Here is a 68,208-nt window from a genome sequence, read left to right on the forward strand (position 1 = left end):
ACTAGGGAAGGCAGGTCCTTCTCCTTGTTCCCAGCAATACTGGGGACCAGAAAAGGATTCAGATGGATTAAAAACGGAAAGACCAGTGAGGTGGGTAGTATCAGGAGGACCGTCTGTAAGGAAGTGGTGCAGAGTCCTGTGGAGCAAAGGTGGTGATGGGGAGTTTGCACTGAGGTTGGAGGTGGACAGGGATGGAGTCTATGAATCGTACTGGGACCTTGGGAAGTTGGCCACTTCTGACGGGTAAGGCACCATGGGCAGATGTTGAAGAGCCAGTTTTAAATGTCTTGCTAAAAAACTAGGATTACAACCCATTTAGGAAATCCCTCCTCACTGTTTCAAGCCCCCCTCCACCCCCAGGAATCTTTATGGGTGAAGTGAGAGGGTGAGGCAAGTCAGACCAGAAGTGCAGCAGGGAATGCTTGATTAATAGTTTGAGACTGATGGAGACACACCCAGAAGAGGGACAGAGAGAAAAACCCTCTACCAAGTACAGCGGGGTCTTGGGAGCCTCGGAAAACACCCAGTCTCTGTTCAAGGCTTGGCTTTTGGTTTTTTAAGACTTTAAAGAGTTTTTCCCTCCTAATTTAGGGTGGCTTGGTTGGTTTTGTTTTGAGACAGGGTTCTTGGGTGTGGACCTGGTTGTCTTGGAACTTGCTGTGTAGACGGACACACCCCAAACTCGCAGAGAACCACCTGCCTCTGCTTTTCAAGAACTGGGATTGAAGGTGTGTGTCATCATGACCAGCAAGGGTGTGTTAGGACAGATTTGAACAAGGCCTGATAGCTGATTGGCTGTCAACTGTTGTATCTTGATCTGGCCTTGAACTCATAGGGCCAGTCCATCAGCAGGGGGTTCCACGGAGAAAAACCCACTAGACCTTTGTTTTAAACCACCAGGCTTTTGTCTCCGAGGAAGAAGCTGGCCATCTTGGAAGTTCACCATCTTTATTACCTATCATGGTCCCTCTCCCTAACTGTCTGCCTACTGGGAAATCTGTCTAACTCCTTGTTCCTCGTTCCCCTTTCTGGGAGATCATCCTAACTGCTTAGGGGGCTTGGAGGCACAGACTGCTTATGAGCTGGCTAAAGATGATGGAATGGGCAGCATTTACAGCCCCCCCCCCCAGAGGAGGGTCCATCTAAGGGCCCATTGTCACATTGATGGTGGCAAAGGTCCGGAGCATTAGGTGGCTGTGACGGCAGTGTGTATTCTTAGAGCACACGTGTGACAGAGCAGCTGCAACACCCACCAAGTGAGCCTGCTGGTGTATTACACTTCTATCGAGGGTGTGGTTAAAATTCTTGGATAATTTTGCCCTTCTTAGAGGAATCGAACGGGTCCAAGAATACTTGTCAGGTTCTGCCATAAGCATCAGCAAGACTCCTGGTCCTCCTTGTTACCATTGCCACTCTGTGCTGTACACACATGCAAGGGACCATGTTTAACCTCACCGGTCGGCCATTGGGTCTCTGTTACAGCTTCATGGGGGAACGTTAAGAGGTGATGTTAATGAGGAGAGTGCCTCAGCATCACGATTAATGTTAGCTTCGCTTAGTAGCCATACAGCAAGCTGGACTGTGTCCCAGAGCCCTGCAGAAGGATGAGGAATCTGTGCAGTGAGCTGTTTGTTACAGCAGACTCCAGTGTGTGCAAGGAGTGAATGCCAGGAAACTAAGAGAAGTCTCTTAAAGTCAGCATCTAATTGACAATTTAAAAGAGAAGTAGAATCCCACATCAGGTCTTTTTTATTTTTTAATACAATTGTCCAGTAATATCTCATGAGCCGTCTCCTGAATAGTTTCCCCAAACTTACCAATGTGAGGTACAAAGTGTCTAGAACAGTCCAGTCAGTCCATAGAGACAGAGGACAGATAAATGTAATTGGGGGCCAGGTGAGAGAAGATGGGGAGGGCCCATTAATGGGATGGGAAGTTTTTCATTGGAAATAAAAAAAAAAAGCCTCAAATTGGGGATTGCAAATGCACACCTTGATGAGCATGCTTAAAAACACTCAAAATTCACCGAAGTGGTGAACATGGTGGTTTACAAGTTACATCCAAGTTTTTTTTTTTTTTAAACAAAGATATTGACAGCGCTGCCCTGCCCCCATCACCCTCCATCCCATTCCATCAGCAAACAGGAGAATTGTGAAACGTACAGTGCAAAAGGCACTGATGCCCAGAACAGGCTGGGCCTTTGTAGAACTGTTGTGCTTTCTCAGTAAGAAAACACTCGTAAGAAGTTCCTAAAGGAAAAACTCCTGAGTGAGCTTTTCCTCATGTGACTAGTTCTGGCTAATGCACACCAAGGAACTGACCCTGGACAGAAATTCCCCTCAGCTTCTACAGGTTCAGGCCCTAAGTTATACTTTGAACAATAATACATTTTTTTTTTACAGAGCCAGAAGTTCCATGATTTGGTTGTTTGGACAAGTGGGGAAATTTACAGTGTAAAACGCTGTCACCGATTTCCAGAGAAAGAGCTGGGCTGCTTTCCCCCGGCAGCTGTAACTGGGGTCTTCCTGCTGGGTGCTTTTCCTGAGAAGAGGGATCAGCTAGCGCTGCCAGCTGGGGTTGTCCTCTCTAGCTACTTTACTTTTGTGTCACAGTGTTTTCTGAGAAAGTTTATTGATAAATCCTTTATAAGTTTATTGCTTCCATTTCCTCCTTCAAGGGAGCAACCCCTCACTTCACTAGGACCAAGTGTGCCTTAGTGCCTGCATTGCAAGACCCATAAGACAGTTTGGGAGGAGAAATGTGAGGAGCAGAGAGCTTTGGACTGAGACAAGGTCTGAGTCTTTCATCAAAGCCCGAGGTTCCAGTCTCAAGCTGTAAAGTGAACTAATGGCCCCACTTCCCAGGGCCATTCTGCTTCATGCCTCGGTCATCTCCCCGGTTCTGATTTCAGTCTGAGCTCTCCTAGGAGACCTGATGCTTGATTGAGTCATCCTCTCGGGACTACCATTCTTGCAAACAAGCATGCATGCATGCATCCCTGGGTTTGACCGCCTCCAAAGCATGTGGAGAAAACAGAATGAGCCAGTCCCAGAGGTGTCCAGCTTTTAGGTCTTAAAAAAAGGTGCCATCAGTTTGGGGTTAAAGGGGCCAATTCCTCAGGACTCAGCATAGCAGTGTCTTGGACCAGAAAAGGAATCCCACATCCTCACCAGTGAGGCAGGCTTGGGGATGACTGTGTGCATTGCTTGGGCCTAATGAGGTAAAAAGAAAGCCTAAGGAAGGGAGGGCACTTAATCCTGAAATGGAGCAGGGTAGCTACAGGCCTAAATAGGGCACCTTTTGAGAAGGGGGCGCTGGGGAGTAGGTGCTCTTCTTGAACTCCCTGTTCTTGCCCTGCAAACACCCACAGGATTGAGGATGAACAGTGACCAGCTGACTCTCTACTGCACCCTGGGGGTCTGCCTCTGTGCCATCTTCTGTTGTTTCTTGGTGGCCTTGGCCTCCTTCCTCAGGCGTAGAGGAGAGCCACTTCCCAGCCAGCCTGCCGGGCAGCGTGGGTCACAAGCAAACTCTCCCCACGGTAAGTACAGGCTTCCTTCCCTGACAATCACCAGCAGTCCTTTCCCCGCGCTATCCACCACTACCCCTGCATCCAGGCCGGACACACTCTGAGCCCATAGGACCTGGCTGGGGCGCATCCTGAAGCACCTTAGTGAAATCAGGTTCAAGCTGTAGGGCCAGAAGAAAGAGTGGGTGTCAGGTTCTTGCCTCGGCCTTGGTAGGAGATCCCAGGGGTGGGGGGCTGGATGGTTTTGGGGTGCAGGAAGAAGTGAGTCTGGCCTTGAAAACCTGTTCAGGGGCGCTCAGAAGGTCGAGTCCTGAGGGGGCTCCGGGACTAGGCAGCATGGTACAGTCCTCTGTGCCCACAATGCCCTCCTTTGTCCCTACAGGGCCCATGACAGAGGCTCGCAATGAGGTGGCCATGCCACCCCAGCCTGTCGAAACGTGTAGCTTTTGCTTCCCGGAGCGCAGTTCGCCCACTCAGGAGAGTGCACCACGCTCACTCGGGATTCACGGCTTTGCGGGCACTGCCGCCCCGCAGCCCTGTATGCGCGCATCTGTCAGCGGCCTGGCTGTTGTACGCACGCCCACCGGGGACGAGCGTCCAGGAGCTTGACAGCCAGAAAAATAAAAAGACAATGAAGTGGCAGAGGAGGAAAAGGATGGAGAAGAGACCGATGAAGAAGACATGAGAGAGGCTGCCCGCCTGCAACCCACACAGAGCAATAAAGCAACCACCCGCAGCACCCACGTCCCCAGCGCCGCCTGTGCTGCTGTGTCCTATACTTTCTGCAAAGCAGTCAACCTGTGCTTTTTCTCTTTACCCGAGAAAGATGGAGAATGGCCGGCACCCGGAGCATTACCTTAGAAATCTTACAAACAAGTGGTCTTTCCTAGGGCCTTAGGCAGATAGCTGAGTGCAGTGTGGATATATTTGTGATTTATGTAATTTGTACATACAGATGCTGGGTTGTGTCATGTGCGTGTGTGTGTACATGAGTTGTGTGTATATGTGCACCCATACATATGTGTGTGTGAATTCTGTGCATGCAGATATGTGTATACATATATGTCTGACTGACAGACTAGCCAGGAAGGCGAGTGCCTCTCTAGGTGAAGGCCAAACGTCTTGGAAAAAAAAAAGACGGGTGTTACCTGGACCTCTGAAAGAGTTTGTTCAATTGCATTCACTTTTTATGAGCACCTATGGTTGTCTTTTTAGTCACATTTAAACCTCCAGGTGCATGAAAATACCCTCAGAAGCATTCCCCAGCAAGCTGAAGGGTGACATTGTACACGGTGAAATTTCATCTTTACTACCCAGGCAGATTTACCAATCCCAAAGGCCTCACAACAGCATAGCTTAGCTAGCAGGCTGCACAGGGAGAACACTGTTTGCACAGAGTAACTCCGATAACAGTTCAAATAACACAAAGTGGCTGTCCACAGGATTTCGAAGTCTGCAGTCAAGGCGTCTGCAAAATTGGCTCTTCCTGAGGCCGCACATGCAAGGTCTGTCCTTGGCTTTTCCTTAACCCACTGGTAGTCATTCTCCCTATTCTGTTCCACTCTTCTGTCTCTGGGATCATTCTCCCTCTTGTACTTCATGTTATGATCTGCCTAATAGCTTCATTTTGATTTCCCTGTAAAGAGCCCATCTCCCAATAAGGCCATATTTGAAGCTCTAAGGATCAGGGATTTCAGTACAAGTTTTTGGGGACAAATTCAACCCACCACAGAGGCCTTGTTAGACCATCACTGTTTTATCTTTGTTGAAAAGTTGCCACTTAACAAGTTCTTGTCCAAGATGTGTTGAGCCAGCCTACATCGTTCCCATGATCACCTTTCTACAACAGGATTGCTAGGAAGACCCTGACCCTGGCTCCTGCTACAGACATGTGCTGGCTGTGGGCTGAGGATATCACCAGTGCATGCAGACAGACTGGTGCTCAGCCTGTCTGGGAGATGAACCTGTTTCTAGTCTTTAAGATCTGTGGTTTTAAAATTCTGCTCACCAGAACCCAAGGGGCTGAAAATGCAAGATGTTTCTGGAACCAGGGGGAGGGGAACAGACATGCCAAGAACACAGAGTGCGGAGTCTAGCCTCGGCTTCAGTCAAAAGGAATCTTGAAAATTTTTGGTCAGCTTTTCAGCGGTCTATTTGTGTAAATTTTGTCTTTTATTTTCTGTTTGTAAAGAATGGGCTCTTTTGCCCATTTTATCTGTTGTGCTGGGTCAGCCTATAAAATAGAACCTGACTCTATTTGCATAGTCCCCTTACGTTTTTTATTAGTATATATTAATTGAATAACTGTTTCTGTGGCAGCTTTTACAAACCTGTATACAGAGTGCTTTGGTAGCCTCCATGTTTCCATAACTCTCTTATCTTCCACATTTCTCCACTGGTCTCCCCAACATAATTTGTTACCCTTATAAGTACATGTCTTTAAAATAAAAATCTAGATTTTGTAAAGATGAGAAAACCTGGTATTCATCTTTCTTAATCTTCTTTTCCCAAGCATTCTTACTTACTGCAACCATTTTCCCAACGACGATAAAATTCTATTCATGCACAGTCTCTGTTTCCTGACTTTCTTTGTTTCTGGGCCAGGCTCCCTCAGTCTCCTTGATGATACCTTTCTCCCCACCCCATGTCAGTGTTCCTGTAAAGGACCAGGGGAGGCCAGCGACGTGTGTGCACCCTGTGGATTCCTACAGCTGCTCAGCACCTTTTCCTCTAGAATGCGTAACTGCCCAGATCTGCCACCAGGTGTGCGTATGTTGCCCAGCTAATGTCTTTCCCCTTGACACCAGAACAAGTGGCCCTTCCCAGCAGGGCCTGTAGGGTTCCTCTGCTTTCTACTACAATGTGAGTCTTCAAACACAATAACCACTCTGAATCACATGATATCACCCAGACCCAGTGGGTGTCATTCTAAGATTATGAGCAAGTCTTGGGGCTGGACAGATAGCTCAGTGGTTAAGAGCATTTGCTGCTCTCTCAGAGGGCCTGAGTTTGGTTCCCAGCGCCCACAACCAATCATCACATCAATCCCAAGGGCACTTTCATTCCTGAGAACACCAGGCATAAACCATGGGCAAACATCCATACATTTTTTTTCACTTTCTAGGAAGCAGCAAGTTTTTTTTTTAATTTAGAGAATACTTTATTAGTTTTTGTAATCAAACCCACGTAGATAAGACCTTACATATTTAATACAGTGTGTTACCCCTGTACAAATGGAAAAAACTTAAGTTCAACATTTCTAGACCAATATGGCTGTTCATTTCTGTACAGTGCCAACTCAACACAGTAAACGGGGATACTTTTTTCCAAAGTTGACAGCACAGCTAAAGTTTCAAAAAATTCAAATTATATATCTGTATATATATATTTATATCTATATAAAAAGACCAATAATAGCAGTGTGTTATGCATCAACAGCAGCAACAGCTTTTCCAGGTTCTGCAGTCATCTGAACAAAACTGTAGAGACATCCAGCACACTCCATTAAAAAAAAAAAAAAGTAAAAAAACAAAACCCGAGAAAACAGCACAGTTCTGTTACTCTTGTGGTACCTGGCACCATTTTTTTTTTAAATTAGCTTCTCAATCATCATCTGGAAAGAAAACATTCTGAGCAACATCATTAAAAACAGCTCTGATAAAGCACGGTCACTACTACGTATCATAAAGCAGGTACAAGCTATTTTACATCCACAGAGGTATGATACAGTACTGTCCTACATCTATAATACTAGAGGATACAATTTAAAAGGCATTATTTGAGACTTGATTCTACTTTTCCAGCAGAGGGCCCAAAGGATGGTGTGACATCCTTTGTAAAGAAACATACTCTAGACAGGATTTCCTTTCACTAGTGGCACACTTCTAAGGATTCATTCTCTCCATGAATGTCAGCTAAAACCGTTATTAAAAAAATGAAATATCCCTAAAACAAAACCGTATAACCACCGGATTCACATGAAGATGACCTAGTGGAGACAAGCTGGACCTCACCTTACCAACAAGCTATCAAATCTGTTATGTTTAAACAGTGAGACCTCCAAGGAAGGAGATGCCAAGTAGTGCTTCAAAGCTTCGGACCACAATCAAACACAGCATCCTTTTCAACAGAAGCAGAAGCTCATCTGAATATGCTCAAGGATGGGAAGCAGCAAGTTTTAAAGACACTTTAAAACCTTTTGAGCAGGGAGAATCACAGCACAGAACTTGAGATTCCCAAGCAAAGCAAACAGACATCACAAAACAAACAGACACTCCCTTCATCAGAAACAGCTTCTTACTGCCTGGGACTTGGTGGGACTGGAGACATGTCATATACCAAGTGAGCCAATCGGATCACCCCCAATCAAACAAGTATTCTGAGCACTGAGCCCTAAGGTGCCACCTGAAGCAGCCACCCACCATCTCAGACCCAGGCCTAAGACTCATGTCGATTCAGGAGCCAGAAGAGGCTGCCCAAGCAGGTGGTGTCCTTTCCACATTAGTAGCACTCTCCTTGAGTGACCAGATGCCCACAGAAGGAAAAGCTGTTTCCAGATGGTTCTCTGTGCCCAGCCATGCTGCCGAGAATGGCTTGCTGCAGCCCCACCTCTCCCACTATTTTGCTTGTAGAATCTGACTGGAGTTCAAGATTGGGTATATTGGGATTCCAAAGATAATCCAAGCAAGCAGCACTATGTGGTGTGCTTAGAGGCCGCAGCTACACAGACCATTCTGTCAGCTCTGCACCAGCCTGGCAGAGGACAAAGGGCCAGACTTACACAGAAGTGCTAAAGAGACGGGAATGTCTACGGCAGGCTTCATACCGTTAACCAGAAACCATTACATAATGCTGGCACCTCACAAACCAGCACAGCATGTGTCTGAGTGGACTATGAAACCTGCTCAGTACTAGGCTTCGAAGCTAAGTCACAGACTTGTCATTTCACCTGTCCTAGAAAACAAGTTTAATGGGCTTTTTAAAAATATAATTGTTTTGCCTGCACATGTCAGTATGAGGGTGTCAGAAGCCCTGCAACTGGAGTTGCAGACAGTTGGGAGCTGACATGTGGGTACTGGGAATTGAACTGCAGATCCTCTGAAAGAGTAGCCGGTGCTCTTAACCACTGAGCCATCTCTCCAGCCACATCTTTTTTGGGGGTTAGGTGGTGTTGTAAAAATATAAAAATAAAAAGGAGTAATTATCTTTTACCCTGCTAGGCCCACGCCGAGGTGCCCCAGATATCTGCTAGATATCTTGGCGGAAACAGCCCAGCCGCACACTTTCTTACACTCAAACCCTCACATAAAAGAACACACAACACAATAATCTTAGATACAATTGGTAAGAAGATATAATTGTCCACTTAAACATACAAAGCCCGGTACCATCCATCCCTTGAGAACATTAATAACAACCTGTAGATACACAGAGCAGAATCTTAATATCACCTGTCATGGCTTCTCCCCTCTCTCCCCTCCTTTCCTCCTCCTCTCTCTTAGTCTCCTCCTCTTCCTTCCTTCTTCTCTCCCGCCCATCCTTCCTTCTCCTCCAATGACAGGCCTCCTTCTATCCTATACCTGCCTCACCTGTGACATCATCCTACAGTTAGGGACCAATGCTGGGGATTGAACCCACATTAAAAATGTTAATGCACTTGCTCTCCCCCTGAACTGCATTCACAATACTTTGAGTGGTTCTTAATCTGAAGATTTTAGACCCTTGAGGGCGGGGGATGTTCTAATCTGATGACAGTGCCACACAGTCATCAGATATAAAGTCATCCAGAATGGGAGGGCCAGAATTTCAGATTTCAGTGGCTTCTGAGACAAGGATGTGATTCGACCAAGTGAGGAGCGGCTTCGCTGAGGAGCTGAGGCTGGAGTGGCCTGGGGCATCCCAGCATCTGCTGTGCACCTCTGCTTGGGCACGCGGCCCTGGACTTCCCAGAGGACCTTGCTACTGAGTGCTGCTACCTCGCTTATGCTCCTGCCCACAGAAAGATAACTTTTTTGCTTTTGTTTTTTGAGCCAGGGTCTTGCTGTGCAACCCTGGCTGACTGGAACATGCAGGGATTAATGTGTGGCCTCCATGCTCACCAGGCAGTGCTAGAACAGTTGATCCACTGCAGAGTGGATGGTGGGAGGACATCTAAACCCACAAGGAACCCATAGCTAGCCCACCCCACTGTAACCTTGTCTGCTGCTGCCCATGTTTTGGCTGTGTTAGTAATGAGGTAAACAGTCAGTTTCAGAATAAAATGCAGTTTTATTATGATATAGGAAAGACTAAAAGCCATCAGGGAGGAGTCGAACAGCCCCTCAAAATGACAAGGGAAAGGAAAGTTACATAAACGTCTTGGTAATAAAACTTCTAACCACAATACAATCATTGGATTTTTTCTCCCTCACAATTTTTTATTTCAAAGCCATAATAAATGAAACAAGCCACTTGTCAAAAAGAACAATGATTTTACACAAGAAAAAGCACACACACCGAGCCAATACAACAGCACTCAGGTTCACATGGTGTGGGGCGCTCAGGTAGTGCCCAGCTCGAGGGGGGCTTCCGGGATGAAGAGAGGTATCGCAGGTCCCACCTAACACCTTAATCTCTCACTGAGGACACTGGAAGAGGGCTCCCTCCCTCTCCTGTGCAGCTGATGCCAGCAGTATATGAAGTCTGCTCACTGCTCCAGACGAGGGGTGGGCAAAGCCACCCTGTGGCGAGATGCACTTCGTGACCATCTGAGCACACACACTATGTGGGTCTTGGATGGGAAACCCTTTTCCTGCCTAGCTGTCCAGAGGAGGAACTGAGAGAACTTCCCAAGCCCACTGCTCAAATATGGCCTTCCTTAGTCATCCACATATGCCTGTCTAGTGGAGACATCATGCTGTGGACTCCAGGACAGAGAGGTAAGGCCAGATGGACGCGTGGCAGTCATGGAGTTGGCTGACCTTGCCATAGGTACAGAGTGAATGCTTTGGGATAGAAAAGGTCAGTCATGTGCCCCGAATACAGGAGGAAACGGGCTGTGTGCTGTGGGGACAGAGGAGCAGGCCTGGCCAGCACACCTGCTCGTCCCCCGCTCTGGCCCCACCCTGCTCTGACGCCATCCACTGCAGTGCCAAGGAGGCAGACCCCCAGGAGCTGCAGGGAGGCTTCCTGTAGGCTTGTTCACAAGCCCGATGTGCTGCCCCAGGGCATCTCCACAGCCGAGTCCCACAAACATGGCTCCATGCCGGAGAGTCTAGGCTGTCATACTGAAAGGATTTTTCTAAAACATGCTTCGAGTCTGTTCTTTACTTTAAATGCAGAAAGAGAAACACACCAGAGAAGAACAGGGCAAGTGTCACCACACGAGGTGGCTTTTGTTGCCTCTGACGTCGGGTGACTTTTACATCAATTGAGCAGCAGTCACTTAATTCTGCCACAGCTACCTCATTCCATCACAACTAGCTAAGGAGCTGGGCTGGACCCTGTACTGCTCTTTATAGCCTGTACGTGAAAAAAAAATCTTATTTTCAAATAGTTAAAAAAAAAAAATCTGTACAAAATCTGTAGTTATCTGTAATGTAAATCACAGGCGTACTTGCTATGCAAACATGATGCACGTGTTACTTGCTATGGACCTACGGCTCAGAGCCTGGCTCTTAGGAAACACTTGCCGGTCCTGAAACTCCTGGGGTGGGTGCCAATAGGCTCCCAGACAAGCACCACTGAAAAGGCAGTGGTGAAAGGAGAAAACACCAAGACTTTAGATTTCAATCTCTTAGAAGCGAGCAACCTAGGCCTTGTCCAGAGATACATGCAAAATATCTTACAATAAACTTCATGATTGACCCTGCCAACAGAACTGGTGATGGAGTCTTCTTATTCTGGCTGTGACTGAAACTGTAGTGAACACAGAGCAGAGGCAAGCGGGTGACACTATGCAATGCAGTCTCCACCTGGACCACTCAGCTTCAAATCTCACGCAGCCACTCACCCACCCTCGCAGGTAAAAAGACCAGAGACCAATAAGAAACATGGAGGATTGGGTCAATGGGACCATGAAGGAATCTACTGCAAAGATCAAGATACTAGGCCCCGATCCCTGGCCACCAGCCGTGTGGGAAGGAAGTCAGGGCACAGGGCAAGGAAACAACACTGATCAACAAGCCAGACACTTGCTCTCAGGGGGAAGAGGCTCATCTAGAATCCCGTACAAACTCAATAATCCTTCACCTCACTATCATCACGTTTATGAACATCACCACCGTGGAAAGGAGCAATGGGGTACAGGGAAGAAGATGCCTACTTCTAGACAACAAAGGGAACCTCTGGGCTGATGTTTCCACATGCAGTTGATGCTAAGTTATCTGTAGGACAGTTGTATCTGTAGCCTGTGGGTGGCCTCGCCCTGGGCCCAGGGCTACCTTACAACTTTAGAAAGGACAAGCCCCCCGCCCTTCATGCCAGAGGGCTGCTGCAAGCACTCTGCCCTCTGGCATCATCTTTGCCCACTCTACAGCTTTGATGGGCTCATTTTCAAGGAGGCAGGTGCTTTTTACCATGTGGGATGGCAGGGTGAAGCACCAGGCAGACAGATGGTCTGCTCTGAAGACACCCATCCCTAGCTTACAAGGTTGAAAAGACAGGTGCTGGAGAGGGAGCTCCTTTCCACCAAGGGCGCACCCCACTCAGCTCTTACGCTCATCCCACCTGACACATCCCCTAGTGCAGGGGGGCCACATGTGAGGCTCGCCTGCACAGGAGGAATGCCATGTTCTGATTCGGGGGAAGCAGGGATCATGTCAGGAAGTTTGCCAACTTGTTCTCTCTCGATTTTTCTGGCCTGCAAGGCAGGAGGCTACTCATATTCCAGGAACTGTTTGTGGTAGAAGAGCAGGTACCTGTGGAGGCAAAGAGGAAGTGAGCTTAGTCCTAACATCCAAGATGGCCTATGCCAGTCGAGAATGGTTCACATGCCTGAATTCTTGAATGGCTACTGTAGGCCCTCAAGAAAGAAAGACGCTGCCTGCCTACCATCACCCAACTTGACTACTAAGCTTACTAGAGAGTAAGTCACTGCAGCCCTGGTGACTTCCTGTAGTCACTACCTCTCCTGTTCACAGTGGTGCTACCCTCATGCAGGGTCCATACCCCTGGCCCAGCAGTGCACTCTTTTCTCTATGGCTTCTCTTCTGAGGATCCCAGGGCCCCAAGCCTCTCATACACCATCTGCATCTACCGTGGGTAGCCTGCCCACCTTGTCCCTGGGGCTGGGAATCCTAAGGAGGCTCGGGATGAAAAATGGATCACAAGTAACAAAAGCAGCAGAGAAGTTGACCCAGAATCTGCACAGCATGGTTAGGTCAAATGCTGAGCACAGTGGTCTCTGATTTAAAAGGCAACTCTGTTCAGCAACACTCCTGCCCTGTAATCATGACCTACAGGCAACTTCTGATCAAAGGAACCACTGTCCTTTCAGCAACAAAGCCAAACTAAATTAAGGTGAACGTGCCTAGTGTGGCGGATGCAGCCAAGCCACTGGCTCTGGTCAGACAGGAGGGCTGGACAAGCATCAGCACAGGGTTCCTCCAGCCCTACCCCAGCCATACCCTTCGCTGTCCAGCACATCTTTGATGCTGGCCTTGGTGATGATGGCGTCATCACACTTGAACCACTGGTCTTTGTGCTGCCGGATGAAGCTGGTGTAGTGGCCACTCTCCAAGGTCCCTTGGTGGTTAACGACAGCAAACAAGGAGTATCTGGTATGAAAAGAGAGAACAGCTGAATTACGGACTGTTGAACTGGCAGAAGAACACCTCCAAACTAAAGCAGAATAAGCTGGCTACAGAGGTGGGAAAGCCAAGTCTGTATCATTCAGCTCTGGCCCAGCAAAAACAATTCCTGGAACCATATCGAATGCAAATGGTGGCAGCAGTGGCAACCCCCAGTGGAAAAAACTACTTTAGTTGGTGGCATCTGCCCGTTCTATCAATAGCAAGAGGAACTGGGCCAGAACCAGGTTCATTAGGTTGAGCTTTTTTTTTTTTTTCCTTTAAAAGATTTATTTATTTTATGTATGAGTACACTAACTGTTTTCAGACATTAAGACACACCAGAAGAGGGCATCAGATCTCATTACAGATGGTTGTGAGCCACCATGTGGTTGCTGGGAATTGAACTCAGGACCTCTGGAAGAGCAGTGAGTGTTCTTAACCACTGAGCCATCTCTCCGGCCCCCTAGGCTGAGCTTCTGAGTAGACTCTCGTCAGGTCTCTATAGTGGGGTTGCCACCAGGAAGACTGTTCAGAGGGGAAGGACAGGTTGGTGGCCTGAGAAATGGGAGCTGAGCATGTGCCTTTCCCTACATGCCACGGGCAGAGACCTACATGACCACAGCATCAGCTCACCCTGCCCCCAGGCCCTGAAACCCCACATACTTGTTGTCATTGTTGAGACTGTCCAGGGGCTGCTGGTACTGCCCATTCATCCTGCTCTCTTTGCTGTAAGAACAGTAATAAACCGGAATTACGACCTCCCCAGACACAGGCTTTGACGACAGCATTAACTGATACCGAGGCATACTCCATCACACCAGTTTTCCTTGGCAGACTGCCCCCGTGTGGCGGTAAGCTATCTAGCTTACCTGGAGCTCCTTGGCCTCCTAGTGTTGGTGCTGGTGCACCTCCCCCACACCCCCATCCTCATGGAGCCTGAATTCAGCCACATGCTGCCCAGGGGCTTCTGATATTGGCTTGTGAAGAGTTTTGCTTATAGTACACCAAATGAAAGGATATGTGTAAGTTAGCCCCACACTACACCCTTAAAAGAACATAAGGGATATATATCATGAAGTCGCTTACTAGCAGTAGGTTGGGCAGAATGGGAGGAGGGGATGAACAGGAAATACCAAGTTTTAAACTAGTTTGATGTATTTACCTACAGCCAAAATAAGCAGAAGACAGCAAGTCCCATGAGACCTTGATATGGGCAACAAAGTCACTCCAGATAGGTAAACAACCCATTTTCCAAAGAGATACCACTGATGGTCTATGATACCATTTCAGCCAGTGACCTATAAACTCAGGACCACAGCTACAAGAAAGGGTATCAATGGCTAATAATAGGAGGCCTGCTCAGGTCAGTATAATGGGCTGAGTGTGGCTTCTGAAGTGTACTGTCTGCATCTCGACCCCCAGAACAGCAAATGTGACCCATTTAGAATGTGCAGAAGGGATAGAGGATGTTGACATGAGGCGTCTAGATGGGCACTATCCTTAACCACTAATACCTAGGAAACAGATACAGATTCAGAAAGGGCCTTGGCCTAGGGTAGTAACAGGCAGACAGGGACCTGGAGCCTCCAGGAGCTACATGAGACTAGGAGGGAACCCTGCCAGGATCCTTCTCACCAAGTTTCATATTTCTGGCTTCTGCTGCTATTGTTGAGAAAATAAATTTCTATTGTTTTAAGCCACCACACTTACAGCTGCATCCACAGACAGCAAACCAAAGGCATTAGCAAGCACTGTAGTTTTTAGAGGGTTAAATTTGATGTAGTCTATGATATACAGGATTTGATCTCAAGGAAGAGAAATCAACCCTGTTTATCTGTATTTCAAAATCTGTCTCCATCAACCAGAAAATGTCACATGTGGATGCCTGCAACCTTATCTTGATGAGTTGCCAAGTCTGAAAGTTGATAAATGATGAAGGATGGTGTACTGGCTGGTCTGTGTGTCAACCTGACACAAGCTAGAGTTATCACAGAGAAAGGAGCCCCAGTTGAGGAAATGCCTCCATGAGACCCAGCTATAAGGCATTTTCTCAATTAGTGGTCAAGGGGGAGGACCCAGCCCATTGTGGATGGTGCCATCCCCTGGGCTGGTAGTCTTATTAGGTTCTATAAGAGAGCAAGCTGAGCAAGCCAGGGGAAGCAAGCCAGTAAGTAACATCCCTCCATGGCCTCTGCATCAGCTCCTGCTTCCTGACCTGCTTGAGTTCCAGTCCTGACTTCCTTTGGTGATGAACAGCATGTGGAAGTGTGAGCTGAATAAACCCTTTCCTCCCCAACTTGCTTCTTGGTCATGATGATTGTGCAGGAATAGAAACCCTGACTAAGACAGATGTAGAGTACAAATGGGCAACACACAGTAAAAGCAGGCTGTTCTGGGGCTGTGGTGAGGCCTAGACAACTGTCATTACCTTGTCTAAAGGCTGGCACTGGGGACGCACCCACCAGAGAACTCGCCTCCTGACACAGACACAGGGGCACCAACTCTTTTTACCTGGAGGCCATAAAGGGCGTCATGTCCAATTCCAGGGGAAAAGACACATATGTGGTGATCTTCCGCCGAAGTTTGGCTGAGTGTTCAAATCGCTGCAGAGATAAGGGAGCAGAGAACAGTGAGCAGACAGAGCAACAGCCAGGAGAACAAGCCTGGAAGCCCAGCAAGGGCCTTGCACTTTCCTGACTGGTTTTCCTGACTCACAAGCCTGCTCAGGCTGTCACACACTGTAGGACCCCCCCGACACCCCAATGCTGGGATCACAGTTGTACACTGTCAAACACAAACCGATCTTTCACATTTTTAAATAGGAAACAGATCATATGTAGCCTTTAAAGACTCAAAACACTACCACTGACCACTCTACCAGCGGACCTTGCTTCGATTCCCAGCACACATACCTGCTCATGTAATGTCAGGCCTAGAGGATCTGACACCCTCTTCTGGCTTCGGTGGGTACCAGATACACATATGGTGCACATGCACACACGCAGATGAAACCCCTGTACATGTCACAACACCACACCCAAATTCCTACTACCTGGCCTTTCCCACAAAGGACCTGTTGACTCTAGACTAGAGTTTGTTTTCTGGATCTTTCTTTTGACGCACACCTCCTGGCCTGGGCCGGGTCTGTTTTTCAGTGAAATGAAAAGTTAAAAGCGGAGTTGGGGAGATGGCTTAGCAGCGCTTGCTGCACAAGCTTGAGCACCTTAGTCCCTATCCCTAGCAACCACACAAAATGCCAGGGGCGAACCAATGCACTTAACCCTGCACTGTGGAGGTACAGACAGACGCATCACTGGGCTTGCCAACGCGAGCCTAACTCCAGGTTCAGTGAGAAACCGGGTCTCCATGCAGTAGGGTGGCACAGGACAGTGTAGGACATCTGCTGGCTCCTCTGCCTGCACTAGACAGAAGTACTAAGGTGTAACCCCACCTCCTACAGCAGCTCCTTCCTTTCTGTACCCTGTCAGCAAGAGGCAGGAAAGTGCAGGAGGCAGCCCTACTTCCTGCTTCCTGGGACTGGCGCACTGGTGAGCTTGAGGCTGTGCTGCAGGCTAACGTGAGGTTCCCCTGTGACTGGTTTTCTGGGAAACTCACTTTGAGATGGAAGCAGGCCACAATGGGTAGCTTCTTCATGGTGAGCTGCTTTGTGGACTCTTGGTAGCTATGGCAACCACTACACTTGATCTTGGCACTGCTTCCTAAGTGTTCTGGTCTGGTAAATCTATAAAACATTTAAAAAAACATGCTTTTACTGAAAAAATAAAAAACACAGAAAGGGGGAAAATAAAAGACATGGAAGAAAGGGGAACACATTATTTTACCACTCAAAGTTCACCAGTAGTTAAAGGTGTCATATTGTACAACACAAAGAGGAACTCTGCCTTCATCTTTTCCTGATTCTCTTAAGCTTGTCGTGTGTGTGTGTGTGTGTGTGTGTACACATATATAATAGTATACATATATAATAGGTCTGGGGAAATGCTAATTTTCTTTAACTTCCAGAAGCACAGCCTGTCTCAGAAGGGAGCATACAGCACACAGCTACACACACATGGCTTAATAAACAACGGTGCATCACTCACAGGCCACCAGTCAGCAATGGGAAGGTCTGACTACCCCGCACGCAAGTCTCTGGGTTCCAGAGATCAGGAAGAGGAGACTATCCCACAGGTGATACGCGGTGAGATTCCTCTCACAAACCTCAGAAATCTAGCGGAAGCCAGACTTGAACTGCTTAGTTGAGGAGCAGACGGGGTTGTGGTTGCAGATGAACGCACGACTGACTGGGAAGGACTGAAGGTCCTGCCTACACCAGCTTCGACAACTGCTCTGACACACGCCCATCCAACCCTCTGTGCTGTAGGGTGTCACGGGGGAGGACTGGGTAAAGGAACCAGGATCGCCATGTCATCCTAGCTCTGCAGGAAATCTATAACGATCTGTTATTTTGTCATTTTTTTCTTCTTGCTTTTTTCCCCCCCGTAATTTTAAAAGATCGAATCACATAGTAAAATGGAAGGAAGAGAGAGATTCTGAACCAACACTGCGGATGTCTCACCTTCGCAGGCAGTCTGTGAGAGTGGTGGTCCCAGACGCGTGGCTCTCCCCATTGACGACACTGCCCTCGCTCCCTGGGCTTAAGGGCCAGAATGGGGTGGAAGAACCGGGCAGGTCTAAACTGATGTCCCAGAAGGGGTCTATGGTGGTGGAGACCCCACTGCAGGGAAAGAGGAAAACACATGAGAACACATGAGGGCTGAAGCCTACTGTGGTCTCTTGAGTCCATCTGTCTGTCCACAAAGTACTTTAGGATAAAACAGGGGTGTCCACAGTCACGACTGTTTGAGGAATCTGGCAAAGTATAAAGTCCTGAGCTACAATCAGAACTCTGTATTCTAGGATGCCCTTCACAACAGAACTGCAGCAACACTGCCCCAGAAACTAGGTGTCCCGAATGGGCAATAACAGAGAGACATCCAGGCATGTAAGGCCAAACCTGGCAGCCCCACAAACAAGACTACTGCATTTAACTAGGCTGACTCCTGCCAAAGGCTTAAGTCACAACATTTGAAAGAGGAAACTCAGAATAAGAAATTGACTAAATAAGGACCGAAACTGAAGACCACCTCTTGCTAACAGACAAGGCCAGAGAGGAAGGAATTCTACAGGACTCAAAGACAAGGCCTCAAAGGAGCACTGCTTCTGGATAGCCACAGAAGCACTGTTAGATTCCTATACCCTGTTCAGATAGCAGGTGGGTACTGAGGGACTGTGGTGTGGATAAAAACAACAGTGTGCAGGGGTGAGCCAAAGGAACAAGGACAAGGCAAGGAGAGGTGGTGGTGGGAGAGGAGCTTCTCTAGCCACTGCTAAAGGAGTCTTTCTTGCTCCTCTCTTGCTCTTGCCCTCTTCCCCTTTGTCCCTTCTCTCCCCATTCCCCTCCCTTCTCTCCGAGTGCTTATGGCCGGCCTCTACTCCTCTTCTTCTCTACCCCCTTTCTCCGCCCTTCTCTGCCCCGACTACCCTCTTAACTCCCCTCCCCATGCCCTGAATAAACTCTATTCTATACTTAACAGAAAGGAAGGAAGGAAGGAAGGAAGGAAGGAAGGAAGGAAGGAAGCAAGCAAGCAAGCAAGCAAGCTCTAAGCAGTGGGTACACTGGAAAGAACTGTGGCTCTGTGGCAGCAAATGGCAAAGGAGCCCATTCACTCTCTGGAGCACAGGGCCAACAACCTGCCACTTACAGGGCTATTTGCTTTGGGTCTTGGCCTGACTATGAAGAAAGCAGAGACATGTGTATGAAGCTGCTAAGGGCACCCTGCTAAGTGCCACAGGAAAACTCCAAAGGCCTCCAAGGGGAAGAGGAGCCGTCAGAATCAGGCAATCTGTCCACTCTGGCATCTTTTTTACCAGAGGTATTTTATCTCAAATGACCAGAGCACAGCTATTTAAATAAACTGTCCCTCACTTTTAACTAGTGTAGGTGCTTCACCATGAGCACCACAGAACTCAGGGAGCCTTCCCTAAGGTGGTGCTGAGGTTTAGGCTTGAAACCACACAGCACTTAGCCTTGCGGGACATGAAGTGCTCTGGCACACTGACACTCACGGTGACTGCTGGCCGGTGGGAGCACTTACTGGCAGACCTGGCATGTGACATCAGACTGGAGCCCACCCGTGAAGATCTGGTCAATGATGCAATTGCAGTGGTTAGGGTTGTTGGCTTTCTTCCCGTTGTCATCACCTGAGATGGAGATGTGGTTATATAAGTGATGTCACAACACGGTACAACTGTCAGCAAGTCCACATCCACTCAGCAGAGGCAGGAACACCAATACTCTATGAAGAGTCATTCCAGAAGAGATCTCTCCTGACAGGGTAAGGTATTTCTTTGGCTGACCTTCAACTGGCAGAAGATCTGCCTGCCTCTGCCACTGGGTGCGGGACTGTAGGTGTGTACACCAGCGCACTGACTCTGGGATCTTTCCTCTTGTACAGATCCCCACCTGTAATCCCAGCACTCACTCGGGGCTGAGACAAGAGGACTACCGCTTTAGGCCAGTATTAGCTACGCAGTGAGACCTTGCTTCCAAATACCCCAAACCAACCGACACTAACAAACACACTGTGGAGGACTCCCTGGAAGCAACCCTGCAGTTTTCCTTACTGGAAACAGAACCTGACTATACTGACTACACGAGACAATCAGGCACACTCCCACAGTTGCCTGGGTGCGCACCAGCCTTGCTCTGCACCATTGCTATGGGAACCCCCGCTTGCCTCAGCCTAGCAGGGAGATGGTAGCAGGCCCACCTTTGCAGTGCCGGTGGAGGACGTCCAGGGCTGCAATGAGGAACTCATGGGCGTCCTGCTGCTCATAACCTGCCAGGTGCCGGGCGTGCGTCCACACCAGGTGCAGCAGCTTGTACGGAATGTGTGGGGAGCGGTGCCCCGAGTAAAACTGTTTAAAGAGAAGGAAAGGGACAATAGGACACCTGCCAGTCTTCATCATACAAAACATCACAGCTGCAGACTGGGTAGGACTAGTTTGATCAAATGGACTTGCTTTCTGTTTGCAAACTGGATTGTTATGTGGACCCACTTTCCTCCACTTTATTTCCACTGATAAGCCCACACAACAAATAGCAAACTCAAGTGACTCACTCTACAATGTGTGCCTCACAAAACCCTGCCCACCCTCCTGGGTGGTGTCTGGCTGCAATGGGGCCACTGAACATGAGCAAACTGCAGCTGGCCTTATATCTTGCACATGCTCAGGGAGCCAAGAGAAGTCTACTGCTGAGACACTAGACCCAGAGGCTCACTTCCACATCATGCTTCCTGCAGTGGAGAGCCCAGAGAGCCCTGCCTGGTTAGACACATATGACCAGTGAGCAGCTCAGGTTTCCCCTTCTGAGCCACTGTTGTGTTTGAGCCTATTCCTCACACAGCTGCTGACATTTACTTATTTACCTGTGTTTTATCAAGTGGCATTCTAGCTAGATATCATATGACTGGGCGAGAAGAATTGAATGTCTCAGAGTTTGGAATACTTGCCAGGACATTACTGAACCCAGCAGTCTGAAAATGCTTGTGTGCTCAGAAGTTGTAGGTCTCAGACTATTCGGAGTTCAGATTTCGGGGCAAGGACGCAGAGCCTGTGCCAGCATCTCTTCCTCAAGGCCATCCTGCTGCTTTTTATCATTGGTCTATGTGTACAATAAGCCCTACACTCAAGGAATGGGGCATTCCTGATTCCTCACCCAACTGATGTTGCTGCTTTGTAAATGGCTGCCAGTACCAATCTGTCACCAATGCAAACAGCTATCAAGTGAGCGAGTCTCCTGAGCCTGCAAGCCCTTTTGCATCCCGAAAAAACCAAAGCTAACTCCTGGGCCATTTTGCAATGAGGGACTCAAACTCAGGGCCTCAGGTATACCAAGCAATAGGTCTACTGCCGAGCTTCATCCAAAGGCTGTCTGTAGACTGAGAATTATAAGTTCATTCTTAAAAGGATCATACATCTCTTCTAAGGAAAGTGATCAACGGCACAGTAATGCCAAGAGCCAACCAGACACCCATTTATACCAGAATGCATTTCCTAAGTTCATCATCATTATAACCAGGGCTTCTTTTGCCTGAGAAGCCACTTCATGGAAACCCACAGTACAAAATTAAGTACATTTAAGGCCATTTTAGAAATGGGGAAATTCCGTTTTAATCCTAAGCCTTTAAAAACAAAACCAAAAAACTCTGAAACTCAGTTCATCAATTCAAACAGCAATTTTTCAAAACAAAGATTCAACACCACAATCTAGAGATATATGAAGACATAGTTACATGTTGAGAAATGGCAGGAAAATACTCAATGCCTTTGTTTTCTGAAATGGCTTCGTTGCATTTTGGTAAAAGCAGAAGACTGCATGGACAGTAAACCACAGAACAGTCTTAGTCACTGAGGCGTCTCAGGCAGTCTTACGGGCACTGACACAGGGAGCAAAGTGGATGTGTTGTGTGTTAAATCAGGCTGAGGTGAGGCCATACAACGCAATCCTGGAAGTGCTGCTGGGATGGTCACCCCAGAGTCAGCGCCTACCTGGACCCGCAGCTGTGACGGTTAGGCTTTCACGGTTTGTTTGGTTTGGTGACCTCTACAGTTCCTGTCAGGACCCATAAAACTGGATATTGTGTTTTCATGTATTAGAAATAGAAACCCAGAGAAACTCAATAGACAGTCTGAAGGTAACTTAGGAAGTATATACTGACCAGGGAAGGTGTGGAAGGAATTCTCTGTTTGTGGCATTGAATTGGTAACCACAGTGTTGGAATGTGTAACATTTTGGGCTTTGTTTATCAGATGGAAGGTGTTTAACTTCTACTAGTAATGAACAGCTAGAGACTAGAGCGAGCAGCAGATCCACACGGCACTAAAGCCACGACGTACTTGCTGCAGTAGACTAACACTGCACACTGAAAACCAAGGACAGCAGCTTAACCAAGGTGCTGGAGAGAAACACTTTCCACAAAACCCTGTATACTGAAACATTTACATCTGTAACAGTAAAAACTGGAAACCACAGCAGTGTCGGACCCAGGCCCCCACTAACTGCACTATGACCACTCCGCAAAAGAAATGTTCTTTGGCAAGAGAGAGAGCCCACATGGACCTTGATGTGCCACACCAAGGAGACACAGGCAAACCTAGTAGAAGGGTGGAATATTGCATATACACAACACTTGGGAAATGTGCTACACAGCCATCCATGTCACATGCATGGGAATGGGAATTCTGGGGACAAAAACCTGTGTCGCCTATGAAGGTGGAGGTGCCTCACATTTGTCAACTCACAGAACTATATACTAGGATGTTTCACTGGATACAAATTATACTTTACTAAGCCTGAGTTTAAAAAAATAAATCAAGAGAGACGCATTTGTCACATTGTAACTGGCTGTTTACCCCAGTGAAGTCCAGGACTCATTTTGTTCAGCTGAGTCATCTCAGTTGCAAAGCCACTGTGTAACTGTCCACTGCTCAACCCTGGGCTGTGACATAAAGCAGCCCAGACAACCTGTGAGCAAAAATGCCTGGATGCAGAGTGGTAAAAGACCCCTGAAAGAGATGAGGCCTGTCTGCTGGCTTCTGTGCAGGGAAGGGGCCACTCTATTTCTAGGATGGGAAAAGAAGTTATTTCAGTTCTAACACCTGGCCTGAGTCTACTTAGACAGTAGGTCATGATATCAAACCTGAGCAGGTTCCGCCCCTGAGCGAGGGGACAGGCATCGACAGGCACAAGTATGGCTATGATTCATTAGATCACGGACGCAACCGTAGCACTCTCTGTGCTGCCAGTCTTCAGGGCAGAAGCCTTCGACAAGACACACCTGGGAAGGTGCACATCTGCAGATTTCTGCAGGCAGCAGACAGCGGAGCTCTTGAGACAAATGCCATCCATAAGTTCACTCGGCCATACCTGCTACCTGGAGGGCTTCTCTCCTAGGTGAACAATGTGCCTCCAAAAACCAAACAACCCATCTCTAACAATCCCTTTGTAAAAGTCTTGTCTTCTACAGTACAGTCACGTAGTGGAAGATAATTAGGCAAGCTTGTCATAAGTCTATTCCACCTCTTTTTAAAGAGAGGGAAAGGCAGATGTATAGCTGTCCCACCCAAGAAGCAGCCGCACTCACCTCCTGGAAGAGAGAGGACATCTCGCAGACCAGGCAGGAGCTGGGGCTCTGCATCTCACAGCGGTGCCTATCTGACAGAAAGAAGTCCCTCAGAAGCGGCGTGTGGGTTAGCGCCTGCACGATGCAGTTCATGAAACATGTGTTCCCCAGGTTGATCAGTCCACGCAGACCTGGATGGAAAGTCATCGAGAGCACGGTCACCTGTGCACTGAGCTCAGACCAGTTCCACCTCCACGGCCAGCCACTGTCTTCAGCTGTCCGTGCAGCATGAGAAGAGAGGGAAGTGTCGGGCTCACTTATCTCAACGGGCTGCAGAACGCTCCTCACCACTGCCCTTCCACTTGGTCCTTACATTTCACAAATGCATTTACCATGAAAACAGGCAGGCCAAAATGGAGCCTCTTCAACAAGGCAGTGTTTTCAAACAGCTCTAAAATATACTTCCTCCTTTCTAGAAGACAGTCAGCATGAGGGGTGAGTTAGGTAGGGGTGTGTGTGTTTGTGTGTGTATATGCACAAAACTTTTAATCCTAGCACTTGGGAGGCAGAGAAAGGTGGATCTCAAGAGTTCAGACCATCCTAGTCTACAAAGTTCCAGGTTGGGGAGAGATGGTGACACCCTCTGTCACTGGCCTGTCACCTCTCTATTAGCTTTGACTTGTTACACTGGATTCCTTTCAAATAGGAAGACGCCAGAGCTGGGAGGAAGCATCTGGACTCACCCTCTGCATCCCACATCTCCAGCAGCCCCTGAAGACCAAGTACTAGGGAGCTAGAAGCTTGGCAAATCCAGGAGGGACTCAGTGAGGCCAGGCCTGCTGCCTCCGGGGAAGGAGCTAAGCAGGGCCGAGGACAGCACCCTGTGCCCTCACCAACCTATGGTGCAGTTGGAGGTGATCTTCCTGGGGAAGGAGCTAAGCTGGGCTGAGGACAGCACCCTGCGCCCTCACCAACCTATGGTGCAGTTGGAGGTGATCTTCCGCCTCTTCGGGTTGTGCTTCAGCAGCTCCAGCTCTCGTTTAGTTGGTTCCCAAGTCGAAAACTTCTCTCCAACACCTAAGGAGGTAAAGGACAGTCTTACGGTCGCTAGCTAAGATCTCCTGTAAATAAAAGCTTTGATGACTTGACACACATCGGGCTGCATTTTAGAGAGGCACCCTTCTAACACCCTACTGTGCTGAGAGGTGTCAGATCACCCACGGGAGCCCCCCTCAGTGAGTTTCTATAAAAACGCCATGCTTACTGAGTCAAGGAAAGGAACCCAACCTATCAAACCCCCAGACACCAGTGTTTTTCAAACGCCTTGGATCCCGGGGTGGAGATGGTGGCACCAGCTGCAATGGGAGCAACTCAGTAACTCGTGAAGGATCTTCTGGCAAATGAGACTGACGAGGAAATGTACTTTTGAGCGTGGGTCGCAGCTTGGCAATAGAACATTTGTCTACTGTACGTGTAGCCCATATTTGCTCTAAAGAATTGTATGAGAAACATAAAGCACACTTTGTTTGTTGTCTGAGTTTTGGCCTCACTGTGTTGCCCTGACTGACCTGGAACTTACTGGACTGGGCTGGTCTCAAACTTGAAGGTCAGCCTGCCCATGTTCCAAGGGCTAGGATTGTGAAACCATGGACCACCACACCCAGCTTAAAATGCACTAACTTCTGATCTGTCCGCCGATATACCACAGAAGACTGTAACCCACAACAATGATAGCCAATGGTGGGGAAGTGCACACCTCACTCAGAGGGACTGCCCCACACTACTTAAAATTCCTAATTCAACACACTTGAATCACACTGAAGAATTCTGTTCTACCCTGCCACATGTATGTGTTAACTAACGACTCAAGTGTCCTGCAGAAAGAACAATATATCCCCACATGACAGTGATAGGCATCATTCTGAGGGGCCAGAAAAAAAATACAAATCAGATTTTCCTTCAGAAACAACCTGTTAAACACAAAACCCTGACCCCTCAGGAGACTGTGCCATATGATGGCTAACTTTTTGTCAATTCAACACAGCTAGGATTATCTGGGAAGAAGAGACCTCAACTGAAAAATTGCTTTCATCCAATTGGACTGGGGAGGTGGTCCTGGCGAGTATAAGACAGATAGTGAGTGAGCCGTGAGGAGCTTTCTTCCTCCATGGCCTCTGCTTCAGTTCCTGCCCTGACTTTCCCACGTGGTGGACTGAGACCTGGAAGTGTAAGAGGTTCTGTTAGTGTTTTTATTCCCAGCAACTGAAAGCAAACTAAGACCCAGGGAGTTTCCAATAAAGAACAGCCAGGCATGGTGGTGCTCTACTCCCCTGCACAGAGACACGGGCTCCCTCGTTAAGTGACATAGCAGAACCAGCACTGTTAACACAGACAACTATGAGTCTCTCTGAAAAGGAAAAGCCAGAGAAACCCAGAAGTAATAAAGAATAAAACTTCCTAACACTTCTGTACCTGGGACCAAGTGTGTGACAGAGAGCACGTGTAAGGACAGAGACAGAAACACAAACCTACAGGGACTCCAGAGCCACCAAGCACCTGCCAGGAGTGCAGCGTCTAAGCCACCAGGGAGGCTTAGCTGCTCCACTCTCCCATCTACTATCAGGACCGATGCCTGTCCTACAAGGAACTGATACGCTGTTTTTGGGACTACCTTTTCCAGAACACTGTGGAGCTGAGGGCAAACCCCTAGTCAGGGATCTATCTTTGCAGTCACTCAGCTGGATGAGGTAGGTGATGCACTGATGTGGAAGCTCGGTCAAGCCAGGTTCTCCAATGTGCCCTCAAAGTGAGTTGTGCCCCCTTCCTGACCCAGGCAGAACTGCAGAACCCACAGCCACAGGGACATTGCCTGGCCAGGCTGATGCTCTGGGAATGAAGGAACGAGCTGATGGAGGGCTCATCCATTAAATCAGATGTCTATCCACACAAATGCAGGAATGGCGGGCTCTCCTTTGCTCCCTGTAGCTCTCACTGCCCCACCTCATCAAGTTCTACCAGACCTGAAGGAAATGCAGGCTCACTGTGACAGACCTCCCGTGTTAAGGACATTATAGAGAAAAAATTTAAAATGCCTCTAAATCCTATGCAGTAAAAGTCATTCCACTGGACAGGGAAGATGGCTTATTGGCTAATGTGCTTGCTATGTAAGCATGACAACCTAATTAAGGATCCCAGCACCTAGGCAGAAGCCAGGCACAATAGCTTGTGCTCATGACCCCAATGCTGGGGCTAGAGCCAGCCCAATCATTAGTAAGACGGTTGAAATGTTGTTGAAATGTTGTGTTCTAGGTTTGGTAAGAGATTTTGACTCTAAGTGTATGGTGGGGAGTGACAGAACACCAGATGTTGACGGGAGGGGTGCACGCGGACAACCAGCAAGATTTAAAACTCCTCTCACTAGAGTTCCGTCACTATGGGGTCATATAGTCGTTAAATATCAGATTCCATTAACGAAGGCTATAGTGCATACAAAATCATAAAGTATTTTCTAAAATTTTTTGTGTAACATTTATGATGTGAGATCTCTTTTTTATGACGGGTTAACAGAAGACCCTAACCTCTGCAAACGGAAATGTGCAAGGAGCTACAGTGTGGCTTCCATATATGTAGTGAACGGAAGGATTATCTTACTATTCTAAACTTTACCAAGAGATAAAATAGTCTGTACTTAAGGCGTAATTAAATTGTTACCATATGCTTTTATCTAGCATTCAAAGTTTCTAAGAATTTTTTTACTAAATAGAATGTAAATTTAGGAAGTAAAAGTTGTAAGACTGTGTAGTGATGAACTGTTAATCCCCTGGGTTTCTGCACTTTTTGCCAACCGCCCAGAGTTCTCTGGATTTGAGAATGAAAGACACAGACACAGACGCATGTGTGCAGCACTGTTTTTAGTATTCCTTACTAGCTCAGAGGCTGGCACTTCCTGAGCCTCCCGAGGCAAGGCCAGCACTGCCCCTCCTGAGTTACCACTTTCTAATCTATATCTTATCTTTGCTGCCCTGCTTCCTTCTGGGCAGGTCTCCCATGGGGCCGCTTCCCCTTTGCACCTACACTTCAGCTATCTCACCCTCCTCTCCTTCAAGACATGGTCAGTCCTACGCCCCTCTCATGGCCGAATCCCTTGTTCCTTGCCCCTGCAGTTTTTTTTTTTTAACCCAGGAATCCTAAAAGTTCTGCCTCTTTTTTTTTTTTTTTTTTTTTGGTTCTTTTTTTTTCGGAGCTGGGGACCGAACCCAGGGCCTCGCCTCACGCTTCCTAGGCAAGCGCTCTACTACTGAGCTAAATCCCCAATCCCGTCCTGCCTCTTTCAATGGCTGCAGTTGCCAAGCCATTGTCCATTGGTAACTTTATTTCCCAGTCAGAGCCTGGGTGCAGGCTTCCTTTAGCCTACGTGCAGGACACTGCAAACACGTTTTTTTGTTTGTTTGTTTGTTTTTTGGGTAACACAATTAGCATGAGAACACAAGCCGATACAGACTGACACTGTGTAAGGATGTACTTCTGCATGGTTTCTGGACTTTGCTTTACCTGGAACACAAACTTATCTTGTGACAGGCTGTTTTTTGCTATGTATGAAAGAGAATGAAATTCCTTATGGTATTGTCTCCAAGGTCAAGAAGAGTTTGAATTATGTAGGTACAGGCATATTTCAAGTTTTTGTTTTTTCCTTTTTAGCAGCACCAGGGTTCAAGTCCTAGTCCTTGTATATACTAGGCAACAGCTCTACCATGAGCTAGACACCTAGCCCAATATTTTAGAATTTTCGCACCAGCAGCAAGAGGCAAGTCTCCCAATTTGCCGTGCTTGAGAACTGAATAAGAAATGGAGAGGTTGTAGTGTGTAGCATATCTCCCGTAGGGAGGATGGGCAGCCTGGAGTATTGTGGTGGAAGTGCCATTCATCCTCCCTTGAGGACCAATAACCCACTTGGGCTAAATCTCCACACTCCCCACAGAAGTTACCACTCCTACAAGCTGTATGGCTGCCACAGAGAGTTAGCACTTGTTTTACTCTCCTACCTGGCGCAAACCAGCTTCCCCAACTACTTCTGGGTCACCCAGCCTTCTCTCTAAGCATGGTGAACGCACCTTGCATCTTCCAAGCCTTGCGCTGCTCCTCTTTGGCAATGATTTCTATGTCTTTGTCATAGATGTAGTCCTGGCACAAGAAGCAGTAAATACCTCCATACATCAGGTCAATGGCTGCAGAGAGAAGAGGGAAAAGAACATAATGCAACCTGGCATGGCAAGGTAGTTCTTCAGACAGCTGAACTCAGAGCCATGTTCTAGACACCACCTCCCAGATTATCTTCCTCCTTGAGTTACAGGAGCTCCAACTTCCAGGGTTTATCTAGGGTGGGTGAAGCGTGTCTTCTAGCTCCAGAAGCTTCCCGGAGGGCTTATCAAGAATAACAAACACATCGAGTCCTGTAAAGGACTAATTTATGGATTGGGACACTACTTCAGCTGCGCAAGCTCAGAACTCAAAACTAGGGCTAACAGAGCATTTACTTTAGGTCCACAGGCTTTCCCAGCAACCTGACTGGGGAACAGGGCTTTGTTACATCCTGAATGGCTGGCAATCTAGGAGAGGCAACAGCGATTTGCTGCTTCCTCTTGTCTTGACTATATTGCTCTCTCCAGGGACAGGAGAAATAGTAGCACTGCTACTTTAAAATTCATGAGAATTGGAACTGCTGGGCCACAGGATAATTCTAGGTGTCACTTTCTGAGGTGCTGCCAGACTCTGAAAACGCGTATTCCACTGAAACAATGACTTTCTTTACAATGGGATAAAAAGAAAAAAAAAACAAAAAAACAAAACAAAACAAAAACAATAAAACAAACAAACAAACAAAAAACCAAAAAAAAAAAAAAAACCAAAAAATCAAAAACCTTGGGAAAGGTATAGAGGGAATGGAAATATCCTCATTGAGTCAAAGGACAAATCTCAGGGAAATTAGTAAATATTTCAAGAGAAATGAAAATTAAAACCTGCCAAGCATGGTGGTTCACACCTTTAATCCCAACATGGGAGGCAGAGGCAGGTGGATCTCTGAATTCACGGCCAGTCTGGTCTACAAAGAGAGTTCCAAGACAGAGGGGGGAAAAAATGAATGAATAAATGAATGAATGAATATGAAGGACCGAACAAACGAGGGAGCAAGCCTATCACACTAAACTTCTGGATTTGGGGAGGGTACACACAATGCTAAGATGGGAACTGATGGCTGTAAATGCTCACGTTAACCAAGAGGAAGCCAAGTGTGATTATGCACGTCTAGAATCCCAGCACACTGAAGGCTGACATTGGAGGATCCCACTCGGCATGGGGCCGTCCTGAGTAACGTGACAAGACAGAGTGGACATACCTACACTGCCAGGACTGGGGTGTGGAAGCAGGAGCCACACAAACGACTCTAACCCCTCACCCCTCCCACAGACACTGAATATGCCTGACATCTACAAAGCTCAGCTAGCCTTTCATGAACCCACCTGATGGAAACCAGGAAAAACCCTTGCTGAAATTTAACACCAGTTTAAAAAGCTTCAAGCAAATGGTACCTGCCACTTGAGTTCAGTTTCAAAAGGACCATTCCATCATAGTAGGCCTTTTGGGGAGATAGCATGCTGGCTCACAGAGCCTATGCCTGTTCCAGTCCCCTGTGGGAGGGAGCCTTACCCAGGTTGTGCCGCTTTGACTTAGCATGGTCATGGATGTGCTTCTTCGTGAAACAGCCAAAGAAGACACAGTAGAGGCAAGAGTGCAGCCGGTTCAGGTGAATGCCGCAGACATGGCAGACACAGGACTTTGCCTGGAATTCAGATAACAAGTTATGAGCAGTGTGATACAAACAGGAGATCCCAAGAGGAAACAGAAACCATGGAGGAAGGGCAGGGACTGTCTTCTTAGTCTTCTTACCACTATAACATATCACTACATTCTTTCCATTCTCTCCAAAGAACTTAGTTTGGCTCAAAACAAGAGCACAGCTATGATGGTATCATCACATTCCCATGCCCCGTCCTGACTTGCACCTCAGGCCAGCACCACCTGCACTCTAACCAGCAGCTCTGACACAGCCGTCCTTAACCCCAGAATCATTTTGAGGTTTGCGAAACAAGGTTCTTAACCCAAGAAGGGAGGCATAAATCAAAGCAATATATGGGAACAAAAGAGAAAAGTCCACTGTCAAGAAAGAGAACACAGAAACCCAGCAAGGCCATCACAGCAAATATGAACATAGTGGTAGGGAATTCTAAATATTCACACTACCCAAGCATATGCCAATCTGTAGCACCACGGGTCAGGTACAGAAAGAGGAAGAGTTATGGAACGCTCACTGGGCAACCAGGGTGCAATGTGACACAGAAATCAACGGTAAGAACAGACACCCAAGTCCGATATGAAATCAGAACCATCCAAGCACACATCTGAGCTTTCCCAAAGTCTTCACAAGAGTTCCACCTGACAAGAGCAGTGGAGGGGGGAGACGAAACAAAGTAACCAGTCACAGCAACAACTGACTTAAACAGAACCACTTGCTGATATTAGTCACCAAGCAAAATAACATACCATCTACTAAGTCAATGAACAGATAAACAATGGCACCACTCTGTAATAAGGACATGCTGATTTGGGCAAGGACATGGACCACTAGCTACAGAACACACAGAACAAGCAAACCCCTGCAGACTGTGGCTAGGGAGGACAGGGAGCATATGCAGTGTGCCAAAATCTGGTAGAGGTGGGCACAAACCCTATAGCAATGAATACTCCAACTTACACTCCGATGTTCTTTCAACCATGAGAGGTAGCATTTTGCTCTGCTGTACTTAGACTTCTGGGTTTCTGGGTTTTTTGTTTCTTGCCTTTTGTTTTGTTTTTTTGTTGGTTGGTTTTTTCCTAAATCTGTGATTAAATTTGGATCCAGAGTGCCCAGCAGGCCTATCTACTGAAGGTGTGGTCCCAGTCAGTTCTCACTATAGGTAAGCTCAGGGAGTTTAGTATCTGAAAACAATACATGTCAGGGACTACATATGAGCTAGCCATATTCCTTCATTATTCCTGGACAGTGTTCATTATTATTGTCACAGACCATGTCCTCATTCTTATGAAGGTCAATGGCAATAACTACCAACATGCCACCAACCAATTATTTTTTAAAGATTTATTTATTTTATGTATATGAGTACACTGTTGCTGTCTTAACCACAGAGCCACCTCTCTAGCCCATCACCAACCAATTCTTAACGTGGGGAAGGGAATAGCAAAAGTGGACCTGGAGATGGCACAATAGTTAAAAAAAAGTACTGGCCGCTCTTGCAGAGGACCTGAGTTCAATCCCCAACAACATGGCAACTCACAACTTCCTGTAACTCCAGCTCCAGGGAATCGGACACCCTCTTCTTGCCTCTGTAGAGGCCCACAATGGTACACAGACATACATCAGGCAAAAAACTCATACACATAAAATAAAGAATGGTAAAAATGAACCAATGAAAAGCATATAAACAGATGACAATTATTTTCTGACATTATTTATTGTAGGTTTCTTTTTCTTATATAAAAGGAAAGTATTAAACTGAATAGATAAGCTGTAAAACTCCTAGACTTCTGCAGAGTGTTATGCAGAGAAAGGCTATAATCTGCCATGTGAATGAATCTCAGCATACGTAACACTGAGAAAGGGTCTACATAGTAAGTACACACTGCATGCTCCTGTCACATAAAACACAGAGGCAGGCAGCAAACCACATGCCAGGAAAGCTTTAGTAGATACCCAGGAAGGTGAGAGTAGACTGGCAGGAAGAGACGGCTGCTCGCCTCTGGGGGGTGGGGGTGGGGGCTCTGTTTTTTCAAATGTATTTACACGTGTGTGAAAGTGTACAGTGTCACAGGGGGTGTGCACATCAGAGAACCACCTGTGGAAGCTGGCTCTTACCCACGGAGGTCCTGGGATCAAATTCAGGCCACCAGGTTCAGTGGCAAGCCACCTCTATACACTGAGCCACCACACTGGCCCGTTTTTGTCTATTCTATTAAATCAAGATGTTCACATCCTCTAATGTATGGTTTAAAAAGCAGAATATAAAACAAACACAAAGAGGACCCACTTAGGTAAACTAATGAGTGTAATCCTGCAATAATTTAAAGGATCACGGTATCTGACTGGATGAGCACAGGGCGGTTATTGGGGGCCAAAAAGGTAAACAGTTTAAAACTGTGAAGTAACTTGAGTCTTCTAAGGGGTATGATTCCAACATATAAAATAAGCAGAGTCTCTGTGCTATCTGACAGCAAGAAAGTCCTCATAGATGGCCTGCCTCTTACCAGTTGGTGACATTCTACTGTGTAATCCACACAACGAGACTAAGGCAGAACTGCAGGGCTGCTACTTGCATGAAAGACTTGTCTTTCTGGGTGAATGGATTTAAAAAAAAAAAAAAAAAAAGGTCAGAACAGCTTCCCTTCCTAGCATCATTAGCTAGTCAACAATCAGCAATCCTCCTGCCTCACCTTTCAGAGTGCTTAGACTACAGGTGTGTACCAGTGTTTTGCTAAAGTCAAGGCCTTATCTCTGTTCTTCCTGGTCATTGCAAATTATAGAAGACAGTCTGGGGTTAGCACTAAATGCTTGCCCAAGTTACCTCCTTCCTAAGAGATGGTGATGGGACCAGAAGCTAAACCCATGTGAACGATGAGGTAGAGGCTGGAGGTTGTAGCCCCAGGGTCTTGGAAAGGGGAGGCCAGGATGGATTCTTTCTAGACTCCTGGCAGGGAAGCCCTCCGGACATTTCACTCCAGCTCAGCACTTGGGGCCTGAGACTTTTACAGTACTGTCATTTGTTACAGCAGCTGAGAACAGTGGCAGAGGTCATGGCAGCTATTAACCCCAGTTTCCATCTACAACATTGCTAAGTTTAAAGACGAATTCCCACTCGTCCTCAATATTCAGGTTTTAAACCCCATTTAGGGGTCATCATGAAGCAGCCAGTGAGACAGCACAATGGGGAGCCCAGGGTGCTGCTGGGGTCCTGTGAAGCACAGCCAGCTTGTAGAGCCAGTGGCAGCTAAGCTGCTTTCTACCCAAACAGTGGTTGTTGTGGGCTCTTGGAGAAAATGAGGCTCCTGAGCTCAGCCTGTACCCAGAGCTAATTCTGTGAGCTAGTGGAAGGAGCTGGAAGTTGACCTGGAATAGGCATGCAGGGAGCCTTTGCAGCCACATCCACAGGAAGGTGCTGACTCTCCTGAGTCACCCTCCCCAGGCTAGAAACAACCCTGACAGATTTACCTACGATGCTTCTTTACTTTTTTAAGTAGTCACATAGTGGTTTCATTATGACATCTTAATACATATTTGCTTGTACAACCAATACCACCCTCTCCTTCCTCAACTTCTTGGAAATGCCCCCCACCCCATGTCCCCCTTCTGCTCCGCTGTGCTTAGTCCTCCGGACCTATCCTTAGGAGTGTTGTGGCTTGGTCACCAGGCAGTCCACATCACCACCGGCAGTCTGTACATGGCCCCCTCTCCCCCATGCATTTGCTGTCTATCACTTTTCTTTTTTTTTTTTTTTAAGATTTTTTTAAATTTATTTTACATATGTGAGTACACTGTAGCTGTTTTCAGACACACCAGAAGAAGGTTTCAGATACCATTACAGATGGTTGTGAGCCACCATATGGTTGCTGGGAATTGAACTCAGGACCTCTGGAAGAGCAGTCGGTGCTCTTAACCACTGAGCCATCTCTCGAGCCCTCTTATCACTTTTCTTGAGGGTAACTGTTTTGCCTGGGATGAGATGGAATCTCAGCGCAGTTTTAACCAGCATTGCTCTGATGGCTGAAGATGAATACCTATCCAGATGTTTACTGGTCATCTGTATTCTTTTTTTTTTTTTTTCCCACCACCATGCATGGCCAAACTTTCTTTCAAAAGACTCACTCGCTGACTTATGAAATGAAAACATTCTGAGTCAGAGGGAACTTCAGGAGCGAAGCTCTGTATCCAGCTGAAGCTTGCGCACCTTCAGAGCAAGCTACCTGCCTTCACTCCCTACTTCACTGTTGTCCACCAAAACAGTGCCGGTCCTGAGTGTTGTACTGGTGTCTGAACTCTCGGCTGTGACACCATTTAATAAAGCACTTGTAGCACGGTAGAAATTGAAATATCGAGCTGAGCAGTCCTAATTAAAAAGGAAACTTTTCATTTCCTTGTGTGATGCTATACAAGAGAGGCTGGGGAGATGAGAAAGCAAAACAAGAAAAGAGAAAGGGGGAGGACTTCTCCATTTAATCCAATGTAAAAATGACTTTACAGCAGCAACAGAATGGATCAGTGACAAAATTATGACCTGTGGAACTTTGGTGCCAATCTGGTATTTTTGTCCTGGTGTAATGGTTCACCTCTGTGATTCCAGTCCTCACAAGGCTGAGGACAGGAAGACTGGGTGTTTAAGGTCAGCCTGGACCACACAGAAAGACTCCTGTCTCAAAATACAAAGTAACCCAACTCTAGTATTTTTTTTTAATCATATGCTTCTATTACCAAAAAGTCTTGCTCCAATCCTAACAGACTCTCTGTTAGAACATAAGCCTTTAATGCCCTAAAAGATACATATTGTGGCCACGATGGGTTTTAAAAAAGGGAATTTAGCTTGGGGTGCGGGGCTGGGTGGTGGTGGTGGTGGTTTGCATTCACCTTTAAAACCATCGTTCCAGAAGCAGAGGCAGACGGATCTCTGTGAGTTAGAGGCCAGCCTGGTCTATAAATCGAGTTCAAGAACGCCAAGGGCTACAGAGAGAAACCCTGTCTTGAAAAACTAAAGTGGGAGAATTTGATGCTTAAATGATATACCCAGTGGATTTGTCAGTTCTCCCATTATAAAACGCTGCTCAAGTTAGAAACAAACAATTCCCCATTCCAGTTTTCACCTTCAAAATCAAATTGTAATAATGATTTTTTTAAGATTAAAGAATAACATTTTTCCACCTCCAAATCACTAGTAAAATAATCACAGCTGCTGAGATTTACAGGGCCAACAAAATAGCCACTACCTCGATGGCTGCGGCTGTCAATCACCTCCTACTAAAATCTCGATTCTCAACTCAAGTGCACAGAGGCCCTGCCAGCCTCAGGTGTCCGCGTCGGTCCCCATCCTCGGGAACCCGCTGCGATCCACAGAACTACCCTGCAGACCCCGACCCCCCACCGCGACCTTTACAAACAAGGACTACTCCGCAAAGGAACGTCCAGACAGATCTTCCTCCTCCGGCTCATTTTTAGCTCAGATCCCTCTCCTCATCCCCTCCAGGCTTCCGTCGCCACACCTCCAACAGCGCCAACTAGGCGGTCCTTTGCCCCCTCCCAGCACCACTACGCTTCCTCTAGCCCCCTCCCTGCACCACGACGCTTCCTCTAGCCCCCTCCCTGCACCACAACGCTTCCTCTAGCCCCCTCCCTACAACGCGAGGCTCCCCCTAGTCTCCCTTCCAGCATCATGATGCTTCCTCTAGCCCCCTCCCTACACCACGAGGCTTCCCCTTTCCCCCTCGTACCAGGATGCTTCCTTTAACCCCTTCCTCGCACCGCGAGGCTTCGTCTTGCCCCTTCCTCTGCCCCTCCCCGGCACAGCGAAGCTTCCCCTCACGCCCACCCCTCAAGGCCTGGCTCCCTCTACTTCCTCCCCACACTACCAGGCTTCTCCTCTCCCACTCCCACCTACACTCCCCGCATCCCAGCCCGGAGAACGGCGCAGGACTAGGGCTCACCTTGCGCTTGCGAGCCTCGGCAGTTCCGCTCCATACGAAGCACTGGTAGATGGCCCGCAGGTTTTGCTTCCAGTTGTCCACCTTGAAGCTGCCCAGGTGCGAGCAGCCTGGCGGCGCCACCGCCAGCTCAGCGTCCATGGCCTCGACCTCAGGCTCGGGCCTGGCCACCATGGTGGGCAAGGCCCGGGCGCGCGGGGCAGGCGGCGACGGGGGCGAGGACGACGCCAGCGCGGCGAGAACAAAGCTGGAAGGACAAAGACCGCGTTGAGAACCGAGGCAGACGACAGCAGCACAGACCGCTCGCGCAGCTCTCCGACTTCGAGGAGGGCGGGGCGGGGTGGGGCGAGGCGGGGCTATCCGCGGGAAAGGATAACGTCACCCAGTCCGGCGGCCTTAGTGCGCAGGCTCCGACGCTCTAGGTCCCGCCTATCAGCCCTCCTCTCGACCGCAGGCTCCGGAAGGCAAGTGGGTGGGCCAACAGGATCCCGCCCCTGCGTCACATCATTGGTGGTTTGCAGTCTGAGGCACGGTCTGCGCCTATTATAGGCTGGAGGGTTGGTCCGGTCTGCTTTCGAGACGCCTCTGGAGACGGCAGCGAAGTGACGTTTCGAGTCTCTTCTTGGAAGGCGGGGCGTACTGACGATTGGGTAAAACTGAGTGTCCGTCAGGCCACTGAACCGGTTTGCACCGGCCTGAGCTCTGCCGCAAAGAGGCGGGGCGACGGACGGGGTGGGGCAGGGCAGGGCCTGCGTCTGCGAGGAGGGTTTCCAGGTTTGTTGGTCAGTGGAGTTGCTTGTGTGGGCGTTTCTGCAGAGACTGCCATCTTGGCAACTGTGTTAGGTACCGCAATGTCACAGCTGGCGATTGGGCGCGGCAAGAACACAGAGTGGGTTTCCTTCCCTAGATCGTATTCAGCGCTGTCCTATTGAACTAGAATGCCAGCCCGCATACGAATTCTTTTAGTACATTTTGTACAATTTTTTTGCAACAAGTAAGATAAAATTGATTTTAACAAGTAATCCAATAAAGGCAGAATATCATGTCAAATTTTTGCATTGGCTTTGAAATACCGTATTTTACAGTTTCGGTATAGCATATTCAATTTGTACCAGCCACATTACTCACACTAGCTACTCTTAAGTAGGTACAGTATAGAGCTATAATTCATTCAGCCCCCCTATCTGAGGGTAATTACACAGATGTGCAGTAAACCAACTCAGAAGAGAAAATACTGGTCTTCCACCCTACAAATTGTATCTACCGAGTAAGTAGACCCTCCCCCCATTATTCCCTATACAGGGTAACAGCTAGGTGTCAAACTCTGGCAGACAGGTATGCACGATGTGGAACAGTGAAGTGATTCACCAAGTCAGAAAAGGCAGAAGTAGAGACTTCATCGAATGCACTGAAGTAACAGCAGCTACCAGACAAGGCAGTTGAGAAAAATTGCCAACAGGCATTTTGCTGTCATGGTTCCAAGGAGCAATTGCAGTTGAGGCTTGTCTGATTGGTACCAGCCTGGCCTTAAAGCAGTGATGGTCTTACCCAAACTTAGATATGGCTTAGCATGCTATCTTAGTTGGCATCTGATTATCGTCCAGAGAGGTGTTACAGCATAGAGAAGAGGAGGGCATGTCTGTATATGGCTATTTGGGAGCTACTCAGGTTGAGGCAGGAGGATCATTTGAGCCCCAGAGTTTGTGGTCAGCCTAAGAAAAAAGTGAGACTCATATTAAAAAGAGAAAGGAGCAGGGGGACCTGGTGGGATGCATACAGGCCATAAAGGTTAGAGGCAAATATTACACCACTTTATAGTTAGGGCTTGAGCATTTGAGGGTTTTGGCATACTAAAGGAATTCTGTATGTGAATGAGTCACTCAGGTGATATTGTGGGGGAAGCACGCACTAGCGCACACACAACTTTGGCTTACATGTGATGCTGTTCACGTATTCTTATCCCACTGCTGGCTGTTTTACTGAATTCCAACACAAGTGGGACAAAACACAACAGCCACTGCTACCAAGAATGTCACAATCCGGAAACTCTTAAAGCTGTGAGGTTTAATGGATGGGAAACTAGGACGAAAAATCTATGCTGAGCAGAGCAGTGTGGTGCACACCTTTGATCCTAGAATCAGGAGGCAGAGGCAGGTAGATCTCTAAGTTGAGGCCAGCCTTGGTCTACACAGCAAGTTCTAGTACAGCCAGAGCTACACACGAGAAAACTTGCCTGGGTGAGGGACAAACAAGCCGATGGTCAGAGGCCCTATCACGCATGCCTAGCACATACCCTTAACACTGGCACCATATTCCCAGCCCCTAGTTTTTTCACTCCTAATGAAAAATTAATGATGATGTAATCTGTGTTTTATTTCCTACTCTTTCATGTCTACAAGAATATTTGAGTAATCAAAATTACATGCTGATTTATAACTTGGTCGTTACTGTTTTATGAAAAGATAGGAGAGAGAGGAATATGTTTGGTGGAAGCAAGGAATGGTGTAGAGGAAGGGAGCGCCTCTGTGGGCTTATGCTGAGGCATCCCTTTGCCCTCAGATACCAACTACACAGCGATGGTATAGTATAGAATAGAGTTTATTCAGGGCATGGAGAGGGGAGGAGAGAGAGAGAGAGAGAGAGAGAGAGAGAGAGAGAGAGAGAGAGAGAGAGAATGGAGGAGGAGGACCACCAGTCCAGGGTGACTCCACACACAATTGGCTAGACCCTCCTCCACATCAAACATTAACTAAGAAAATGCCCTACAGGCTTGCCTGCGGCCCTATTTTATGAAGACATTTTCTTAATTGAGGTTCTCTCCTCTTTGCTGACTCTGGCTTTTGTCAAGTTGACATAAAAGTAGCCAGTACACATGGTAACTGAAACCAAGTGTCTTTATAGGAGAATCATAAAAACAAAGCAAATAAAAAAAATCCAACCTTACACAAGTAATACCTTCATAGAATAAAACACTGGTTAAGGAGAGATACGTTTTAGGAAAAAATATTGGCCTATGAAAAAGTAAAATCATAGTCAATCAGGAATTTTAGATTCTGTTCAGAGGATGGCTTACCTAGCATGTTTCAACCCTTTAGTTTGATCCCCAGAACTTCAGAGAAGCATCTGCCATAACTGAAAGAGAAAGAAAACCATTTCTTGATATAAACAGCCTAAAAAAGTCATATTGAACAAAAGCTGCTAAACAGAACCCTAGAAGCAATACTTTAGAGATTCTAGAAGGAAAACAAGTGAAGCCATAATTAATGAAATGTGAAGAATGACTGAGAACTCAAGCCAGAAAAAGACTGTAATTGACACACACCTTTCAATAATAACTTTAAAGATGAATGGTCCCAACTCTCCGATCAAAAGGAACAACCTTGCTGAATTTATTAAGAAACAAAACCCGGGGCTGGAGAGATGGCTCAGTTGATTAAGAGCACTGGCTGCTCTTCCAGAGGTCCTGATTCAATTCCCAGCAACCACATGGTGGCTCACAACCATCTGTAATGGGATACAATACTCTCTTCTTGTGTGTCTGAAGAGAGTGACAGTGTACTTTCATAATAGATAAATAAATACTCTTTAAGAAACAAAACCCATCTATCTGCTGTCCACAGAAACCCCACATTAGTTTTAAAGGTCAGCACCACCTTAAAGAGAAAGAAAAAAGTATTCTCAGCAAATGGGATCAGGAAGCAAGCAGGTGTTTTCATTCTAACACCCAACGAAGTAGTCCTCAAACTAAAACTAAAAAGAGACAAGGGTATTTCATACTAATCAAAGAATCGGGGCTGGGGATTTAGCTCAGTGGTAGAGCGCTTACCTAGGAAGCGCAAGGCCCTGGGTTCGGTCCCCAGCTCTGAAAAAAAGAACCAAAAAAAAAAAAAAAAAAAAAAAGAATCAATCGGGAAATGTTACAGTACTAAATATATATGCACGAAATTCTGGTGCACCACACTTTATAAAAAAGCATACTAGTGGAATTAAAGACACAGATAAACACAAGCTCAATAACAGCCGATTTGAACACCCTACCTTCTCTATTCTCTAATAGGTCAAATGAACAAAGATAAACAGAAGCCTCAGAATTAAAGGATTTCCTACTTCAAATGAACCTCACAGATGTCTACAGAATATTCTACCCAAACACCGAGGGATGCATATTTACTCAGCAGCACACAGAAGCCTCTCTAAAACAGACACAAAGAAAACCTCGAGAAATACAGAAAATTTTAAATAAATCTCATGTATCCTATCCAACCATTATGCAATAAAATAAAATGGATGGCAAAAAAAAAATCCAAAACAAAATAAAACAAAAAACTCTAGTAAGGGGGCTGGGGATTTAGCTCAGTGGTAGAGCGCTTACCTAGGAAGCGCAAGGCCCTGGGTTCGGTCCCAGCTCCGAAAAAAAAAAAAACAAAACAAAAACAAACAAACAAAAAAAACTCTAGTAAGTGTAAAAACTTACAGACATCAAACAACTCATTACTGAGTTACGGGTGGGTTAAAGAAGAAATCAAGATATCAAAATACTTCTGGAACTGAATAAAAATGAAAATGCATCACAACAGACCTTCAAGACACGTTCAAAGCAGTCCCAAGAGGAGAGTTCACAGCCACGAGGGCCCACCTAATAAACAGACAGACAGAGCACAAACAAATGACTTAATACTGCGATTCAAGAATTTGGACAAAAAACGAGAACAAACCAAACTCAAATCCAATAGACAGCAAGAAATAACAATCAAAGCATACATTAATAAAATAGAAACAAAGAAAATAATACAAAAGAAATTGATAGATCTCAGAGCCAGCTCTTTGAAAACATAAACAAACAAGATTGACAGACTCTTGCCCAACTAAGAGATGACCCAAACTAAGAGAATCAGAAGGAACAGGGACATTACAACATGCACATCACCACAGACACTAAGGAAATGTAGGCTGTGATAAAGGAAATACTTTAAAAATCTATGCCCCATTAAGCTGAGAAATCTAACAGAAATGGATGAATTTCTGAATTCATTCAAACTGCTGTAGTTAAACCAAGATGAGATCAACAACAAACAACAAATGAGAGTGAAACAGTAACAAAAGCCAAAGTCACACGATCATCTTTAAAAAAATGCTCATCTCAATAGATGCAGACAAAAATGATATGATCACCTCAACAGTCGAATAAAAAGCCTTTGACAAAAATCCACCATACTTTCATATTAAAGTCTGAGAGCGAGGAGTGAAGGGAGCACACCTGGACATAACAAAGGCTATATGTAACAGCTTAATATTATCCTTAATGGGGAATACTTAATCCTTCTAAAGTCAGGAACAGGACAGGACTGTCCATTATCCCTACTGCTTTTCAATATAGTATTTGAAGTTGGAGCAATACAGCATTCGAGAGAAGTTAAATGGATACAAACAGGGAAGGAAGAAACCAAACTATCCCTATTTGTAGGAAATATGACACTAGACATAAGAGACTCCAAACACCTCCACCAGAAAAGTTCTGGAAATAATCAGCAACAGTTAAAGTGGCAGAGTACAAAATCAGCTTACAATAGCCTTTCTAGTCACTCACGTCAAACACACTGAGAAAGTGGTCATGGACACATACCCATTTACAGTGGCATCAAAGGGGATAAAATATCTTGGAGAAACCTAACCCAGGAGGTCAAAAGGCCTTACAGTAAAAACTTCAAATCTCTGAAGGAAGAGACAGAGAAAGACACTTGAAAATGGAAAGGCATCCCAGGTTCATGAATTTGTAGACTTAAAATTATGAAAATGACCATCCTACCAAAACCATTTTATACATTCAATCTGAATCAAAATATCCACATCGTTCTTCATAGAACCAGAAGACAAGTCTTAAAATTCATAGGAACCAGAAAAGACTGCAGCTAGCCAAAGCAGTGCTGAGCACAAGGAATGATACTGAAGGAATTGCCGTTCCAGACTTCAGGATATAGTACAGAGCCACAGTAATGAATGCAATGTGCTACTGGCATAAAACCAGACTATACAGACCCATGGAACAAAATAGAAGGCCCAAATATGAATACTCATAACTACAGCCATCTGACATTCGACAGAGGCAGAAAACCACACTTGGAAAAAGGACAGCATCCTCATTCGACAAACGATGCTGGAAAAAGAGAATGAAATTACCCCAATTTCTACATGTACGTAAAAAAAATTAGCCCCAGGTGGAACACAGACATCATACTGAAACCTGAAGTGTTAAGATTGGCAGGAAAATAAAACACGGGCAGAACTTTATAAAGTTTAGGGGTAGGAACAACAATTGGCAAGTGGGACTTCATAAAACTAAAAAGGTTTTGTAAAGCTGGGGAAACACCAAGTGAAGGAGGAACCCACAGTAGGAGTCTTTGCTAACCGTACATCTGACGAGGATGAACATCCAGGATATGCCAAGAACTAACAACAACAACAACAACAACAACAACAACAACAAGAGTCAAAGAGACAAAGATCACATTTTAAAATGGGCTAGGAATCTACACAGAGAATTCTCAATAGAAAAAATAAAAATGGCCAAGAAATAAATCAAGTGTTCATCATGCTTAGCCATTAGAGAAACACAAATGTAAACAATGACTTTGAGATTTCATCTCACCTCTGTCAGAATGGCTAAGACCGCAAAACGACTTGACAACAGATGCTGTCAAAGCCCTAGAGAAAGAGGAACCCTTGTTCACTGTTAGTGGGGAGTGCCAATTTGTGCAGTCACTCTAGAAATCAGTATAAAGAATCCTCAAAACACTAAAAATAAATCTACTGGTGAGTAATGTCACCTGGCACACAAGCTGGCAACTGGAGCTGGGTCCTGAAAGCCATTTAAAGGTGACAAGAGAGCACTGACTCCACAAAATTGTCCACTGACCTCTACTGGCAAGCCACAGCATGCTTGTATATATGCACATACAGACACAACAATAAATAAACAAACACAGACACAGATTCTGCTACATTTGAAAATCTACAATGATTCAGTGAATTTCTCAATACATATGGCCTACCACAATTAAGCCAAGATAAAAGAAATAATTCAAAAATTGAAATTGGAACAAGACTGAACCAACAACAAAAAGAAACAATAATTAAAAAGTAAACAATAAGTCTGAAGGGCATGTGGGATGTCGCTACTGGGCTATCAACGTGTGCTCAAATCCCAGTAATCTGAGATCGGAGACATTAGGAGTGCAGCTGCCCGCTCCCAGGCCCTCTTGCCCGTTCTGAGACCACCAACTAAGAGGATCACAGTCACTCAGTCATAGCCCCTGGAGTTCTTCTCCATGTTAATGAGGTATCTAACTAGCTTTAGCCTTCAGCTAATGATCATCCTTCATGCATATTCTCATGGCCTTCCCCCCAAAAGTATATAATCCCTGGTTCACCCCGAATAAAGTGTGTGTGTCCACATCTACCCCCAGTAAAGCAACCTGAACAAACTAAGGTTCTCTCAGAGAGGTGCTTCATTAAAGATTACCGCAGGGAAGGCCTTCGCCTAGATGAGCTGTGACATTAAGGTCTTTCTCGTCTTCCTCCCCTCCCAATCAGACTGGATCCTGTTCTTCTTGGGCTTTGCATTCTCCCTTCTTGCCTGGTGAGCAGACACCCTGACAGGGAAAGATGGACTGCAGATCCCCATTCCTGACTTCCTGTCCAGGTGGTACATTGCTGGAGCCCAGGTACCCAGAAAGGAGACCAAGGACCACTGCATTTGTCTCAGACTCCACTTTCTCTTTCCAGTCTGGTGTGTAGTGGACAGAGTCAGCCGCCCCAAAGGGAAACATGGCTAAGGACTCAGGTTTGGGACTTTGCCCTGACTTCTCCAGGCTGCACACTTGCAGCACACAGAAAGTAGAACCACACAAGTCCAGGACCATAAATTCTACATGACTCTCAAAGAACTAATTAGATAGCTTCTCAAACTATCCCATAAAGTACGAATTCTTTTTACAAAACCACTATTAGTATTATAGTTATTTCAAAACTAGATAACCACACACACACACACACACACACACACACACACACACACACACACACAGAGAGAGAGAGAGAGAGAGAGAGAGAGAGCCTAAGACAATCTCCTCTCCCTGATGAAAAACACAAAAAATTATCAGCAAAAAAAAATGCAAACCAAATTCAAGAGCTCATCCAAAAACTTATGCACTACAATCAAGTCGACATCATTCCAGAAATGGCTCAACATCCACAAATCAATAAATATAACACATCATATAAATGGACTCAGAGGTAGAAATCACATAATCATTTGAATAGATGTTGAAAAGCTTTGATAAAACCCAACATTGCTCCTCCCAACCCCCAAAAAAAGTCCTGAAGAAAGTGGGAAAGGTGCAGCTCAGCAATGGCCACACAAGACAAAACTATTGCCAACATCATAGTAAATGGAGGGAAACCTGAAAGCATTTCTACTACAACTGGGACCAAGGCAAGGGTGGCTGTGCTCTCCACTCTTACTCATTAAAACACCAGAAGTGTTAGCTAGAACAGTACAAGAAGGAAACAATGAGTTATATTTGGGGAAGGAAGAACTGGAAACCTGGTTGTATGGGTATAATACAAATACAGCTACCCAGGAAGATTGAGCAGAAAATGCAAGAAATAGGATCTGTCGTGAGAAAGAACTCTCTATAATGAGAATTGGTTTCTTTAAAAACCCAGTTATTATTATTTTTTTAATCACAGGTGTGGTGTAAGAGGCTGCTTCACAGCAGGTGACTATGATTTGTCTTGTGCTCTAGGAGGGGTGGGATTTTTTGCCCAGATAGTTTATGTTTGGAATTCTGGGAACTTTTCAGAGGGTGTAAATGCCAGAGAGGGGCCAAGCAAACTCCGAGAAGGTGTCGGTGGTGGCTGTTCTGCTGTTGTGTTGTGCTGCACTGTGCTGCACTGGTCATTGTTCCTGCAGTTTGTCAAGTGGTCATGAGCAAAGAGCTGAGAAGAAGAAATTAGATATCCTGACTATGAAGATGGGACTTGCCCCAAGAAACTCAATGACTCCAGTCAGCAGGAAGTAGTCTAAAGAGGTCTGTGCCTCATTTCTCCTCTAACCTTCTTTATCTCCTACCCATGTTGGGGAATTGGAAGGAATTAGGGTGGAAAAAGGGTAGAGAAGGGTGGTGCATATAAGAACCTAATAAAATAGCACAAAACACATGCCAACAACCCTCTTGTACATAGACATGCAGGACGTAAAGACACCATAGAGCTCAGGGGGCTGAAGGAACTAACAGGAAAGGACTTACATACCACACTGCAAAGTTCCAACAACACTGAGGCCACAGAGCCCAAGGCTCCCACTCATACCTCCCCTACAGAACCTGCTAGATCCAGAGGGATCTGACAGAGGACCCTCCCTTTCCACTCAGCAAGGCTGTGCCAGCAATGTAAGTGTTCTCTTTGTTTCCTGCGTTCTGTTATGGAGGTTCCACTCATACATAAGTCCCATGTTAGTTTGGCCTTTTGTATGTTGCTTAGGTGGGTCTTGCAGAGCTCATTTCTCCATCCGGTTTCCCATGAGGCATTCTTTGCCCTGCAGGCACATCTCACAGGCCTCTCCCTCTCATATTTCTATGCCTTTTCTTTCTCTCATCCTAGTACTTTTTATTTTTTTTTTTATTTTTTCTTCGCTGTATAGGTCTGTCTGGAACTCACTGAGTAGACCACACTGGCCTCACAGAGATCTGCCTGCCTCTGCCTCTGCCCCTGCCCCTGCCCCTGCCTACTGAGTCTACTGCCTCTGCCCCCCACCATCACACAAGCATGCACACACACATGGGAAAAATAAAGAAAATGTAATTTAAAAATAAGTAGTGGTGGCTAGAATGCACAGGACCAATGGTGACCAGAGGGCTGTTAAATATGTCTTCTATTAGTCCCAGCACTTGGGAGGCAAAGGTAGGCAAGATATCTGAGTTTGAGATCAGCTGAGTCTACAAAATGAGTTCCAGAACAGCCAGGGCTACAGAGAAAGTCTGTCTTGAAAAAAAAAACAAAATATAAAAATACAACAACAAAAATGTCCTTCCATTAGCAAGTAATAAAACGGAAAAGACAGAACATGTTAAAAGCATATTAAACCTTCAGGTCCCTAGTTACACTGAAAGATCTCCAGTGATCGGTAGCTCACATATGTAGCACAAACACTAACACCAGAGCAGTATGGAGGAGATTGAGCATCCCTGCACATGGGCGACAGACAGATAAGGCAGAGAATACACACCATAGGTAACCATTGACTACTGTGGTTGGGTGTGGCAGACACCCAGAGAACACACTGACGCATCTTCAGATCTTGTCATTCTGAGAATGAACTGCTGGGAGCTATTGGTAAGGGGGATGGATGGGTGATTTGCACAATCTGTCCAAGGATTGGGTTGGTGTAACTATTTCCTCCTTGACACTATGGGATCCATGACATAAAAACCACAGCAGGCAAGTAGTTCCATCATTATGTGTACAGAACCACAGCCCAGGCAGATACTTGTTGATGATTGGGATCCAGCAGGCAAGACTGCCAAGAACCTGGGATCTCCAAGTTACCAGATGGGCATACAGTGCCCAGAGGCTGCTGGGAGGCTCCAGAGTTAGGGCTTACCAGCACACAGGCTGTGAGGTTCCATGTACACTCAGGAGTTCCTCCAAGTCTCCCTTCCAGCTGGACTTTTCTTCTCATTTTGTAAGTAGCCTCTTGTGTAGGCCAACCAGACCAACATATCCTTGGACATCTGCAGGGTGCAAGTGTGGACATTTGGACACGGATCCAGAATGGCCAGCTTATGAATGATCTGTGACATCTCTTCAGAGTGCAGTGCTGACTCTCTGGACCCTGGTGTTCTCATTTAGCTCATGATAAAGAGCGCGTTGAGACTGACACCACTTGGTGAGCCTGGTTTGTCTGTCTGCCATGGACACTGTGACTAGAGTTTGGGGACAGAAGCTAGGCATGGCTCTGCCTCCCACTATTACCAAGTAAAGGAACAGTGCATGTGGAAATTGGAGAAAGGAAATGTAATAAGTGTGCATCTGAAAGAGGGACAAAAGGGTTCTTTAATTCATCTGTAGTGTGCCAACCTGGGCCTTGGGTTTAAGTGGAAGGGCTGGAGGAGAGGGAACGACACAGATGATGAGGCAGTGCTGACAAAGCCCCAGCTGGTCATTGTCTCAGCTCTGGTCTGTCATGGTAGTCTAATAAACTATCAGTCTGCTCTTTATTGTCATTGCCTGAGAGGACCAATGGTCCCTACGAGATGAACACTCCTGCTCCAGGATATAGCTTTGCCATCGCCTCCTGGAGGGCGTTGTGATGGTTTGTATATGCTTGGCCCAGGGAGTGGCACTATTAAAAGGTGTGGCCCTGTTGGAGTAGGTGTGTCACTGTGGGTGGGCTTTAAGATCCTCATCCTAGTTGCCTCGAAGCCAGTCTTCTCCCAGCAGCCTTCAGATGAAGATGTAGAACTCTCAGCACCTGCTTCACCATGCCTGCTTGGATGCTGCCATGTTCCTGCCTTGATGATAGGAACCTGTAAGCCAGCCTCAAGTAAATGTCCTTATAAGAGTTGCCCTGGTCACAGTGTCTGTTCACAGCAGTAAAACCCTAAGACAGGTGGTTTGTTCCTAAGAGGGTCTATTTTTCCTGAAATCCACGCTGGCTTCAGGTTTAGGACCATGGCTTATTTCTGTCTTCAGCCTAGGAGGGCCATGAGATGGGTTAGGAAGAGAGAGGCTCCTTTAGTGTTTAACATCCTATTGAAATCGAGCGAGTGCCCGACCTAAAGTAAAGGCGGCAGGTTCAGAATGAAGGCCGAGGGACCAGACTTTTAAGTCATGTTTTTGTTGGCTTGTTGGCTCCAGCGGGGAGCAGGTGTTCGTAGAGAAGCAGCTTCTAAGTGTCTCTTATGACACCACTTACAGCCAAGAGCAGAAAGGGCACCAGTCTGAATAACAGCTAGAGGCACTCTCCAAAGGGCTTCTATTTGGAAGTAGCAGAGACACCTGCATATCGGGAAGTGATGGGCGTGGGCAAGGAAATTGAATCAAGGGAAGGGTTTTCAAGCCTGAATGGCGACAGGGGCTGGGGGGAGGTATATTATGTTGTTTTGAGGCCCTAGGTTTGAGCTCAGCATCGGAAAGGAAAAAGGACAAAATGAACCTATGGGTACTTAGATGCAGATTCATTGATCTCAGAGACTGTGGTAGTTTGAAAGAAAATGCCCCCCCCCCACCCATATGCTTATAGGGAATGATGCTGTTAGGAGTCATGGCCTTGTTGGGGGAAGTTTGTCACTGGGACAGGCTTTGAGGTTTCAAATGATCAAGCCAAGCCCAGTGTGGCTTTCTCTTCCTGCTGCCTGCAAACCCAGATGTAGAATTCCCAGTTACCTTTCCAGCACCATGTCTGCCTGCATGCCACCATGTTTCCCACCATGATGGCAACGGACTAAACCTCTGAACTGTAAGCCGGCCCCAGTTAAATGTTTCCTTTTATATGAGTGGCTGCAGTCATGGTGTCTCTGCAGCAACAGAACACTCACCAAGACGGGGATCAAAGGCAGGGGCTAGCATCACACTGAGATGCTATTTGTGGGCAAGTATTCTCTTCAGAGCGTCCCCTTTCAATTGTTGCAGCTTTAAGGAATGTCAGAGGTGATCATCATTACAGAAACCTGTGCACATTCATGAGGCTAGTAACCCATGAGATATGTGTAGAACCCTCTTCTGAGTCGTCACAAAACTCTTGACAGATGACCCTTTACCTCCATAGCTTCCAGCTTTGATTTTTGTGGGTCCAAGGAGAATGAGTTCATCTTGATGTCACCAGTTTTCTCAATGAAAGACAAGGCAACCTAGTGGCACTCAAGACGGAAGAAGGATGATGATGCAAGGGGAAACACGGAAGGACCTTAGGGCTGTGCAGGGAGCAGCTTCTAAACCAACTGGGCATGCGGTGCCTGCTAGCTTAGAGCCAGCGTTGCCTTGGAAACCATTCCCAAAGGCTATGCTTACTCAGCAGTGCTTTATGAGACTGTGAACCTACAGAACTGCTTTGAACCTGATTTCTGTATAGACACACACTGATCTTCAAAACCATAAGTTCACAGAAAGCTTAGTGGCTGACCTATCCGTGAGGCTGTAAAAAGGTCCTTGAAGTGGAGAAGGGACCACATGCGGAGCTTCAGATAAAGGGTTCTTAAACAGATCACCCCACATTTGATTTTACTTTGTAGTTTCTGGGGAAACAGGACCTGAGTCTATTTCCCAGCTCGGGACCGTGTTAACTCCCTGTCCACAAATCCTGTTTGACTAAATCTATCAAGAAAAAAAGTGGGGCTGGGGATTTAGCTCAGTAGTAGAGCGCTTGCCTAGCAAGCACAAGGCCCTGGGTTCGGTCCTCAGCTCCCGGGGAGGGGGGGGCGGTGGTGCACAAGCACTGCTTCATTTAAGTTTTCCTACACTCGGCATCCCTTGGTCCTGCCAGCCTGCTGCCTCTCCCTGGGCCACTTCCCCCATGTGCCCACCATGGAATCCATCCCTAGGTCTTTGCCTGTGTTGGAGACCTGGGTTTCATTGGTAAGGAGTCTCACGTGCAGTACAGAAGTTGAAACAGTGTCTCTGAATGTGAACTATCTGAACTATGGGATTGTCCTTGGTGGATTTTGTTAGAACTGGTAACAGTGTAAAGATAGTTTAATAGATTGGAAGGAAGTTTTCAAGCCATAGAAAGAACAAACAGATTACAGAGGGCTAATCACAGAACCTTGTGTACTTTACAAGAGAAACAGCGGGAGGGCTCAGAGGGTAGAGGTGCTTGCCGCCAAACCTGACAGCCTGAGTTTGATGCCTGGGGCCCACTTGGTGGCAGGAGAGAGCCAATTCCCAAGTCCTCTGACTCACATATATGTGGCAGCACACACACCTATGTGTACCCAAATACATAATAATTTTAAAAACCTTTTTAAAAACAAAAACAAAAATTTCCATACTTCGCTCCTTTGAGCAACTATCACAACAGTTGTCCTTTCAAATTGTTGTTGAGAACATTTTTTTTTCCACCATGAAATGCATACTTGTGGCTGGAGAGATGGTTCAGCGGTTAACTCCAGCTCCAGGGGGATCTGACACCTCTGTCCTCCAGGGATACCTATACATACATATGATAGACACATATACCTAATTATAATTAAAAATCAAATAAAATCTTAAGAAGTACTTATTTGAATCTCTTTCCAGATGAAATAGACTTTTAAGCATCTTTTCTAGGGCGTGGTTCACTGGCAAAAGTATTTGCTTGGCATGAGTGAGACCCTGGGTTCTATCCTCAGCACTGCAAAAATATATAAAAAGAAATATAGTCAACCATTAAGTAAGCAGACACCATCCAGCTTAGACATCATTCAACTTATGGTTCCTCTTTTGTTTACTCCTCCTCCTCCTCCTCCTCCTCCTCCTCCTCCTCCTCCTCCTCCACCTCCTCCTCCACACTGTCTTCCATTTCTGCAGATCAAATCTAGAACCTCACACATGACAGGCAAGTACTGTATTGCTGATCTTCGTTGGCCAGAGTATGGGGTCCTTAGATGGAGGCTGGCCTTCCCACACAAACCAGGAAAGGGAGATTCCCCCCTTCCAGTGGTTCCCTACTTCGCAGATTAGATATGATCTCATGGGAGCCCCTTTTTTAAAAGGTTTTAAAAGTTATTATTGTATATTTGGGTACATGTGAATGTGCATGCCACCGCCACCCTACACACACACACACACACACACACACACACACACACACACACACACACACACGTCTGAGTCAGGGGACTTGGGAATTGGCTCTCTCCTACCACTAAGTGGTATCAAACTCAGGCTGTCAGGTTTGGCAGCAAACACCTTTACCCTCTGAGCCCTCCCACTGATCTAGTGTTTCTTTGTAAAGTACACAGGGTTCTGTGATTTTTCCTCTGTAATCTGTTCTTTGTTCTATGACTGGAAAACTTCCTTCTTCTCTGTTAGACTATCATGGGACTTTGGGCATTCTTGGTGGACCACAGTGGCAGGAAATTGGCCTTGGCCTTGGCCTGCTCCACTCCCCGAGACCGAAGCACAAAGACACTAGATGGAGCTCTAGGACCTCCTGAGATGCGTGGGGCAGGACAGCTGCTGCAGAAGCCTCCCTTGCTGTTTATCTCTTTCCACTTCCATTTGGCCTTTCTCGTTCTCGGGGTCTCTTATAGACATTGAAGGCCATGCCTCATAAAGTGGGAAGAAGGTCTTAGGGCTTCTGGTGTAGTATTTGAAGCTTTTGTTTAAAGTTTGAAGAGGGTTGGCTTATAAAATGTGCATCCAGGCTGATCTGAGTCTGGAGTTACATGTGTTATCCCCACTATCTGTTACAGCAGTGGCCTTTAAAATGGACTTGGCAGGTCTGTCCCCCATCACTTCCTATGTCAGTGGTTTGGTATGAGATTCCAAACCAGGCACACCAAAGGAGTTTGGCTGTAACTAGGTTACAGGAATGAACCCATCAACCCATCTATGCTGAAGATCAGCCTCGGGATTTCATATGTGTGCAGCAGGCAGTGAGGGTGATACAGGTGTCTTGTCAGGTTAGGCCAAAAGCCACAGTGGGTCTTCTGAATTCCTGAAAGAAAATATAGGGATTCTGGCTAAATGACCACATCGGATTGTATTTGGGGCTGGTGAGACACAGAGAAGGGGACATGTAACCAGATGGTACCAAAGTCCCCTTAACCATCTCATGAAGGGAAAGGCTGTCCTCTGAGGAGAATTGTCTCCTCCGTTTCATATAGGAGATTCTAATGTGACTCTGTGAGGGGAGGAGAGGGAGAGATGGAGATGGAAACGTTGAACGGGAGGAAGTAGGAGCAGGATTGCCAGGTGGAGGCATGGATGATGTGGAGAAGCTCAAGGGTGAATGGGTGCTTGTGCTTGGCATCAAGAATGCCATCTGGGGTAAGCTTAAAGAGACAGGCTAGTGTACAAGTCTAGTGAGCCTAGTGGGGCACCTGACATCCTTCTCACAGCTAAGAGGTCCCAGAGCCTTGGATGTAGGGATACTCTGAGTTGTTTTCTAAATTATGCCAGAAAAGTAATTGCAGGGCATGGTTACAGCTTAATGTGCCACGAGACGGCATCTCAGAGTGGATATAAAGGGACATTTTTGTTAAAAAGGAAAATAGCTTCTTTTTGAGAGTCTAAGGGTCAGGTTTAAACAAACATTTTGACATCCCAGAAGTGAGTCATAGGGAATAGAAGGTGTAAGGCCGTTGTGTGGTTGCTACCAGAAGCACAGTAGTCACCTAGAAAGGCTTTTTTAAATCTATTAGCAGATTTTAATTGACATAGTGGAACCCAGTGGAAGATACAAAGCATTCAGATCAAGATAAAAATGACATTCAGTAGAAATAGTCACCAGGAGAGGGGGTCAACTTTAACAGCAGTTCCTCCCGGAACATGTGCAGAAAATTAAGATCTCATGAGAGGTCAAGGTGTTACTCCAACCTTCATAGCATTTTCGGTTTTAAATAACACCAGCTGCTATGAGCTATGAGCCAATTTTCTTTTCTTCTTTCTTTCACCTTCTTTTTTTAAAAGAAAAACTTTTATTGATTCTCTGTGAGTTTCACATCATGCTCATTTCCCCCAGTCCTCATAAATGCAGAACCCCAGTCCTGCTCATTTCCCCGTCACCTCATAAATGCCCTTGACTCTTGCAACCTTTCCCCCAAATAAAAAAGGTCCAAACAACCCCAAAACATAGACAAGATCTCACCATGCAAGCTGTAGTGTGTCACAGAGTGTCCCACAGTACATTCCTCTGTCCACGCATCTCCGCTTGCAAATACTCATTACAATGAGTCATTGGCCTGGGTCCAGGTCTCCGGCTTCTGTGACACCATCAGTATTGGTATTGGATCCTCACCTGGACACCTACCAATTATCCTGTTGTCGCCCTGTGTCATGGAGATCCTGCAGTTTGGATCATCAAGTCTGGCCCTTTCGTGTGTCCCAACCACTCGCTGATGATAAAGACTTTGGGATGGGCCAGCTCAGCGCCATGGCTCTGGGCCTGGATGGTAGATGAGCTGGTCAGCACACCAGCTTTCCCGTTCTTTGAACTGACAAAGCCAGTTGTCCTGCACTGCTCCAGCTAGGCCACCTACTGCAGCCACCGGCAGGAAGCAGGGTCAGCACTTCTGTTCTCTTGCCCTTGGTGACAGCTCACCACACCCATGTCTCTACAGCCAGCTCCATTGGGTTGCCCAGGTGAGGTGCAGGGCCCACTGCTCTCCTGAGTGCTGCAGCCAGCGAAGGAACGGGGTTAACTGTCCTGCTCTCATGCCCTTGTGGCCAACTCTCCACAGGTGGCAAGGGGAGGAAGGGGAGGGCATCACCCCTGTGTCATCTCATGGCACATGGGTCATGGGACCAGTTCTCCTGTGCTCTTGATGGCTCACCCGCACCCCCCCCCAAGTCAGCTCTGCTGTGCTGTCCAGGCGAGGTATAGGGCCTGCTCTCCCGGAACACTGCAGCTAATAAGAGGCAGGGCTAGCTCTCCAGAGCTCACGACCATGTGAGTGGCTTTCTCGACTGCTGGAGTCAGTCCTCCCACACTCATGGCCTTGGGGACAGCTTGCCCACATCCCCATCTTCAAGGCCAGCTCTACTGTGCTGCCTAGGAGAGGAACAGGGCCCACTCTCCCAAAAGCTGCTGCTAGTGGGAGGTGGGGCCAGTTCTCCAGAGTTCCTCGGCCAGTGAGGGGTAGGATTAGCTCTGCACAGCCATTGGCCATCCGTGTGGTTCCCCAGCATCTGCCTTGGCCAGGGAATCCCCATATTCTTTCAAGGTAATGAGCCATGGACATTACCTCTGACCTGGCAACTTAGGTTGGGACCTCACCACGGTCCACTCATAACAAATGACTCCTCTCCACCCTTGAGTCTCCAGGTCCATCTCTCCATCATGCTCAAGCTGCTCCACTCTCTCCCATTGACCACCCCATACTCACACTTTGTGGTGGCTCTGCTGCAGGCTGGCCACGTGGACTGTAGGCCCCTAGGTGACATCCTCAGTCTGCCCTGCATGGCTATCTAAATGGGTATCTAAGGCCTGCCTATGTTGTGTGCTGTGTCTGTGGGTGGCATGGTGGTCCAAAGGTCTGCCTGTCTTCCTCCTCCTCCCATGTTGCACTCCTGGATTTGATTTGGTTTTTATGTGTCCTAGGCATAATCCAGCTTTGGTCACCAAGCCAGGCATCAAGCTAGGATGAACAAAGGACGGCCATCTGCTCTGCCCCTGACTGATATAGGAGCAGCACCACCAAGGTGTCTCCTTGCCCGTTGCCTGGGGGTAGGCCACTTTTCTAATGAAAGTAATTTTCTCTTTTTCCTAGGTCGCTCTCTAGTTCCTACGCTCATAACCCTCCCATCGATATGCATACATAGAAAATCAGAAGCTAAGATCTACATGTGAGAGACAACACACTTGGCTGCAATTCCCTTGTTTACTGTAATTCTCCAGTTCCATTCATTTTCCTGCAAACTGCACAATTCGATTACTGATGCTTGGATAATATCCCACTGTGTGTATGCTCCACAGGACTAATTTTATTTCTTTGCTATTGTAATCATTAGAAAGCATCTCACGGAGTCAACGATTGTCCCTATTGTTCCATTGAACAAGTATCACTGTACTGAATCCACTGAGAGCGGAAACTCTCTCAACTTGTGCAGGAGCCACTAGTTCCACTCTGGATCCAGCCTGTTCAGACTGACCTCAAACACATAAATGCAACTGCTTACAAATCATTTGGGAGGGAAAGAGAAGTGGGACCCACAGCCCTGGAGAAAGTGGAAGCGTGGTTACCTATAGTTCTCTTGGGACAGGGGCTAACGGGGAAAACGGCAGGTAGGAACACAGCCCACACCTGTCTCTATCCCATGGCGTGAAGCAGTGGCAAACGCAGGAGGGGAAGCCAGAGGCTGTGGCGTGTACACTGGGTGCTATCATAAACCACAAGGGTGGGCTTTGTAGGGAGAGCCTTGAAACTATGAGACCACGATGAGGCTTGAGGAAGGAGAGGTAACAAAGCAAAAAAGGAAAGAGCAGGACAGAGAGCTGTCACATGCAGCATGATAGGGACTCACAGATAAGAGAAGAGCTAGAGAGCAAGAGACAGAGAGCTGTCACATGCAGCATGATGGAGTATCAGAATAGAGGAGAAGAGAGGAGAGGAGAGGGGAGGAGAGAGGAGAGGAGAGAAGAGACGAGAAGAGAACTAGAGAGCAAGAAAGAGCAAGCCTGTCTGCTCCAATCTGTTACTTTATGGATTTTCCCGAGGGGAAGGAGAAGCTGCCCATGACTTAAAGGCATCAGAATTATTTGCTCAGAGTGGCAGAGATAAGCAAGAATATTGTTTACAAGTCCTTGCTACATCTACAGGAGGTAGAGACCACAGCTATAGGGGATGTGTGGCTTTATTTCTGAGAGGGGTTGTGGCAGCTGGAGGGTCTGTGATCCAATGTTTCCAGCCTTTTCCCAATTGTATTTATAAAATAAATAGAGCAATGTCTTTATAGGATAGTGAAGATAGAATAGGAGACCCAAGGGATGATGGGTACCGGATTTGATTCTCTTGTTTCTTTGAGCTTAATTGAGATGTAGTAGATTAGGAAGGGGCCTGGTCTCAGGCTGACATCCAGATCCATACACCAGGAGGGCATCATCCGTGTAAGTCCAGGTAGCATGTGTAAGAGAAGTCTGGATAAATTTGAGTTGTCACGTGGATTAGAGGGGGTCTGAAGCTGTAAGACTCAAACCTTATTGGAAGAAGAGCACAGCTGCCTCCTGTTGGTGGTCTAATACAGGTGTAGCTTCTTTGGGAACCCACATCACGTTGGTTACACATCCCATTTCTTGTATGTGACTATATTGTCCCATATGGCTGGGAGCTTTTTCTCAGATCTGATGAAGATGAGTCTAAAGAGTCAGGAATGTGGATTTTCAGAGAGAGAGAGAGAGAGAGACAGAGACAGAGACAGAGACAGAGACAGAGACAGACAGAGACAGACAGAGACACAGAGAGAGACAGAGAGACAGACACAGACACACACACAGAGATGCACACACACACAGAGATGCACACACACACAGAGACAGAGAGACACAGAGACACACAGAGAGAGACAGAGAGACAGACACAGACACATACACACACAGAGAGAGAGATGCACACACACAGAGAGACAGAGACAGAGAGACAGAGACAGATACAGACACATACACACACAGAGAGGGGAGGGGGAGGGAGAGGGAGAAGGAGAGAGGGAGAGGGAGAGAGAGGAGAGAGGAGAGAGAGAGAGAGAGAGAGAGAGAGAGAGAATGAATTATTATTAAAAACATTGAGAAAAAAATTCCTGGGTCACATGAGGCTGGTTGCCATCCGGATCCAGTCTGGGTTTTGTTAGATTCTCTGTTTCTGAAATAACAATTACACTCAAATAATCTTGGAATTAAAACAAGAATGCAGTGAGTCTATTGTTTTCATTTTCAAATTTAATTTAATTGTATTTTATTTGTATGAGTTCTTTGCCTGCATGTATGTCTGCACAACACTTGAGTGCCTGGTGCCCACAGAGGCTAGGAGAGGGTGTTAGATCCCTGGAACTGGAGTCATAGGCACCATGTGAGTGCTGGGAATAAACCTGGAAGGGCAGCCAGTGCTCTTAGCCAGTGAGCCATCTCTCTGGCCCCTGGGGTTGTTGTTGTTTGTTTATTTTGTTTGTTTTCCTTGTGCTGGGTGGGAGATAGGGATCTGGTGTCACTGTTCTTCCTGTGGACCTCCAGTTAACGCAGCACTGTTGGTTGAAGAGGTTGTTTTCCTCCAATGTGTGTTCTGGGCGCCTGGCGACTGAAGCTGTGTGTGCTCGTCTGTGTTTTCTAGTCCAGTCCATTGATCTCATGTCTGTTTTGAGCCCGACCCTGCTGCTTGTACTTCTTAGGCTCTGTAGTCTGACTTGACATGAGGAGGGGACGACTCTGCATCCTTTTCGCTCAGGATGGCTGAAGCTATCCAAACTACTTCGTGGCTTATCAGTGGATTTTAAGATTTTTTTTTTTCTGTTTTGTAAGTAATGTCATGGGTACCTTGATGAAGATTGTACCGACTCTCCGGATTACGAGTAAGGATTCTCAGATGCCCTCCTTCCATATCTGCGCCCCTGGTGTTTGTTTCTCTTGTTGCTTTAGCTGAGACTGTTGAATAAGGGTGGAGAAGATGGACACCGGTGTCTTGCTCCTGACTGTTGTCTAAACACTCACAATTTCCTCCCAGTCACTGTAATGTTGGCTGTGCTGATTATGCTCCTGTAGTCCTAGTAGGGGTTTATTTCATGAAGAAATAGTAGACTTTGGTTAAAAGTCTTTTCTTCATCTATTGAGGTGCTATATAAGCCTTTGAGTCCATTTATGTGACTTATGTGCACCATTGAATTATTTATTTTAGATCTCCCTGATTTTTTTAATGTAGGCACTTATAAGTATGATCTTCCTTTTAAGAGTGCAGGTTTTTGTGTCCTCAAGTTTGAATGTGCTGCATTTTTGTTTTCATTCAATTCTAGAAATATGATAAACTTTTTGATATGTATAAGTTTTTTGATAGAACATTCATTATTTAATAGTGTCTGGTTTAACTTCCATAGGTCAGTGCCTATTCTGTTGCTTTTCTCTTGCTGTTGATTTCTAGCTTGATTCCATTGCATGCAATAGTCTTAATGAAAAGGATGGGAGCCCTATATTTTTGGATGGAATGTTCTATAGATGACAGGCCCTTTTAACCTCTGGTGCCATTCAACGCCAGCGTTTTCTCTGTTTCTTTGTTTGTTTCTTTGTTTGTTTGTCTGTTTCATTTTGCTATGATGATCTTTTTATTGAGTGTGCATAAGAGTCTGATGCTGAAGTCAGCAATGCTAGCTATATGGGTGAGCCTGTGACTCATAGCTACTGTATAAAGGGAGTACAGCTATGCTCAGTGTATGTGTGTTTAGAACTGTTAATGCGCTCCTGATGGCTTATTCCCTTAATCCATATGAAGCAATCTGTGCATTTGGTGTTCTGTGTATCCCTTGTACTCAGAAGAGTATCTCTTTCCCTAGATTTGGGAACTTTTGTAGCTCTGTGGAGTCAGGAGGCTATGAGTTCAGAAGCTAATGGTCTGGGATTCCTGGACCTGCTTGTGAAGATTCTCCAGAGGGAGGCTGGCCCATTTTATGGTCTCTTATTAATGGTCTCTCCTTCATATCAAGAGAGTCCAAAGGGCTGTCAGGAATCAAACAGGGAGATAAAAATTACGTAAAAATCTAAGTCACGAATGCAAACTCAGGAATGCAAACAAAGCGATCATTCTGCCAGCAAAGCAAACTTTCTTGTCACATAACCAAACAATTACTCAGCAAGGGACAAGCCTTCCGAGTGCACCTGGTTTCCTCAGGACTTTAAAAACCTATTTCTCCTTTCAGCATTTCCATACACATATGTTAATCCACACATATGTGCATATATGTGGTCCTTTGGTCACATTGCCCCCATTTTCTCTCTCTTGTCTTCCAAATCCCTTCATCTTACAAAAACATCCTCTTCCTTTTTCATGCTTGTGTGTGTGTGTATGTATGTGTGTGTGTATATGTGTGTATGTGTGTATGTGTGTGTGTATGCATGTGTGTATGTGTGTATGTGTATGTGTGTGTATGTGTGTGTATGTGTGTGTGTATGCGTGTGTGTATGTGTGTGTATGTGTATGTGTGTATGTGTGTGTATGTGTGTGTGTTTGTGTGTGTGTATATGTGTATGTGTGTGTATGTGTGTGTGTGTGTCTGTGTGTGTGTCTGTGTGTGTGTGTTTGACTATGTTTAATTAAGGTTGACTTCATGAGCTTGGGGATGGGATTATTAACTCGAGCAAGGGCAACGCCACTAAAGAATACCATCCCCCCACTTCCACCTCAGCACCCATCAGCTGCCTGTAGCTCATCTGCGGTTTGGGTGGGGCCTTATGTGTATCCTTACCTTACGTGGTGGATTGTTGATGGCCCAGGACCTGCTCAGAAGGCTGCTGCGAGTTTACAAGTGCACCCGCCATGACATGTCTAGAAGCAGCATTTCACAGCCCTCTTCCCCATCTTCTGCCTCTTACACTCTTTCCACCCACTTCTCTGACGTCTACTGAGCCATGGAGGTGAGCACTCAACAGTCACTCAGTCTTGGCACTTTTGCCTGTCCTGAGTCTAACGGCTGTCTGCTGCCCCTGACCAAGGCCGAGAGCAGCACTAGTTTGCCTGATATGATAGTTGGGGCTCTTCAAGACTCTGTCAGATGCCTTCTCTACCTACCCTGAGAGGTCCTCTTAGGTATGCTGCACAACACACACACACACACGCACGCACACACGCACGCACACACACACACAAATTCTGCCTTTGATTACAACTGTGGTGCTATGCTGTGGATCCACTAGTCTGGTCACACCTCTGTGAATTCCTTTTGGCTTCATTTCAAGATTTCTTCACAAGTTGGCACCAAAAGCACAAAAAACCCCAAAGTCTTGACCCTGAGAAACAGTTTGCCAGCAACTTTCCAACTCATAAAACCAAACAGCCAGGATACCATTTACAAAGGAGACCAGACCAAACCCCACAGCCCTTTCCCCTTTTCAATTCATTAAGAATGAGCTGTAGCTAGGCAGGGCCACAGATGGTTGTGTGAGAGACAAAGTTATGTTTTAAGTTTTAATTATTGTGCCTGAGAGATCCATGAAACAAAAATGCCTCTAACACGTAAGCCGCTGCCCAAGGATGGAGACTTCCTGAAATGTCAGGGCGCTGTTTATGGGAGCAAACAAGCCACGTGTTTTCGATCCCCTAAACAAGTTTATTTAACTCAACAGCTCCTGGTGTGCTTGATCATATGTAGGCTCAACGTACATGGGCAGGAAATAAATCAGGACATATGCTTGTCCCTTATTGGACCTTCTGGAAAATACAGTGTCCTTATGGGTGTACCTTTTCAAGCCTTTGCAAAATGAGACACATTGCCATTTTCTGGGAATCCTGGAGCGGTGCTGGCCAGAGTTCACCATCCTGTCCAGTATTTAATTAAAGCTTGCTTCAAACTTGGCTCAAAAATGGTGGGACTGGTCTTCCTCTCATGAGTCTCAGGTTTAACAGTTGTCAGGACACAGTCCATGAATGAATCTGTGTGAAGAGAATTCTGAGAGCTTGTGAGATAACGCCAAGGAAACAAGGCAAAAGTCTTGTAACCTCTGTTCCTCCGTGACGTGGTTGTGCCTGGACCATGCTTTCATGCTCCCCACAGGTGCGGGAATAGGGATGAATTCTGCTTAGATTACCCATCAGTTTACTCTTGCTATTCAAAAATGATTTCAAAGCATGGTTGTCCTTGGGACTGTATACACCCTAAACTCGTGTGACCTTCGCCCATGACTTTGCTTAACCCTCAGGATACCCTCAGAATATAAATGCTCTGGGATAAACTTAGCTACTGCATGAGACTTTACTCCACCTTCCTCCACCCCCACTCTCCCAGGTTCACATCATCAACTAGAGCTGTAGCAGGTGATACACACTCAAAGGTCCTGCCAGTCGCTAGGATTTTTCCAAGTATTCCATCTAAGAAACCAGTTCACAGTGGGTTGCCTTTCAAATCCCTTTCTCCCCAGACAAAATGGTTCCAGAAACCAAGAGGGACCATGCCGTCTGAAGGAGTTCTGGTCCCCAGTTACCGTACCTAAGTTATTAGTGATCATTCAGTTATAGACAATGCCACAATTTCCCTGCATTGCCCCCTTCCCCAACATCCTAGGAAATAGAAACTCATAAAGAAAAGTATAGTTTAGAGCTTGGCCAAAGCAGGATGAGAAAGAACCTACGCTTTCCTCGCCTCGCCTGTAGGAGCTTTAAATTTGTAGAAAAGGTCAAGACGGAGGCCAGTGATAAATGGATTGGCTAGGGCTGGTCCAGCGTTAGAACACTGGCAGTCAGTGCTCACAAACACTCATGGGGGAAAAAACTCCACAAAACATGCCTTTGCCTGAGGGACTTCAAGGTCTCAGCCTACAAAATGCCCAAGGCACAAAGAATAGAACAGAGACATTAGGGAAACCTCAAGAATGTCCCTTTCCTTGGTCCCAGGTCCAGTTCACTCTCAAAGCCTCTTTACTGCAACCAGGGCAATGACCTGACCCCAATATGTCCAGGGCTTCACCCCCCGCCCCACATCTGTGTCTGCCATGTTTCTCACAGCACCTTCCAAGTCTCTTAACGTATTGGGTCACTAGGCAACGACAACTTAGCAAGCTTCAGTACCTATGAGCAATCCCACAGTGTGGGAGAAACCTGAGGTCTTCTCTGTGTCCCCTCCACTCTAGCTTGTCTTGGCTGAAGGTGGCCGGACTGGTGAACACTGCATGCCAAGATTTGCGTCCATGGGGATAGCCTATAACAGACAGAATACTGGGTGCCCTAGAGATGCCCTCCTTCAGACCTGAAATCCTGGAGTCTCTCTGTCTTATTCATTCTTGACCCTTAATCTCGGTTCCTAGAGACTGGGAAGCTGTTTCCAGCTACTCTCCTTCTGATCTATCTTCTCCCACAATGCATTCTTCCTCTGAAACAAGCTCCGCCTACAGCTTGGGTGTCAGTGTTTGGGGTGTGTGTGTGTGTGTGTGTGTGTGTGTGTGTGTGTGTGAATGTATGTGCGTGTCTCTGTATGACTATGTTTCTGTCTCTGGTATTAGTGAATCTGTGTGTGTGTCTGTCTGTCTATGTGTGAGTATATGTGTGTGAGTGTGTGTATCTGTGTGAGTGTGTTTGTGTCTGTGCGTATATGTGTATGTGACTGTGTATGTTTGTATTTGTTTGTGTGTATATGTGTATGTGACAGTGTGTGAGTGTGTATATCTGTGTGTGTCTGTCTATGTGTGAGTGTGTGTGAGTGTATTTTTGTCTATCTGTGTGTTTCTGTGTGTGGGTGTCTCTATGTGTGGGTGTGTGTATATATGTGAGTGTGTGTGTCTGTATGTGTGTGTATATATGTGTGTATGTGAGTCTGTGTGTGTGTATGTGTGTGTGTGTATGTGTATGTGTATTACTCATCTGCAGTGTTACTGAGAGGAAAATGTCTCACATGGGAACGATTGTCAAGCGTTCCAAAGATCCATGGACTTTTCATTTTTGAAACAATCTACACTTTAGATAGCTGAGTCCTGGCCTACTAAGTCAGTCTCTAAGGTCTTCTTTGGGTTCTGCCCATGCCCTGTGCCCCAGGTAAGTTCTTAGAGCTCTCTGGGCCTTGGTTTCCCAAGTATGTCTTAGAAAGATTACAGTGGAACCATATATACATCCTTTAATGTGAATAAAGCAGTGTTCCCTCTATGCTGAGTGGAATGGCAAGGGGTGGGGGTACCTCCAGAATGACATGATCCTCTCTTCCTCTCTTCACAGGACAGATGCAGGGGGATGGACCTATATGTGCTGTGGACAGCACGTGTGTGGGACCAGTGCTACCCATCATCTTTTAAGTATCAGATCCGATTGTTTCCACTTTCCTGAAGGTAAGGAGTGTTCTCTGCTTCTCTAAGCCATATGGACAAGGTGGTGAGTTGTGGTGGCCCTGTGAGAAGCTGATTGGCAGACGAGAGTCCTGGGTCCTCAGCATCACACATCTCATGCTCAGCCCTGCCTCTTAGGTACACAGGAATGCTTATGTCCCAGAGGAGGGCTGTATCTGGTGAATTCACACTGATTCAAGGACATGCAAGAGACTCTGTTGGGATTAAATCCCCCCCAATAGAAAAACATTAAGAATAATAGGGGCATGGGGAACAGAGAGAATTTCTCTTACTTCTGTAAAAGACCACTGGACAGGCTAGAAATGGTGATGTGGTCTGTAATACTCAGAAAGCTGAGGCAGGAGAATTGCAAGTTCAGCACCGGCCTGGTCTACTTCACAAGTATCAAAACCAAAGAGGATTGGAGAGATGGCTCAGCAGTTAAGAGCACACACTGTTCTTGCAGAGGACACTGATTCAGCTCCCAGTACCCCCACAGTGGCTCATGACTATCTGTAGGCATATACATGGTTCACGTAACATACCTACAATGCAACCAACAAACTAATGAGCATATATTGAGAGGCAGATCAATCCAAGGCTCTCTCAGAGGCCCTGATCAAAGGACAAAAGGACCCTAGTTCTGTGTCCCTGCCCAGGGGCAGACTTGGCAAGGTTCAGATCCTTAAAGGAGTCAAGGTTTCAGCTCCTAGGAATGTGGCTACCTGCTGAAGAGACTGGAGTTTAGTTCCAAGGCTGCTGTGTGCTTAGTCTGCAATGCTCCTGAGATATCCTAACTTTGCCATTGCCTGTGCCTCCTGCTGACTTAGTCCCATTGTATGATAGTTTCTGCTGGCTTAGTCCCATTGTATTTTGGTCTCTGCTGACTCTGTCTCACTTTTCTCCTGGAAATAATAAGATGTTGTACCTTAATAAACTTGCTTGGCACAAGTAATAGCTTGTACAAAATCTCCTGATCCCAAACTTATCTGTCCTTTATCTTCTGATCCTGTTGTCCATTCTCTCAGGACCCTGTCACTGAAGAATGATCTGCTGGTCTAGATTAAACGTAAGATAAAATAATTCAATTTAAAACAACAACAAATATACATGGGGGAGCCTCCCACCTGACCCTGGTCAACATCTGAGACATCCTAGCTCTTCCTCAATCCCTTGAAGTTTGCATACATACTAGGACTTTATACTGAAATGTGGACTTCCTTAAGACTGTGAGATGAAGACAACATATATACAAACAGAAGGACAGTGAGCCAGCTCAGCCTTCAAATATTCTGAGGGTGGTGGAGATACCGAGAAGCAAGCCACTGCCAAGGGGAAAACATCAGTAAAACCAAACCCAGGGGCAAGAGAGCAATCTGCCTGTTTCCTGGCCCAGTTAGGGACTGTCTCTGATGATAAGGAGCACATTCCAGGTGTTAAGGTATGAATGAACACATGCATAAAACTATCACTAACACAGTGTGCAATGACCCTTGCCTTGCTAACATGGTAAAAAAAAATCACAGTCTGAGGGGGAGACTTAAGAAGGCATGATAAGAGCAGACACAAGTAAGCAGACACCACCTCTACACATGGTAACATGCAGGCTGGTTCCCTGCTCACCCTGAAGAGGCCATAAAAGCTCCACACCTTTTTTTCTTTGTCTGGGGCAACTTGGAATTTTCTCTCCCATATGCTGGCTCCCTTATTCACTCCTGCATTTGAAGAATTGACCAAGACTTCTGACTGAGGACTGACTGGGAATGCACTGAGTAGGTAAGACAATGAGCATGTGTTGCTAACAACAGTGTGCAGTTACCCTTGCTTTTTGCTAATATAGTAAAAGCCACAGTGTGAGGAGGAGAGTTGAGATGGCATGATGAGAGACACAGAACATCATGGGGTGAACATGATCAGAAAACAGAGTTTTGGGCCTGATATCAAAAGATCACCCACTAAACACTTGTACATGCCCAGTGAAGGAGTCTACCTGATTTAAGCTAGAGAAAAACAATCTCTACACTATTTTTAAAATTACATTTTATTAACCAATACACTGCCTCAACTCCCAGCTCCCACAAGCTGTCCTTTGACACCTATACACCTGCCATGCACGGCACATGTATAGCCCCTGCAAATCTCCCTCCTACATAGACACACAAAGATAAAAACATTGAGAGAACAATTAAAATAAAAACTCTTCATTCTGGGACATAGCGAAACTATATTTGATGGAAAAATTAGAGTTACTTTTTATATTGTGATAAGAAGGGAAACAAAACAAAAGGGCTGATATAGTTTAAGCACCAAAGGAGAGGAGAAAGGGACACAAAAGGATCAAAACAAAAACTAATGAGCCAGAAAGACAGTTTTCATTTAGACCCACCTTCTGTTGATATGGAGAACAGCAGCCTCCTTACGCATGACGTCCATGGTAAAGGCAAGAGGATGAAGCTAACACACACAGGAAGGCATGAGACATGAGCTCGTTAAGTACAGATCCAGGAGATAGCAAAAGAGTTTTAGGAAAATGCACTCAATACTCTAGCAACAGGCATAAAGACTCGGGAGAAACAAGTTCAGCAGAGCCTCTTCCAGGGGACATTGAGGTGGAATCCCTGGGTGTGTGGCCTCGGGCTAATTACAGCTGTCCTGTGCCAGGCCCCCTGTGTATAACGTTCATGGTTGTAAAGATTGAATAAGTTAGAACCTGCAGTGTGCTCAGAGCGGTCCCTGTCACGCAGCAAAGACACAGTTAAGAGGAGGCAGTGTTATTAGACACCATGAGTACAGCAAATTGTCTAATACAAGAAAGAAATGCACTTGCTTCATATGTGAGATAAATTCTTGATGAATTCAAGGCAGACAGTGGAGAGGCCAAAACCCTTCAGGACAACCAGAGAATTAAAGGAACAATTTCGGGGTAAACTGGAACAAAAGTTGTGCTCAGCTATATTTAAAAAAAAAAAAATTCCAAGCAGACAGACACCACAAGCTCCTCCCACAGGAGAGAGTGAGTGGAGGTGGGGATGCTGTTGACAGATGCAGACAGACAGCACACGTGAGATGGTACTACCCAAACCATCACACAGCACAACACACCCAGCCCACGGTCAAAGCAACAGACTCACAGGGTCAGCCTTGGAGGGAAGGCATCCGGCAACACCCTAGAGAATTAAAAGTAAAAACACTCCCAGGAAACTTTTATATAAGAATAAAAGTTCAAGGCCTTTTGTAGAACCTTTGCCTTTGCAAACTAGTCTCTCGTGAATGGGAGACACGATGCATTACGTCTGGTTAATACTGATACCCATAGACGCAGTGCATTCACACCGTCTGGCACTCATTGACTGATTGTCTCCGTACTCCAGAGTGGGGAGTATAGGAAAGTGTGGATGGGAGGACCTTGCTGTTTTCTCCTAGTAGCAGCTTAGCTGTTGTGTTACCGCTGTGTAAGTCAGGCTTCTGCTACTCTCACCCGTAGCAGGGGGGTAGATCAACTTGCAAAGAGGACACATTAACTTTGGCTCGAGCCCCTGAGACTTCAGTAATTAGTAGGCTGGTCCTGTTGATTTGGGCTGCACAGAATGCACAGAATGCAGAGAGCAGGTGGCAAAAGCAGCTGCTCAGATCGCAGGGGAGGGGGGATGAGGGTGAGGGGTGGGGAGGGGAGGTGGGGGTGGGGCCGAAATGAAAGAGAAAAGATGAAGAGGTGGGCCCATAATAGCTCGTCCAAGGGCACGTGGACACCAGGGGAACACTTTCCCTAAGCCCCACATTCATTCTGTCCACAGAGGCATCCCCAGACCATCGTGAAAACAAGACATTCTTGCCAGACTCCTTACAACTGCCCAGGTGTCACACAAGTGCTTTCGTGTTTGTGCATTATTTGGGGGGTTGGGGGGGTGTGCATTAACAAGATGTTGAGCCAAGTAAGTGTGAAAGCAAGGCTGAGCTGAGACCTATATCACACATATGTGTCTGTGAAATCTCATCCATGTAGTTCTCGAGAAGAAATCAAGCGTTAAGCCTCTTTCTGTGGTGAGCAGGTTGCTTTACAGGTGATGAGAAGATGTTCACTGTGTTGGTTATGATCTGAAGGGAGTCTTCCTAAACCCAGAAAGACTACTACTGCCAACTCGAGTGTGCCCTGGCGTGACTTTGTGGTACCTATGGGAGCCCCACAGCTGGGTCTGTTCAAGGCTGTGACTCAGGCAGGCTCCACCTGGGCCGGGCAGGAATTCCTGCCGCTAGGCAGCAGGGACCTAACTCACAGTGACTTGCATTTTGCTGCACCCTGCCCAGGAGGCTAGCTTAGCCATCTCTAACCTTCCACTGTGTTTTCTGCCCTAATGGGTGACCTGACTTACTGGAATCCATGGCCTACTGCTAGTGGGAAGATGTGCAGGTGCGTGTGTGCGCACACACACAAGGTGAAGGGGCTTAGTTGTTGACTGGGACCCCACCCGTGACAGTAGGAATTGGAGGGTACCTAGGAGGGTTAAGCCCGGATTGGAAGTAATATGGGGTTGCATGAAGCTCATCTCTCCCACCCTCAACATCTCCATTCCAGTCCCAGCAGACTCAGATCAGCAAGTTCCGCCACTGGTGCCTCATCTGGAAGGCTCTATGGGAATGACCCCTAGCTGGCTGAAAGATAGGTGCTTCAGAGAGTCAGGGTTGGGGAAGACCACAGAGAAATGTGTCCTTGTCCCCATACGTCAAGAATACATAGACCTGAGCACTACAACTTCACTGTTCATGTTGACGGGGATGCCCCAGGTGAGGTCATGCTGTCAGGGTCCTACCACACAGTCACTCTCCCTGCACCCTCCTCACTGGCTGGTGGGTGCAGCCCTCATTTAAGGACAGCAGTGCAGAGCAGCCCCACGTATCACAAACTAGTTTGGAACAGGGAGACGGTTGGACAAGGGCTTGGTTTCCATCCCTAGCACTGAAAAAAAAAAAGCAAACTTAAAAGAAAAAAAGAAAGCTGTAAGATTATAATTCACACACTGCGGTGGTTTGACTAGGAATGTTCCCCATAAGTCCATATGTTTGACTGCTTAGTCATCTGAGACTGGCACTACTTGGGAAGGATTAGGAGGTGTGGCCTTGTTGAAGTAGGGTGTGGCTTTGTTGGAGAAAGTGTGTCATGGGGGTGGGGAGGTGTGGGGTGGACTTTGAGGTTCCCAAAGCCCAAGCCAGGCCCAGTGACTCTGTCTCTTC

The 68,208-nt window shown here is 46.6% G+C and overlaps 2 protein-coding genes and 1 non-coding gene across 4 annotated transcripts in view; 1 reads left to right on the forward strand and 2 right to left on the reverse strand.

Moving 5' to 3' along the window:
- Positions 1-6,005, forward strand: part of Tnfrsf13b (TNF receptor superfamily member 13B) — a 23,094-nt gene extending 17,089 nt beyond the window's left edge. Inside the window, 2 exon segments of one of the 2 annotated variants that reach the window (NM_001305991.1) lie at positions 3,371-3,541; positions 3,912-4,149. In NM_001305991.1, coding sequence (NP_001292920.1) covers positions 3,371-3,541; positions 3,912-4,138 — 398 coding nt within the window. In that variant the 3' untranslated portion in view covers positions 4,139-4,149. 2 annotated transcript variants of the gene reach the window in all.
- A 3,771-nt stretch (positions 6,006-9,776) lies between these two features.
- Usp22 (ubiquitin specific peptidase 22) lies at positions 9,777-36,601 on the reverse strand. Its single transcript, NM_001191644.2, has 13 exons — positions 36,288-36,601; positions 30,195-30,327; positions 28,601-28,714; positions 24,465-24,566; positions 23,511-23,680; positions 20,133-20,280; positions 19,458-19,563; positions 17,879-18,037; positions 16,915-17,041; positions 15,811-15,902; positions 13,963-14,025; positions 13,135-13,284; positions 9,777-12,426 (listed from the first exon to the last, which is right to left on the reverse strand). Exons 1-13 carry the CDS (start codon positions 36,456-36,458, stop codon positions 12,384-12,386), a joined length of 1,578 nt encoding a protein of 525 aa, NP_001178573.1. The 5' UTR covers positions 36,459-36,601; the 3' UTR covers positions 9,777-12,383.
- Positions 36,602-54,569: 17,968 nt separating this feature from the next.
- On the reverse strand, positions 54,570-54,710 carry LOC120095435 (small nucleolar RNA SNORA48). Its single transcript, XR_015632497.1, has one exon. It is a non-coding gene; the product is annotated as a small nucleolar RNA SNORA48 (small nucleolar RNA).
- Positions 54,711-68,208: the final 13,498 nt, after the last annotated feature.

The sequence above is a fragment of the Rattus norvegicus genome, chromosome 10 (assembly GCF_021556685.1).
Source record: "Rattus norvegicus strain SHRSP/BbbUtx chromosome 10, alternate assembly SHRSP_T2T, whole genome shotgun sequence".
Classification (NCBI taxonomy): Eukaryota; Metazoa; Chordata; class Mammalia; order Rodentia; family Muridae; genus Rattus; species Rattus norvegicus.

Excerpts from the sequence above, each read along its gene's own strand:
- Usp22 (NM_001191644.2), bottom strand. The coding sequence starts at position 36,458 with ATGGTGGCCAGGCCCGAGCCTGAGGTCGAGGCCATGGACGCTGAGCTG. Across the intron at positions 20,281-23,510 it reads TGTCCTCTCTCTTCCAGGAG|TTTTACTCGGGGCACCGCTC; the intron begins GTGAGTGCGGCT and ends CTCTTTAAACAG. Across the intron at positions 15,903-16,914 it reads TGGCCTGCTTCCATCTCAAA|CGATTTGAACACTCAGCCAA; the intron begins GTGAGTTTCCCA and ends TTATCTCTGCAG.